This window comes from Cheilinus undulatus, linkage group 20 (genome assembly GCF_018320785.1).
Source record: "Cheilinus undulatus linkage group 20, ASM1832078v1, whole genome shotgun sequence".
In the NCBI taxonomy this organism is placed as follows: domain Eukaryota; kingdom Metazoa; phylum Chordata; class Actinopteri; order Labriformes; family Labridae; genus Cheilinus; species Cheilinus undulatus.
The window spans coordinates 26,330,160-26,402,248 of record NC_054884.1 but is presented as its reverse complement, the minus strand read 5'-3'; the positions used below and the strand labels follow the sequence as shown (position 1 = coordinate 26,402,248).

The 72,089-nt window shown below is 38.0% G+C and overlaps 1 protein-coding gene across 1 annotated transcript; it reads right to left on the bottom strand.

The window, feature by feature from the left end:
- Positions 1 to 15,142: 15,142 nt before the first annotated feature.
- On the bottom strand, positions 15,143 to 55,152 carry pax2b (paired box 2b). Its single transcript, XM_041815825.1, has 10 exons — positions 55,110 to 55,152; positions 53,587 to 53,752; positions 52,877 to 53,074; positions 48,642 to 48,721; positions 46,828 to 46,947; positions 36,155 to 36,330; positions 32,341 to 32,455; positions 19,811 to 19,912; positions 17,658 to 17,744; positions 15,143 to 15,219 (listed from the first exon to the last, which is right to left on the bottom strand). Exons 1-10 carry the CDS (start codon positions 55,150 to 55,152, stop codon positions 15,143 to 15,145), a joined length of 1,164 nt encoding a protein of 387 aa, XP_041671759.1.
- Between the last annotated feature and the right edge of the window lie 16,937 nt (positions 55,153 to 72,089).

The window sequence follows — 72,089 nt, the reverse complement described above, 5'->3', positions numbered from 1 at the left end:
GATTCCTTTAATCACACAAAAATGAGCAAAAATAACATTGAGGTCTGCTGCATTTATTAATTGGTGAGTACATCAGGAACTTATTCGAAGTAATGCAATGTCACAATGAAACCCAGATGGATATGCAGAAAAAGCTGCAGGTCTGAAGGGGGTGCTGAGAGATTATGGACTTTGCCGATGTCTCTGCAGCATGTCAAAGGCTGTCCCATTTCATAGGTGGCTGAGAAATGTGACCTTTCCCCGGCCAAGACGGATCCAGTTGGTGCATCCTTTGTGGTCCAACATATCCTGGGTATCATAGCAGCATTTCAAATGAGCTAGCAGACTCTCAGGTAGTTCTCAATGTAAAAGATCAATTTAGACTCCGTTTAATAGCTACCAATCCAAATGGTTAAAATGATCTCAGAATAATTGTTAAGTTTGGTAACGTTACCCTAAAATTCCACATACTCCACCTACATCATTTTCTGGGTGCAAGCTGGTTTGCTTTAACTGATGGTGCATGCCCTCACCCCCTGAATGTACAACTGGAGCAGTGGAGCGCAGCTTTGAACAGCTGGAGACTAAGGGGCATCAGATCACAGAAGAACTCTGAGTTCACATGGGAATAACATACAAACAACAGATTACTTTTACGAACTTGATTTGCTGTTCATGTTGATATAATTTTGTAATTTTTTATCCTACCATGGGTGAGTACATTAGGAAGTTTAAAAGCTTATGTTGTCTAGAAAGGATGTGTGATTTCCTGTAAAATTCTGTGGTTTTTCACCTCAAACTTTTCTTTGTTAGTGGCGCCACAGTAAATCCTTGACCCTCTGACTGGCTAGTGACCTGTGGCTTGTGCCACAGGATGGAGCATAATGTGGATATATTGATGAAATTTCTATCAGGAGCCTGTGCATTGTGTTGTATTTCAAAGTCGATCAGAAGCTGTTCTTTTTCTTCCTGCTGTCTGGATAGATCTGCTCTTTGTGGCTTGATGTATTTCAGCTAAAAGGTTGTGGGAAAAGGAATGGAAAGAAACGATTCGCATGCAGATTGCTGTGCAGACCAGCTATGGGAAATTTGGTGCAAATGGTAATGTTGCTAGACAAGAGTGGACTTGCTTGGGAAAAAGGCATTAGGGGGAGGCAGCTGTTGATGTCAATACAAATCCATCATCGAACAAACTGCATTCAGTTTGACATGAGCAGTCTACACAGACTATAAAGAATGGTTCCTTTGAAGAATGCTACTCCTAAGGTGTGCTCAACTAATCTTCCAAAAGCAGACAGATCGGCCAGATTCCATGTCTGTCATCTGGCAGCTCAAACTTGCAAAGCATCAGACTGGAACAACTGTGCCAGGTCTGAGAACGGACCAGACCAATTAGCATCATTTGAGGAGAACAAGTTAGTAGCTACGGGCGGGTTTAGTTGTACTGGAAGCCAATAGAAATAACTGCCACTGGTGTAGCATTAAGCATGGATGTAGCTATAGTTTAGTGACAGTTTTATCGAAAACGGAACACTTTTCTTTATTAAATAAAGAGCAAAGAACCACACTGAACACTTCCATTGGTGAAGATGCTTTTGCACTTCTCCCGACTGACCTTGGCATGAAGTGTATCCACCTACATCAGGGGTGTCCATACTATGGCCCGGCGTTAAATGCAGCCCACATTCCATTTTTGATTGGCCCTTAGCAAATTCTTAGTATAAAATTAAATATGGCCCACATTTGAATATTAACATTGTGCTTGAACTTCGTAGTTTCAGCACAAGGTTGTGCTACAATGTCAAATGGGTAAATAAACATTTTGACGAAATTTATTCACGTGTTTTTTATGACTGTAAAAAGTGAACACACTTGCAACCAAAATAATAATAATATCTTTACTTATAACTTTCTGATGGATTAAAGCAACAAATAGCAGAACCAGTAACATTTAAGGGGCGGAGCCAGTGGTAGCCAGGGCCAAACAGGGCCCTCTGAAATCTGATTGGTCTCCCCAAAATCTTAAAAATGGTTGTCTATTTGCCTTGTCAGATAACTAGCCATTTGGACCTACTCAGTAACTTTGCATATCTTAACCTACATTATTACCGACATTTATTGGTTTTAAATATCCTCAAGGTGAGGAATGTGAAAGTGGTATTTCTGTATGAGTCAAAAACCCATTCATTTTCCCCATTTGCCCAGAACAATGGTACATACTCTTGAAGAAGACAAACGTTCAACAGATGTAAATCTCTTTTTAAGAATAACATTGTTTTTATGATCTCAGCCAAAACTGCTATGGTACCCAAAATCCTAGAGTGCCAAGGATGTTGTTATCATGTAGTTATCGACCTCTCCCGTCAACGATGACAGTGATATAAGGATTATTATAAGAAATGTCAATGGAAGATTTGACAGGTGGATTTACTTCTGGAACCAGAACCATCAGAAAAGTGGGCAGTCACTGTTGGACTCTATTAAGACACAGCAAAAGTTTAGAGAGCTGCAGGAGAAGACAACCACTTCAGGTGTTGGCTATTTGCTGCAGCTTTCTTCTTTATATTTTAGCCTTGATTTTGGACTTATGTGTGGGTATGTTTCTGGCTTTGCACCACTTCTAAAATTTCTCCCTGTCTCTGCTAATACTTGTCTGTTGCAGTGTGTTTACTTGTGTCTTTCACCATTATTGTACCAGAGTTTTTGCCATCTGTAATATAAGCCTCACATTTCCGTTAATATGCACAGTAACTCTTAATGCACAACATCTCAACACCATCTCTGGTGAGCAACTGCACATGTTCATACACTACTACCTCAGCCTTACAGTTCTCCTTCTCCATTTTTTAATCCACATGCAGAAATAATGAGGAGGAAAATCTCTTGCTTGCATCAACCTCAAATTGGGTGAAATGAAAATCTGTCTCAAACAAAGGGAAAGACCCCCATGGCGTCTGGGTCTACAGTTTCTGTCACTTATATATTCCTTGGAGGTTTCATGTGACAAAACACAGAAAGTTGCTTTGTCCCTCCTCTTGTCACGTTACACCCCATACCCAGAGTTTTTTTCTCCCCCCTTCCTGTTGTCTGGCTGTCTTGTGCTGTCAGCCCATAGCCTGGCACCTGCTCTCATGTTCCTAATTAGTCTCATTTAATTAATTATATACTGCAGCACATCTCCTTATTCTGGATTTCATCGCCTTTGTTTCAAACTTGCTGAGGAGATCAGCAGAAAGGTGTTAGATGCTAGTGGTATTTTAGATAATCTGCTGCCTTTAAGGTTTATTTTAAACAATGCAGCACCCATAATTAAGCACAGATGGGCTAAAACATGTTTCAAAATGCATTTCCGGCACTAAAAAAGTTCTTTGTAATGATGTTCAGACAGCAGAGGTTGTTGTTTTGCTCCAAGTTGTTGTGTCATCTTAGTAAGGAATACCCCATATCTCAAGCAGCTTCCCAGCTGCCAGCTTCATCCTCCTGTTACACCGGGACACAGAATGTGCTAAAGAAAAGGATTCATCAAATATTCACCACCTGATCAACACAAAACAATAGGAAAAGATCAGACCTTTGACTGAGTAGGTCAGCCTCATACTCATTAAGTTTCAAGAGGAGAAAACAAACGTGTTTGCTGCTGTTGCATTCTGAAGTCCTTATGACCCCAAGATTACTTATTCTTCCTTTCATTGGGAAAATTATAATAATCTCTGTCCCCATATCATCAGAACTGTTTTGTTTATTATATTGAATATACGTTAGATCATGGGGAAGACAAAACAGAAATAACTATGATGATTAATGCCACCAACAGATACCCTACATATAAAACATACTTTGAAACATCTCAGTCTGGAAGTACCTAGATTAACTTCATCATCAAAGTTGGGGAGAGTACCAAAATAACTGATCTGGACTGTCCTGTTTGTTTAGCACCCTTCTGTTTGGGCATAAGCGTATCTATCTGACCCAAAGGATGGAACAAGATTCCCCACAGTCCCTGATTGTATAACAATATTCACTTTCTGTTTGACAGTGGTAGTAAGGGGCAAACATGCCCTTGTTATATATCCTGTGGATTTTAACAAAGTAATTTCGAAAGTGTTTTGTTTGTTTTTAGACACAACGTCAGCATAGCACTTGAGGCACAGACCTTCCTAGGGATCATTTGCCAGGAGGGCGTACAGAGGGAACTGGACAGTGTGGTTAGGAAAGGCAAAGGGCTCTAGCTTGTCTCAGAAAGGATGGTTAAAGAGGTTTTGCTCGGACATCCAAATCAGTGCTGGATGATATGTTAAAAGCTCCAGAGTACAGAAAAAAATAAAGACTACAACAGTTTGAGTAGCATCCACAAGCAAAATTGTAAATGATTTGACCTGATGGACACTATTGATGGTCACAGATCAGTTTAGAAACAGGGGGAGGCAGTTAGTTGGCTGTGGAAGCCTAAGCAAGATCTGGGCTTACTGACCCAAATCAGACCACTAGGAGGATTGATGTCTCTTTATCAAGACATTATTATGACTTTACCTGACCTAACCTAACGATGTTGTTTTCTGTGAGGAGGCTAGATGTTTTTACCCTAAATTGATACCCAAAACTATCTGTTTGTGGTCTTTTTAGAAGATGTATGGTATTTGGGGTTTGGAAATAAGCTTGGTCTAGCAATCTGCTATGCTTGCTGGTGGTGATACTATGGTGCATTGACTTGTGTCACTGAAAAAAAAAATCCTGTATTTAAATAAATGAAAAATGTGTTATTACTTATGATTATTTCAAAAATTATCTATTTAAGTTTTTTGTACAATGACATAATACAATGTTTTGGTTGTGAAATTTATAAGCTTTAATATTATAAAACAGTAAAAAAAAAAGACCTGTCCACATCCTAACTGTAATGATAAAAATTTGGTTTAAAGTATTTTTTGAAAAATCTGGTGCTTTACTTGTTTAGGTGTTACCTGAAATATTTTTTTCCATTGTCAAACTTTACCAAATTAATATCACTAAAGGAAAAAGCATCATCCCCTGGTAGGGGCACGTTTGATGTTGGAATGGTCCATCTGATAGGGGTTACACGATCGGAAACCTGTTATTGGGCTACCTTCTGTAAGGCAGGTACAATAGTGCCTCCCCCATCCGCTCTAAGTGGAACCTTCCATGCACCGTCAGAGTCCAAGCGGGAGATATTCAAATAAAATCCAATGGGAAACATGGAAATTCGATAAAAATTGCTATAAATTCAAAAACAAGTGAAAAAGTGCGGCGGAATTACTTCAACGAGAAGTATACGAGGCTGTTGCTTTAAAATATGCAAAGTTAACTCAATTGTTGGTTTCTAAATTACCAGCGTCGTCGTCAACGTTTATGCGCGTGCCACGCAAAATTAAGCTAGCCTTCAGAACAAAGTTTACATTACTCTGAACGGTTCAACTATGAAAAAAGTGAAGAATACCTTACCTGTGGACAGGTATAGAACTGAACGCAGATCCAGTTGACAGGAAGAGACACTGCAGGGGACCTCCCATCAGGTAAAATATGTTAATTTTAACTGTCCAGTTAGCAGCGGTAACGCTGATGCTGTACTCTTTTTATTCTGTTAAGTTAGCTATTGATGTCTGGTGTACCTGCGGTCTAAACCCACTGATTTTTTAAATAGAGGTGAATGTTTATTATAATATTGGGCTGTTGGTTGTGGAGTGTTTCTGTACTGTAAATCCATACGGTGAATATATGTCATAGTTTTCATGCTGTTGGTATAGGTCAGGCTACACTTGATATATAACCAATAAATACTAAAGGGATTAGCTATATGGCGTTTGATTAAGTACTAAAGTGCAGTACAGAGATTCCCTAATGCAGTGGCTCTCAGCTGGTGGTTCGGGGAACCAAAAGTGGGACGTTTAGCTGTTTTCAGCAGGTCGCCTAAAAACAATAAATTACGGCTGGAAATCTGTTATGTACAGAAATCCTAAGTGGACGTGCATGCATAAATTTTGTTTTATGCCATTTCCTGTGATTATAAGAAAATTGTGGTTGTTTTCTAGAAATATAGATTTATTCATCTCTATAATTTTGAATAACAGATAACATTTTTACATGATAATGTGTTGAGTCTTGAGATCAACCTAGAACAATAAAGATATTCAACTTTTTATTACAGGAAATTGAGTTAAATAGTAGATTTCCTGTCAGTAATGATGCACTTTTTAAAAATATGTTTGTTTTATCTTTTTTAAAGTGCAACATTTTTCCTGAAGTAATTTGAGGGGGTTGAACATTTTTTGAAATTTGGGCCATGATTTTCCATTAAGGAGACAGGGTTGAGTTCTTAGACCAGTGCTTCTGGGGCCCAGATGAAGTGTAGATGAGACACGAGAGGTCAGTCACAATTACTGATAATCATAGAAATAAAAAATAGGATTATAAAAACCTGATTACATGTTATTCAGAAACTCATTTCACCTTTTTTGGCATTGAAATGTCTGATTCTTCAGTGTCATGGTGTAACTGGTGTTGGATTAATTGGTGACACTTGATCAAACATTCCACTATGCTGCTTGCTTCCCAATGCTAAGAATTTATCAGTGTCTTTGGAGACATTGATGCTACTTGGGAAGAGTTTGCTGGGCTTCAAAGTACATTTAGAGAGATTAATATTAGGAACCAAAATTTAAGTGACTTTACAGGTGCTCGATTAAAACAAAAATAATGACAGTACCTCTTTAATTGTACTTTGTGACCCCACAAACACTATCCGATAAATGTGATGTATCTGAAAGCCAAGCATTTGCATTGAAATTTCCTTTTTGAGAAATAACAATTGTGATGAAAAAAGTAAACGTTTGATTGTCATGTTATGGTTGGACAAGGATTTTGGGTGGGCCAAGAGGTTATAATGCACTGGAATTTGGGAAAGGCTGCCTTAGTGCTGGTTGAGAACCACTGCCCTAGTGTGCAAATCTTTTTCTCCAGATGTAAGAAAACATGTTGTGTAGGGATGTCATCAGGATTTTACTGTATAGTCTGCAACATACATACACTAAAAAAATACTCTAAAGTGATAGTTCCTAATAATCAATAACCTTATCAGGTGTTATGTGTATGTTGTTCACTCTGTGATATTTCCACATATTGCTCAGTGTAAACATGCACTTCTAGGGATGAAATGTGTTCCTACTCCAAGCCAAGACAGGATTTTAGAAACGGTCACAAGATGACTCCAGGGTGGTAAGCTTATCACCCAGGTGGAAAATAAGAAAGTAACAAAATTAAGCTTTACAAGACCATTTTACGGTAGCAAAATACCATTCAGTGTTACCTCTTGAAGGCTTTCGAAATGATGAAAAAATGCCTCTTTGACCCTTGCATCCGACACACATGCGCTGACCACAGGCAGCAAGCAGTTGAAGCAGGTACTGAGTTCTGAAAAGGATGTTTTTCAAGGGCTGTTCATGTTTGTGTTGTTTTTGAGGTCGTGAGAGTGACCTGACTCTCTGGAGCCCTTTCACTGCTGTCAGCTGATCAGCTGACATAACACAGGGCCAGATTTTGTTTTCCCAATGATGACAAAGTGAATAAATTTTCAAAGCAGAATCCTGATCAACTCTAACATGACAATTGATTTTTTTCCTAAACGCAACAGCTGTCGCAGACAAAATATTTGTCAGCTATGCAAATAATTACATTTCTAACGCTTTGATTCATTTTGTTTCTAAGGACCTGTTTATGGGGAGGAAATGACAAGAAGTCGAGTTGACAGGCCTGGAGTGAGACAGTTAAATGCCCCTTGCTGCTCTGGATAATTAATAAATAAAGTACCAGGGGAGTCCTGTCATGGCTTCCTCTATGACAGGGGCTGTCTCCAGTGCGCTAAAGCATTAAATGACCAATTCCTGTCAGGCTAACTTCCACTGCACTCCCCTGGCACCCTCTCTCTCATTCTCCCTCTTTCTCTTTCTCTCCCCCTCTCTCTCTCTCTCTGTCTCACACACACACTGTCTGTCTTTCTTCCAAAGAGAGCTACTTTGCTCCTTTTGCTCTGAGTTTTTCAGCGACTGATGGCTCTAGTTCATTTCTGCTGAATTAATTGGTCCCTGAATGAATTCTGTTGACAGGGCAATTCATCATGTGTTTGGCCTGACAGTGACTGGGGTGTTGGGAGTGTGGTGGTGGTGGTGGGGGTGGCAGAGGGGAGGCGAGGGTGAGGGGAGCTGCAGGAGAAGCTGGGGTTATAGGGGGAGAAAAAGGATGGGGGTTGATGATTCTGCCCTCTCTTTTACCCGCTTCTATTATTTCCTCTTCTGCTAACAGGAATAGCCTGCATCAAATTCAGCTTCACTTCTCGCTGAATATTTCCCAACTCCTCTCCCCCCTCTGGTTGCAAACAAACACGCCCGGGCTGACAGATCCAGCTGATTAGGGAGCTCCTCTGTCTGCTTTGGAGGATATCCTCATTACTGGCCAGTCAGGTAGCAAGCCCGGTTAGCCCGGGACCACCAGTGCCTGTTATTTGGGACCTGACACGTCCACTAAGAGAGGTGCATTGGCTTTAATTGCATCATGTATCACACAATAGCCATTAGGGTAATTATTTACTGGTGAAGGGTAAATGAGGTTTGGCGCTGGGCTGAGCCAGCCAGCCATGCAGCTAGCTTCATGTTGGCAGAGGTGTGGCACTCACCTATACGCTAACAGAGCTAATCGTTGGTCATTTGCTTCATTTGGAAAATATCCTGTCATCCAAACCCCATCGTCCGCCCCCACCCTTGCTTCTCTTTTTCCCCTCTTTTCTCACACTCACTTTCAGTCATGCCGGGCACTTATTATGTCCAATCAATCAATGCTCACTCATTAGGAACCTCCCCTCAAGTATCCTCTGGATGGCCTCACACAGCAAGAGTCAAAAATTACCTCATAATTGCCGTTCAGGCATCATAACAAGCTAGGCTGCCCCGGTGACATGGCCATACAAACAGGTCTAACACAGGAATTGATGGATACTGGAGAATCGTATTATATATTGCCATATCCAATTAGATACAGCACATAAAGCAGCAGATCCATTCCCCACTTTTCACAACGTCCAAAGCAGCGCTCGGATATAAAGACGTGAAATGCATTTTCATATTTTCTCCCGCAGCCCCCCTCGTTTTTGGCGTGTCAGTGCAAATGATAACATCCTGAGGATTTATTGTACATTTGACACACCAGTAACCAAATTATAATTCAGTTGCTGCAGCATATTCATAGAACCACAGTACAAATCGCAGAGAGAGAGTGTTCAGTCAGCATGTATTAGTGCAGAGCGGCTGGAAAGGTCAACAGTTAGATCTGACACTGTGGTTTGAAGTTACGCATGATGAGTCCCACTGTTACTGCTAATACCTGAAAAAGAAGTGGTTTTATTACTATAAAAGCTCTATTTTGATTCACCCCCACCACACGTAGAGCTACAACATGTTTCCTCTCAAAAATAATGACAAACAGAATCTCAACAATCAGAAATTTTCAAGATCAGTTTTTCCATATGTGCATGTTTTTATCTCCTGCTACTCCTTTTGGAGCAATCTACAGAATGAGTTTTACATTTTAACTTAAGTAGATTTTTCATTATGGAGTAATAGCATTAACGTCATAACTCGACATTGAGCTAAAAGTTAAGATGAATAACTCTTCTGTTGCCTGTATCATGGAAAAATGAGTTGTAAATCAAGATATCAGCACTTTTACTTTAACCTCATTACTGATGTAGTTTTTGATTCTAAATAAAAATCTCAAATCAATCATCTACTTAATTGAAGCGTAATTTAAATTGTTTTAAAGATCAAATTAGCAATTTTAGATGAAGCACACTCATTATGTCAGCCTTTAACTCATTTTTACTGTTGATATTTTATAATTGACTGAATGTGTCATGAGCAAAGACAGTGACAAGTGCTGATTAGAGCCATTCACATCATCCCAGCACTCTTATTTATACAGTATATACGGTAAATAAACTATATATTTATATTCCAGAGGATGCTGTTGTCATCTGGCATGCTGCAGTCAATTTGAGCGTGATTGACGGATACATCCAGGTTCACAGTTTATTGCTTTCTGAGGAGAGAGCCAGATATGCCAATTTAGACAGGAAAGTGACAAAAAAGTTTCCATCTAAATAGAATAATTCTGCTTCTGGGAATTCTCAGCTGGGGAGAGGAAAGAGTCAAGCTCCCCTCCCCTTCATCCTTTAACAAGGGCTGTGAATGACAAACGTATACGACGGTTAGAAGCTGACAGAACATCAGCTTTTGATGCTTCACAGGGGAGCCATGAAATAAACAACAGACAGAGAAATTGAATTACAAAGCAAAAAGAGGGTCTCTCCTCATGGACCTAGAGCCATCAGAGTGCACGAAAAGAACAGCTCAGCTTACAGTGTTTTAGTGGAGCTCATTTTCTCTTTTTACAGTGCTGAAATTTAGAGGAAAATATATAATACAAGTATAGAAATTCAGTATTACTCCCAGTAAATCATGTAGTATTTCATTTCATATTATATCTCTAATATCCATGCAAGATCGCAGCATAAAAAAAGCCTTTTTAGCATTAAATACTACATTTTCAGAGAGATATGAACATCTGAATTACAAACTAAAAAGCTCTACAACTTTATTTCATATTCTTATTCACTCTGACATGATTTCAAATGTACATGCTACTTTATCAGCCGCTCCCACAGCCCCAAATCCTTTGCAAATCGCTTGGCAGTGCTAATCAGGACAGTGTCCACTTGTTGTAAATCAATAATGATATAACTAAGTCATACAAGGCAGCAGTGGCGGAGGGATTACGCAGCCAAGAAAAGAGTGAAAATAAGCTCTGAGAGGGATTTCATGCATAAATCTCTCCCTGCAACTTAGCACAAATTGAATTCAGGCACACTGCTAGAAAAATTAATTCAGCTTTACAAAGCGGGGAGAGGTTAAACACTTTATGTGCTGCTCAGTGATCCACATCATGGAGAAAACATTTAGAGGCATTCTCACTGTAGCACCCGTGTACCATGTGATCTTTATACACGAAAAATAAATACATCTATCCCAAATAGTTTCACTGGGTACCTGGATTCATTGTTGAATCGTATATAGGATATACGATATATATATATATTTTACATGCTTTATGTATTTCTACCCATTAGCATTCAAAATAAATGATCTAACATAATCAAACCTAGAGGACATAAAACTCATATTTAACACAGTAAGGCATACATTTTGACAAACCATGAAGCATTCATAAGCAGTGCACAAATTCAAGAAAGTTGCTTTAAACCTTATTGGATGCTTTAATTGAAAAAAAGGTTATATTGAGCTTAAATATCTTTTATGAAAGACCTGCAATGATGGTTTGGTTCAGCAACCCCTTGGTTACTCCTGTGCTATTGGGGATCAAACAGATGTCAGATGTAACAAACGTATCATCATTAGAGATGCACTGATTGTGGAAATTTGGGCTGATACTGTACTGATTAGGGATGCACAACATTAGATTTTTGCCAATATCTGGTTTGCAGATATTTACAAATACATTTTACTGATATTTAAATATAGTTCAGACCCAAACTTTAGTCCTTAAAACACACTTTAAAGTATAATGAATGATGATGAGTATAGAAAAAGACTTGTGCTGATGCAAATCTGTTGGTCCAGCCTAAAACTCCACTAACTTGTATTTATTATATCTTTTGGTTTAAGAATCCTACTATGCCAACATTTTCTCTCACATTTGACTATGAGATCAGATCAGAGTGTGTCCAACAGGTCCCCAGTCCCCTGTCCTGTAAAATATCTCTTATTTGATTCTGCAGCTAGCTGCACCAGATGCCAGCATAAATTGATTGGACACAACAGATAAACACTGGTAACTGGTAGTGAACTAAGATGACTAATGTTAGTAAACAGGGCTGATATCTGCTGATTTGATGTTAAACTCATGCATCTGTGCATTCCTAATCATATTGCTATTTATTCTCACCTACTGTAGTGGTTATAATTACATCCTCTACAATATTTTTACATATTCTAAATAAATTGGGGTTGGAAAATGAACTTCCTTTTTTAATCTATAAAATATTGTGTGTACTACATCTGTGTGGATGTGAAACTCCTTTGTTCCTGCAGTATGTGCTTAATGTAGACCAGGGGTTCCCTGACTTTGTCATACCAAGGACCCTAATTCATTACTGGCCTCTTGTGGGAACCTTCCTCTTGCAAGATTTCTTACATTCATTGTCCCTTACAATGCAGTATATCAAATATCAGATGTCATAATGTGTACTTCTTTTCATTAACGATACCAATTATCAGATTCATTCATTCTGTTCAGTTTTTTTGTATAAATAGTCTTTTATAATTTCTTTCCTAAAAAAATAAAAGTAATGGTAAGATTAAGAAGATTTTTTTAGAAGTTTTCTATTGTTATTGGTAAAGTTCAGTGTGTCAGTTTTTTTTTATTTTAAAGATTAGCATTGACAAGAACTCAGGTTTCAGTAAGCAGTGATTGATAACACTGAATAAGATGAATCAAAATGTTAGTGTCACATAAAATGTGATTAGTAGTTTTTCCCTTTTGCTAGATTGTCCCTGGTCTTCCTCCCAAGTTTTGTGGGCCCCCTGGTGCCATCTGGGAACCCTAAAGGATGCTAAGACCCCACTTTTTAAAACACTGACTGTTATAACGCTGTAGTGGAAATGTTTGCTTTCATATACCAAGAATTTGAAAAGGAAAAAAAAGATGGGATTAAAGATAAGCATAGCTTCTAAACACAATCAAAAAATCTATCAATGATTGATGATTTAGTAAAGCTGTAATCTTAAGATATAGCTTCATGTAAATGTACAGTCTTATGTTTTCCTGAAATGCTTTTTCATAACATTGTATTTCTTTTCTTAAATTTCTGTATGTTATGAGATAATAAGAAACCAAAGAGAGGATTAGCAGTATCTTTGGCTTGAGTAAGTGGAGTCTCTCAAATATCATTTCCTATCTACTTGTTCTTATTTGAATTTATGAATGTATTTGAAAACTCAGATATTATTGCTGATGCTTTTCATAAAATTTGAAAGTGTAACCAGGTGATAAAAAAGGAAATTAAACTTTAAAAGGTTTTTAAATAGAACTTACATTTTTTTTGCCTTTTTGAACATTGTGTTTGAGTATATGAGTCAAAAAAGGAGGAAAAATTACAATAATTTTCTCATTTTCTCATAACTTTTTAAGGTATTTTAAAACATGAAAGCAGACATCTCAGAGTTGCTTTATTTATTAATTTATTGTTATTTTTTTTTTGAGACACTGAAATCTAGTTAAATTTCACTTAACTTTAAAAATAATTCAGTTATAAATAGGTTCTTTATTCCTCTACTTAAGATAAGAACACAAAGCATTTTTGCGTAAAAGATTTCAGACACTTTTATTATTGTACAAGTGAAACCAGCATAATGAAAGTGATAATACCCATGAACATGAAAGACATTTTTTTCTTACTGTATTTACAGAGAAGTGTCCTCACATCACACACAAAAAATCCTTCTACAAAATGAACAATTTGTAAATAACATAATTAAATAAACACCTACCTTTAGGTTTACAGCTGAATATGCATATGATGACCATCTCTGCACTGCATAGAATTTATACATATACTTTTCCTCATGAACAATGTGGGTTTTTCCTAATAATAATAACAACAATAATAATAATACTGCTTTCACGATGCATAAAGGCGGCCTGTAAATTAACAATAACAAGAACTAAGTCTTTGGCAAATGCAAATACATTCACTTGACAGATGAAGAAACAATAAGTCCAGCTTGATTCAAAGAAAGACCTTGGCCTGAACATGTGAGGGAGCTGAAAGTTAGGGAACATGTTTAAGGCATTTAGCTGAAATCCTTGCCCTGCTTTTTTGAAGTTACTGAAGACGTCAGAGTGAATCTAGACGCTTCTGGCTTTCAATACACAAATGTTTTACTGGTTTGGATTGGGATGGCTTCTTTTTTCTCTGTTTGAATGCCAAAGACTTAATTGACTTAAATAAAAAATGTAAGCTGTGAGAACGTAGTAGTGCATGTCAAGGCAGTGAAATGATGAGCCTTGAACAACAGGAAAAACTATGAAGCTGTAAGTGCAGACAAAGACTCATTAAACGTAAAGATTCATGAAATAAAGCGAAATATGAATCATCATTTTCTGCATAATAACGCTCCAGTGTTGCAAACCTCCAAAATAGTGCAAAAATAACAAAATAACACAGCCTGATGACTTCTTGTATCTTGACAAATAAGAAATAGTCAAACACTAGCCAAGCAGTCTGAAGGTTACGAATTATAAAAATGAAATAAAAAATTATTTTAAGAATATATTTACTAGTTTCTTGAAATCTTGCAAATAGGAAGCCATGGTGATATATTTTCATGGCTCCTCTTTATTTTTCCAACAGATGTTTCTTTATTAATTTCATTTCATTTTTACATCTTGATTGTGTATCACAGAGAACATGTCCTAATCTTCTCATGGCATCAAAAGCGATCGATTTAAGTCATGCTGGATGTTTTGGTCGGTGTCTGTTCAGATGGATAAAAAATGTTATGTTAGCCTGCATGTGCTGCCGCTAATCTCCTCTGATCTCATTGCGCTGCCATCTGAATCGAGAAGGAGGCGAATGGTATAAGGAAAAAAAGGCTGTTGCTACATTTTTAAGCTCTGGACGGCGCCCCTGCTGAGAGCCGTCGAGAAAAGGAATGTACAGTATTGATCCAAGATGGGATGAAAGTGTGACACTGCTACGGGGGGGAAAATAAATTCTGATATTGTTGTTTTCAGTCTTTTTTATTATTAAACCAGCCACAGTTGAGATCACGTGTGTACAGCCTTTCAGAGTCTCTGGTGCTGTCTTGTAGATCTTTTTTTTGGCTTGGAGTGTCCAAAAAAGCTTCAAGGAGAGAGAGAGGAGTCGTCCAGAGTCCCCAAAAAAATCTGTAAGTGTCTCACTGTGAGAGCTGAGAACATGTTACGCGTAGTTGCTCAGTGTCCAGTGGACCATGCCGCTCACACCGGGGCAATATGGAGGCTAAGGCCATGGTCCTGCAGGTTGATTTGGTTTCCATGGTAACTAGTGACGGTCATAGGCAGTGGCAGCAGTGGGAGGGGCGGAGCCTCTCGATGCGGCACTATAATAATAAGGGGAACCTGAAAGTTAACAGAAGAACGAACCATTTGAAACAACAACAAATGAATTATTTACTGTCATTTACCCAAAGCTTTATCATTACCACAAGTTTCAAACTTAAAAGGTTTAACAAAGGTTGCTGAAATGTATGGATGCACCAGTACCATTCTTTTCAGACCATGTACAGGTACTAATATTTGGATCTTCATTAATACTTAGTACCAGTGAGAACAATTGATAATACCATTGCAATTCTTACAATTACTTTGAAAGTTTGACTTATTATTACACAATTTATCAGAGCATAGTTTGCAGTCAGCTCCACTTTAATCATCCTCATTTATGTTATAATATCACCAAACTCCAGACATAACTCCAACTTTGTCTACTCAAACAAGAAGAGGCAAACATCATGCTATAAACTGATTTTGAGTGTATTATCGGCAATGTTTTATGGGTTTGAGCTCAAGTACTTGGGCTTTGTATCAGCACCGATACTGGTAAAGGTGTATCCTTACAGAAATGTTAATTATTAATGAATGGACCGTTTCCTGTGTCCTCTTCTTTTTGCCCAGCTACTAATTTAGACACTTTCACCATTTGAAGAAAAAGCATATCATGAACATAACTTTGAATGTTTTTACCATGACTTTTGAACAGAGGCAAATCAAAACAGTTTGTCATGTTTCCTGAGAAAACCTGAAGAAATTTTACAGGCAAAAATGAACATAAATGCTGACAAATTTTACATGATGTAGCTGGTTAGCTAGCGGTTCAAATGCTAGCTTATGACCTTCTACAGTTATTTTTCAAGTATTTCATATTCTATAGTAAGGTGTCTGAAAGGTGGGGCTGCTTGATTATGGCAAAATTCTTAATCACAATCACTTTGGTTGATAATGAGATCCCAATTGTTAGCAGATGGTATACTCTAAATTTATATCTTTAGAAGTTTGTATACTCTGTTGAGACTAAAAAATAAGTGGGTACACTCCAGATACCCTGCACTACGCCACTGATTATTAGGTATGATTACTCACTGATTTTCCATTTCCTTAACACTTTAACTTTATAATACTTTGGACAAAACCAGTGAAGCACAGTAATCTTTCAGTCTCGATTATCTCCTTCTGGTGATCATGGGAAACAAAAAAAGTAATAAGAATTTAAACTTGATTAAGATTAATTGCCCAACACAAGAAGGCATTTAGAGCTGATAAAAAAGCAAATTGAAGGGCATTAGAAGTGTAAAAAAAGTATAAAATAACAAAATTTAAGGTGGCATGATTTATAGAGTTTTTCTTCAATTTTTATATCCATCAAAGAGGTTGTAGTTTTGCCAAGTTTGTGGTCAGTTTTGATCATGTGCTTCCTTTTGGGCCAGCTGTAGAACTCAGCCATATCTGATGTCATTTAGTGTGCTTAAATAATGACCCACCGACTTGACAGTTAGTGCATTTCCTCTTTGTGGTATCTGCTTCACTCATCCAAACTCTACTCAATTATTTTCTTACATTTCTATAAGGGGGGCACTTTTAGTTCAATTAGAGCTGTCAGTATTAGCATTAATCTCGATTAATAAAGGTCCATAACAAGTGCATTAATTTTTTTGAATATTAAAGAACTGTGATAAAACATAAGCATATGTTTCATAACACTTTGGTTAAGCCACTACAAGGTCTACCTGCAGCCACAGCGATGTAGAATAAGTCCACCACTGTGCCTTAATGTCTCATGATATTAAAAAAACAACTTACAGATGAGTGGCCAAGTCTAAAAGCCATGTGCACCTTGTGCTTTCAAACATTCACCTTTTATTGCTCCCTTGTTTCCTTTTCATTCAATCTATGACAAGTTTCTTTTTTTCATCAATGTAACTCTAAGTTTCTTATTTTCTTTAAAATAAAAGCAGATGTGTATCCAGTGAAGAAGTCAATCTCTTTTAGTTTAAGACAGTGCAAAAATACAAAATGTAATAAAACTGTTTAAATGCAAAACAGTAAAATTTCAGGTTGTGACTAATAGGTGAGATCAATCCTGGTTAACTTTAGAAAATCTGAGATTCATTGCAGTTAAAGTTTTAATCTTTCATAACCCTCATTTTAGTTCTTCTTAGTTGTCTTGTTTTTCAGTCAGATGTTGGTCCCCTAAGAAATGCTTTCTGAGGTTGAATTAATCACAGAACCCTTGTAAACAGGCAGGGCATGCTAATGTTACACTATAATTTCTAATTTCTTTAATATTGAAAGTTGAAAAAAAAAAAAAAAAAAACGGTGCCCCAAACTGTTGAAAGGCAGCATATCACTCTTAAAGCAGTAAAGCAGTGTCAGATCCAAAGCTTTCAGGATTAAGCCCGTTCTTCCTGGGCCTACGTTTGCAGTTGGACATTAGCTGTAGGAGGAGGGGCTTAGCTAACGGTCATTTAATGATTCTCATTAAGTTTCACTCTGTCACTCACTTAGTAATGCTGGGTTGCTGAATCGCCAGGCTTCATTGTAAGTCGTGTACTGTGGATGACTGTAGGGGTTCCCCGAAAACTCACTCCCTGCAAAACAAAACAACAAATCAATTAGCATTTCAATGTGTCAAACCATTAGCCCTTCACATGCAGTCATTTCTCGTCATTCAAAACAGGATGCAATTTGAGAGGGAAAATGATAGTCATCGTCGTGCGACCAGTCAAGCAAGTAATTTATTTCTTTTTCATTTCACTTAAGTTATGCAACACTGAACAATACAGGATGTGACACTGAAGGCGGCTTTCCCTATCCCATTTATGGATATCTACCCATTCTTCTTCCTTCAGTATATTCCAAAGAGCTCTAATAAATACAGAGTGGTAATAAACAGCTTCCTGCATACATTTTTGATATGCTGCAATAAATCCTGCAACCCTTCTTGAGGGATTTTTACCATCTCTGATGTGAGCCCCCCTTGGGTCTGGGCTTTGGTGTTTGCTACATCAGGATTTCATTGCTGAGGAAGTAACTTGGAGTATGTCAGTGAGCATTGCTGTTGGTTCAACACGTTTCTTTCCTTTATGAGACAATAAAGGCTAGATTTTATATGAAGCTGGTGAGAAATGGCTTTGCTTTAACAGTGTTTTGCGCCTGTCTCTAAATCTTAGTGGTTGTGTTGGTTAAAGGATGAATGGGTTGTAACACAAAACCACAAGCCATGGAATTAAGGCCCTCATCTTTTGCTGTGTGCCACATAAGAACAAATGGGAAGTAAAAGTATGTTTGACTTGATGCTTTTCCTCTAACATGATTGAACAGTTTTATTAGATGGAATCCAAAGATAAACCTGGAGTGCACTGACTGTTGGTACTCTTATATATCTCCTTTGTTTTGTCTATTACCTGCTAGCAGAGGTATGTCAAAAATATACAGTTGCATAATTTAAAGAGTTTTTACAGAAAAAAACAGCCACAATTAGTATATAAAGTGCCAAATTTTATTTAGATTGAAAGTCAGTCATGTAATTATAAAGCATTATAATTTTCTATACAAGTTAATAGAAAATTAAGGTTTTAAATGCTGTTTCCTTTTTGGAGATTGCCATAGTTATCTCTGACAAATGCATTTGAAAAGTGAAAGATTAAACTTTTTGAAATGTTTATAACACCATTAACAAAGTTGAAATGACCTTGGATGTTTTCAGGACATAGGTAAAAACACTGCAACTACCTGCATTGCAAATGATCTGCTTTTGGTTAAAGATTTATGCATATACAATTTTTTAAAAGACTTTCTTTAACGGCGCATATTAGCCCTTATTTTCAATTTTGGATGTAATATGTTTGAGGTTTTTGTCAAGATCGACAGACAAAAACAAACAGAACAGTTATATAACACTCTTGGCTGAAGTGGTAATGAAAGACGTCATGGCGGCCCTTTCATAAAGGAGGAAAGAGGAGCAGCCAGGGCCTGTGATGGGTTGTGTGATTGGTAAATGATATGCTAACACAGGATACACTCCACTGGTTTCCTCAGCCATGCTGTTTAATCACATTCAAGCGAAATGCCGGCTGGGTTTAGGTGAAATAGTGTGTGAGTGTGTGTGGTGATGCTGGAGCTGAAGAAGCACCAAAAACTGCATCCCTGCTCCACTCTTGGCAGGGAAACACAGTCCTGACCTCCTCAGAGAGACAAGAGATTTGAATATTTACGGGGCTCCCATGCCTCTGCCTTTTGACCCTTAACTGTTTGCTGTGAACCTGAACTGCAGGTTAAGTAGAGGAGGGGAAGGGGACATGCTCTACAGCTCAGAGAGGCTGGGGAGGGCTGCTGGTGCTGTTTATCGACGGCCAGTATGAACGGCCACGCGGGGAGATAATGAGCCAATAAGAAGCAGGAGGGAAGAAAGCGTGACTGTCCTCTCCACTGTCTCTGATCACTTATTCAGCCTGTCTTATCCACTCATACACACTGTGCTAATATAAGAATATGTGTACCTAATATTCCACTGGCCAATATTTACAGTCTCTTTGTGTAATTTTGCACTAAAGTCTCTTCCCTTTGCTTTCACAGCTCCTACACCTGCTTTATCTGACACTTGTTGAATGGACCCAAACAATGATATGAGGCAGTGACGCTGTTTGTGACTCACCAGGAACCATTCCAGCGAGCGTGGAGGTTGGATAGCTGCCCTGGCCTGTGGGTGGGACGTGAGGGGGATACCCAGGTAAGGTTGTGTTGGCCATATCTCGACCTAGAGAGACACACAAAACAAAAAAAACTCATGAGCACCTTCTGGCTCTGATGCGCCTCTCTGCACATCTCTAAAAGATATTTCCTTTTAACTAAAAAAAAAAAAACTGGATGATCAGGATTAAAATCCAACTTTAAGATGACTATTCTAAAGTGAAAAGGTAATAAAATCAAAATAAATTTCTTTTTCATAATTTATCTTTTCCTGTAGTACATTTTAGCTCAAAATCCCCCAATCACTGCGAAATAGTTTGGTAACACAACAGTATGAATGAGCACTGTAATCAAGTGCCAACATTGTACCAGTGCAAACACATCCAGTACCTACAATACAGCTTTTTTTAATGCCATCTGGAGTTATGCCTCTGCTCTGCTTGCATTTTCCTACCCAGGAAATAATCAAATTGACTGACATATTTACTTGACTGTTAGCCACTGATACAACACTATATCCCATCTTCTACTGGCATCTTTTAAAGATATTTCTGCAATTCATATACAATACCCAGACAGCTTTTATTCTCCCGCTGGTTTTCAACACACTTTTTTTCTCTCTCAAAGTACTGATTTAGGCACCGTTTAGGCCCTGGCATCATTTGAAAAGTATAGTTTTGGCACTGGTATCCAACCCTTAACAACATGCACTGGCATATTGACCTGGTATACTGTTCTGTTTATACCATAAATCAATTAACTGACTTTTAAATGGGCCTATCTAAAAAAGTAAACATGACAAACTTGATTATGATTCAGTGTCATAAGTTGATATTTCAATTCTATTCAAGACAGGGATGTCTTCTGCCTTTCATTGAACAAATGCAACCATGAACAAACACATTTATGCTGTACCATTTCAAAGTAAAATCTATATATCACATTTTTAGTAAAATGTTGGTATTTCTTTGGAATTATAGGTTTCCATACCTATGTTTGATAAATATTTAGCTTGCTATATGGCAAAAAGTCTACAAAAAAGTGTAAATGAAGTAAACTGGTCAAACTTCCCAACCTGGACTACTTAAACTGGCCAATAAATGATTGAATTAAAAAATAACCACATGTATCCTTCTTTAGTGTGGAAACAATTCAGTTTGACATGTACTGAAAAAAGGATATCAAGTACTAGGCCTGGGCAAAAAGTCTGAAAATAAAATCTCAGATTTTTCACACCAAACCCAATTTATGATTTTAATTGTTTTTTTTCTGCTTAAAAACTACAGATGGAAAAAAGACTCAAGTTTGATTTTACTTTATCAATAACATTTAACAAAAATAGACTGCACTTTCTTTTTAAGGTCAAAGTGTTGGATAAAAAAAATTAGCGTAATAAGTGCTCTGTGTTATAAATTTAGGGCCATAAAAGTCTTAGAAAGTCATATTTTTACCAGTGAGTTGTCTTAAATTTTAGAGGGCACTTTGAAAATTTAAACCAGATTATTCACCTCTGTCCATTTAATTTTTCTCAGCTCAGGTCTTAAAAAGGTCTGAAAAGGTCTTAGAGTTGATTCTTTAAGATGGTAGGACTCTGTTATTGATAAAAAATGAATCATTTCTTTACAAGTGTCACAAAAACAAACCTAAAATTAAAGATTCCAGCAGAAGCGTTCATTTTTGGCATGGCTGTTGTCAAGTTTAAGAAAAAAAATGTCAATGTCAATTTTTAAAATCTTTATTATCCAAAAATCACTTTATCAATAAAATTGATTTATCATCGAGCCCTAACAAGACCCTGTCTAGGAATACAGTATTTACAATTATTGTTTTATTTTCTGTCTGTTTCTCCCTCCTTGCTTTAGTTTCAAAACCCACCACAATATATCCATTTCACCACTAGAGTTAAACAAAGATTTAACAATCATGTGCCAGCACAACCACCACAAGTCAATCAGCACGGTGTCTTGAGTTTTACTGTAGCTTTTCAGCAGCTCAACCTGGCTGGATCAGCGTTTCAGAGAGGATCCTTTAAACCTGCTACCAAACAACAGAAAGCCTCAGTTTCTAACAAGTGAACTGAAAACAAGACAGCAGCTGCTTTCAGAGAACTGAACTCTGGTCCCATGAACATGCGTCCTCATTACACAGTTCAAACCTGCCTAAATATGGCAGCCTTTACCCATAGGGCACCTCTTTCTCCCTCTCTTTCTTTTTCTTCTTCTGTGGCTGTAAAGTCGGTGCTCACCGGCCCCTCTGCACCGCGTCACTCTACAGATATTCAGCCCTGTAATTAAGAGCGACGGTTGGGCTGTCCTCGCTGGCCACGAGGACGTTTGGACAACGGCACGTAACCCCAATCTGCACAGGGGCCGGGGTAAGAGAGGCCCCCGTTATATTGTCAGCTGTGAGGGCCACTTGGACTCAGAAAGGGAAAATCCTCTCCGAATGGAGCTTTAATGAGGAATCAGAGGATGAAACGCACTATAACGCCACATAACTACTGTTGTCCGTGTTGTCGGCTTTACAAACAAAGTCCAGGGGCACAGAAACGCTCTGAAGTACGTATAGAAAAAGTTTTTGCTGAAATGATTGAAAACAGAGGGAATTCACAGCCTGGTGGAGACCCGTGAAGTGAAAGTGTTTAAAATAAGGCTTCTATCTGTGAAAAACTTTAGATTTTTAATATCTTTCATACTAAAGGATTACTTAAACATCCACACAGATGATTTTTTTCTTGTGATGTGACTAATATTCATACACCCTGGTTTTTATTTAATGCTGCTCAGTTGTGATGCTCCTTGTACATTTAATGTCTGGAAAGAGTTTTTAACTTTATAACTCAACTTTCATTTAGATTGAAATTAGAAACAAATCTATGCTTCCAATAGATTGCATTTATATATGATGTCATTTTTTTGAAACCAGAAATTTATTTTTTTCTACCAACTCTTCTGATTTGTTTAAATAATGCAGATATAAGCTGAATAATCTGTAAAGACTTTTTTAAATGAAGTGTAATACTGATAATACAAGTCAGACCACAGCTTACAACTGTACTTTTCCTTTAGAGTTCAGATGATTTGCAGCTGCTTGCATACAGAAAGCTGAAGCCAATGAGCAATTTATATATTGACTTACAATTCATGCATGGGCAATATCACAAGCAACTTATTGGTTAATTGAGGCTGAGCTAACGGGCCCTGTGGGGACTGAAGTACCATCTACTTAAAGCTGGCAGGCTAACTGGCTGTGTTGTGGGCCACAGAGGCCATTGGAGGCTGGAGAGTATGATGGCTGGTGAGAGTGGGGTATGAAGGGAGGCAGACCTGGAGGTCCACAGGACTCGGGCCTGCCAGGGAGGAGGAGCAAGAGTAGAAAGAGTGAAGGGAGCTGTGACAGCCCTTTACTGGCTCTTTGTTAGAGGTTAATGTTGTGTGGATGACGGCAGTTATTTGGATTAAAAAGAAGCAAAATACAAAAAGTTGCAACAGTGAAAAAGATGCACAAATTGACACTGCAACTGTCAGAAAGCAGTAAAACAATAAAATTTGAGTAAATAGTTGGTCCACCAACTTTATGATGTTTTTTTTTTTTTCACACAAAAAAAAGATTCAGCAAGAAAGCAGAAGTGAGTTTCTTTAATAATAAAAAATTAATTCCTGTACATTTCTGACACTGTGTCTAAATGAAGATTTCAGCACCACTGATTATTTGGAAGAGAAAGATTTTTGAACAAAACACAGTGAGTGATCTAACAGTAGGATGTGGTACATAGTTATGGATTAAGTTACCATATAGGGATGCACAATATTATTGACACAATATCATTATTGTTAGATATTAGCTTAGAAAATACCTGCAGATATGAAATTTTCTGCCAGTATTTACAACCGATATTTTGGCTAAAACCTGCCTATATCAACTGTAAATATTGGCCGTATACACAAATAAGTTAGTGGAGTTTAAAGCTGTCAACCGAAGTATTTTTTTTTTTATAATCATCATCATTCATTACACTTTAAAGTGTTTTTGGGTCTAAAATGTGATAATTTGTTCATCCTCAAACTTTAAATTGTGTGTTTTAAGGACTGAAGTTTTAGGCCTGAACTATGTTTAACTATTGATATTGGTATTGGCTATAATTCATCTTTTTTAATCCTTTAATCCTTTAATCCTCCCAATTGTATCATATTTGATAAAGCATTTTGTGAGACCTCTGTCTAATCAACATGATCAATAATTTCCTTTAAAACCTTTTGTGTACAATCTGATAAATGAAAAAAAAATCACTCTTGTATAAATTTTAATGCAAAAAAAGAAAAATACTCACATATATGTGTGTGTGTATGTATGTGTGTGTGTGTGTGTGTGTGTGTGAAATATGGCAATTTTCCTTTTTTTATTTTGTTAGAAGGTTAAATGACATCTCAGTTCCAAAAAATGAGAATTTTCTGACTATTATTTGAGGTATCAGGCTTTATGGGGTTGATGTTGACATACAGGATATTGGCAAACATCCAATATTGTGCATCCCTAGTACCAAAGAATGTTGAAAAAAATAATCAAACTGTCTTAATTTAAACTGGGGATGCATGGATCCCAATGCCATTATGTAATAAGTGCACTGCTGGTAGCAAGTCAAAGTACTTTTCTCATGCCAATACTGTTCTCAGTATCATATTGCAACATGATGACGGCCTGTCAGTATTTGTAGTTTGGTGATATTTTAACATAAGAACTATGTGCTACAAAATTGCCAAGAGGAGAAGTAAAGAACATCTAATGAAAATAAAACAAACATTCAAAAATAGTTTTTGCAACCGTGGCATTATTAAGTATGGGGGGGGTCAGTGCATGACATTCAAGACATAAAGTGCTCTTTATCTCATAATATACTCATCCTGAGAAGCTTTATTCTTCATTGTGTGTCTTTTTTGATATGAGGTTTTTCATTCATGCACTTACAATTGTTATGGTGCTTCTTTCCTTTAAGAAAGGAACATTTTTTCCCCCTTTGTTCATTTTAAAGGTCTCTTTAAGTTGCAAAGTAGCAGTCAAAAAACAAAGTAGAAATCATGTATTTAAAAACATAGGACTGACTGTAATGTTGAACAACTGTTCTCTGTTCTTAGTGAATCTCAGCACTGATGGCTGGGTCGCACCCGACCTGGTGAGATGTGTCTTTTGGTTAAATTGCTGAGACTGGCGGGCTGCAGTTAAAGCGCTCTACAGAGAGGAGTGAGGTCATGCCGGACCTTTCATTTATAATAAGAATTAGTTAGCCACAAGCCAGTGCACATAAGTCAAAGGGAGCTGGGGGAGTACTGCAGGTGGGGGGTCTAGCAGGGGTGAGGCCATTGTGTGTGTGAGTGTGTGTTTGTGTGTGTGGGCATTGCTAACTATTGTCTAACAGTCTCTGCAAAGACTGAGCCAATCTTTTTTGTCATTATTATTGCTGCAGTGACAGCATTCATATATGTTTTGTAGAAATAAACAGTTAGCTCTTTATTAGCTTGCTTGAAAAAATTAAATCCAATACATGAGCAAGATCCCTTCTTTAAAATACAGTCTTAATGAAACATTAAGTGTTATGTCTTGCAAAATCTGGCAAGAATGCAATACAAAAATACAATTTTTACTAAGAAAGTGCCATTATTCTAACATGGGATGAAAAAAAATAACCCCACCCCCCCAAAAGAAAAAAAAAACACTGACACTGCATTGCCATAATTGGCCTATTTTTTCCTTTTATTAAGAGTATGTATGTTACACTGTTCAAACCGATCAATGGTGACCCGGTATGAATGTATCACTTCTTTGGTAGAAGCTACCCATGAATCAGAGTCCATTAGCATTTGTCTAATTTTAATGAAACTGTTCATAAATGTTTACATTCTTTCATTTTATATCATTTTATAAAATCAGAACATGACAGAGATTCCTCTCTAAGTTAAGGTTGGTCATTTTTAGCCAATACCTGATCATTACCAGCCCTGGTATGGATGAAGTGCTATGAATTGAGGCATTTTAACTTGAGCAGCATTGACTTGGTAAAGACTTTATCTTAATTTCAACCATGAAAGCCACAATAAAACCCACATTTCTGCATTTTTAGTTTGATTTTTTAAAGTAGGTCTGTAAAAAACATCTTTTTAGTAAAAGTAAATGTTTTTATTTTGATCTACAACATACAAAAATAAAATGATCAGAGATGTGTGAAAGTGTATAGTAATACATTTGTTTTGCTCATTTTATAAACAGGAAGATTTGTCTATGTATACTGGGTGTTTGCCATCAATTACAGTCTTTTTCTTAACTTGTTGAGCGTCAATAATAACTGCAGGCTCTGTTGAAACCTGTTGTTGTATATTCCAGGATACAGTTGGCAGTGACTGCCAGCAGCTCTGTGACTGTTGCTTTATGTCCACTTTAAAGCGCCTCTTTCATAGAGGCGCCGGTTTGGAGGACTCTCTGTACAGCAATGATAGCCTCATTAGCTGCTTGCTAGCCTTTGTTGTTTTTTCAACAGAGATGTGTGTCCAGATTCTCATTAAAAGATGGCCTTCTTTATATTGTCTGCTTTCTCTGACAGTCCTCTTAGATTGAACGCCAGCAATTCAAGTTATTTATTCCCCCCGTCCTCTTTTTTTCCTTCACTGTCGCATAAATCAATTCAAAGATTTTTTGGTTTGCTGAGACAAAAGCCTGTCGAATTATAAGAGCCGCTGCTAAGCAGAATATACAGAATCTTCTAGTACTTGACAAAATGATACAAATTGAGAGCAAATAACAGCTTAAGCACTATTCCTGTTGACTTTTTAAGCAACACTTTTTTTTTTGCAAAAACTTCCAGGATTTATTATTTTGTATCAACCCACAATAACACTACAAGGAAAGTTCTTCTCAGGTTTTGCAATCACATCATTTCAGATTCTTAGAAACAAACAGAAAATCAGGGTGACCTTCTCTTTATTTGGCACGGGACCAAAGTCATTTGTGAATGACTCTTTTTCACAGAAGAGTATTAAATTTAGCATGACAGGGACACCTTCATGTTTGCTACAACAACAACCACAAAATCTTTGACCTCCATTTTCTAGGCTATATGCAGAATGGGGCAATTTATCACAAGCCAAAAAATCTCAGCACCCTAATTAATTACAACTAAGTAAAGAATGTTTGGAGAGCCAAATTGCTTTAATTCCCCAAACACCGGCTGAAAGTCATTCATTATCAAATGTGTGCTCAAAGGTTAGTTTGCTTTTGTGAAGACGAAATAAGCATTAATTTCAGAGCCTGAGCGTGCGTGTCCCCCTGTGGGGAGACAGCTGAGCTGTTTGTCATGAGGCCACACATCACTGACGGCATGCTCGCTGTCTGATCTTTGCTCGCTGCTCACTGGACAACGGCAGGTCTTGATACTTTGAGTGTAGAGCTCTCAGTCAGCCTAATAGAAAGAAGATAGTTTGTGTTTGCTGGATGAGGTTTTGTTTAGAGAGTTTAAGAGGAAGGGATAAAGGAGCGCTCAGAAGCAGCTGCTTTAGGAGGAGAAGTGTCATTGACACTTGGGCTTTGAGCCTTTGGAGGCCTCCATTAACAGGCTCAGCAGGGAATATGTTTAAAGAGTCTTCAGTATGCAGTCACTGAGTGGAGATGTGTAAAACTCCCACTGAGTGCTCATGGGAATCCACTCAGTGCTTGAAGTTGCCTCTTAAGTCTGGAGCACCACTGAGAAAACAGGTGGGCTCTGACTAATTTCAGGAAATACAGAAACTCTCTATAGAAATAGTGGACAATTGGCCGTATCAAAGCCATCTCTCCATTTATTTCTCAAAATATACAAAAAAAAGTTCTGAGCTCCTCCTTCTGCTATTCATAAATTCACCCACCGCTCACACTATTTGAATTTTAAGCAGTTCGAATGAACAAGAATAAGAAGCACTTGAGATGAAATCCATCTCTCGAAGGGAATTCATCAAAGAAATTACTTCCCATATCAACAATAGAAATTACTTCACAATATGCAATTGTCCTTTCCACATATTCATGGAACCCTTTGGTGTTTTTATGGGGTAAGGGGGACTATTTAGCAGCTAATACAGCATTAATGTGGAGGAGAGGGAGAGAGAAAGAACCACTTTTAATGGAAGTGGCTTCTTGCCTCTGAATTTCGATGATGTGCACAATGGCCTTAAATCCCTTTCTTATTTGAGCCTGCTTTGCAGGTACTTTTCAGCCCTAATAGGATAAGCAGAGGACACAAAAGATTTCTATCTCTCAAGTCTTTCAGTTCACCGAGAATCCTGATCTCTGGCAATGAGCACCTCATGAATCATTCATTTTTAATAGATTATGCAAATTCCAGCACATAAAATCAACAAGATCAATAACTGCAGGCATTTTAATTGGTGTTCGAAAACATTTTAAGGATGAACATAATCTCCAGTTCTTTTCCCCGTAAAAACACAATTAATTTGAAATTGGATCTCAGCCTAAACACTGCAGATAATTTACTACTTTTTGCAAGGCTTAAAATTCTTCTGCTTGGCTTATCGCTGGCAAGTAAACTGTAATACTCAGCCATTAGAGAGACCACACACCTGAATATCACCCAATATCCACAGAGGAAGGCACTGAGGGAAAACAGAGCGGAGGAGCCACTAACTAAATACTAATTAGTGGAAGTCACAGACATGTTGTTCCATTAGTTTGACCTCTGTATACTTTTTTTCTCTTGTACCACCAGAAAAGAGCACAAAATACACTTTAGACCAACTTAGGAGCATTCCTGTTGCTTCCATTGAGATTGTATCAATCAGCTGGGATCAACCATATTATCAGCCTATCTGCGACAGCAGATAGTGAATTTTTGATATCGGCAGATAGGAACATTTCTGCCGATATCTTGGCAATAAAATTTGCCGATATCAACTGTGTAAATATTGAAAGTATGAACAAATAGGTTGGTGGATTTTCAGGCTGGATCTACAGGGCGACGCCAGCCTAAGTCTTTTTCTATATTCATTAATCCTTATGCTTTAAATCTGTTTGAAAGACTGAAATTTGCTCAAACTTTAAAATGTGTGCATTAGGGACTGAAGTTTTAGGTCCGAACTACATTTAAATATCAGTACTGGCTAAAATTGATTTATAAATATTGGCATATGAGATATCGGCAAAAATCCAACATCCTGCATCCCTAATATCCATATGGACAGTATCACATATCAGAAGTTAACAGCAAAAATCAATCCATGCTTAAGTACAGGATCATGTTGTCTTTCTTGGGTCAGTATAAATGAAACAGATTGTATAGTACTGACCAATGAGAATATGGATCAAAATATTAACATTGTTTCTGCCATCTTGAGAACATAGCTACCAATGCTTGATTTATTTTCTCAAACCAAAATTTAGATTGTTTTCCATTTTGTTATCTTTGACACAGTAGTGTTGGATACAATTTGAAGTGATTAATATCTTAATGTGTGGGACTATAATATCATCCTGTTGATAAAAGGCCCCTGGTTTGCTCAAAACCAACATCCTATAAGGGGTGTTGAAGGCCTTGTGGGTAGTCGCACTGGTTCAAGTCTAGCCTGTGGCTCCTTTCCTGCATGTCTCTCCCCCTCTTACATCACTGTTTCTGACTCTATTCACTGTCCTCCACTCTAACAGCATAAAAGCTCAAAAATATATTTGTAAAAAAAGCCAACATCCTATCATCACAAACTTTAGGACACAACCAAATCTTATCATTGTCTTAGGTATCTATGAAATTGTGTAATGAGTTGTGATAGAAACTTTCTTTTATACCCACTATGGGATTGTTGTCTTTGTTAAATCTTTATAACATAATCTTTTTTTCTTTTTTGCATTTTATATGTTTGCAATCTGTTGTGCATCTTTGACTGTTGATGAGTAAACCCACTTCATATTTGGCCCAGTGTGTTACAGAAGACAGGTCATAGCACCATCATTGACTGTGGGCAAAGTTGAAACACAGAGATCAGAGGTGGGTAGTTTGGTTACCAAGAGGGCCCCAGGAAGCACACTCTCACTGTAAAGGGCCACTTTGTTACAAAATGTCAGATACTCTGAATAAAAACATCATATAATGATATATTACTAGGGGCAAATATGCAGCTTTCCTTAGAATTTATTATACTACTGACAACAACAAAAAAATCTTGATTTAATGAGCTCAATGCTGAGGCTGCCTTTTCAATGTTATGAACTTAGCATTTACCTGTTATTGAAGTGTATTTTATAGAAATGTCTTTTTTTCAATTACATTCAAGAGACTTTACCTAAAAGAGTTTTACATTAACAGTTTCAACCATAGCATGCACTAATTTCTCATGGTGATCTAGAAAATCAAAGATTAGGCTGTAATATTGCCACTTTACATTCTAAGTTGTACATGATGTTGTACTTACATCTCAGGTTGAATTACTTCATGGCTGTTTTTGTCCTGTTTTCCTCATGTATACCGTTTTTGATATTTGAAATTGACTCATAAAATGAGGAAGTGGGCCATCATTTGCCCATTTCTGATCAACAGTAAGATGAATGGCATCTGCAACATTGTGGTTAAACTATGAACTTTCAAGCCACTGTATATTGTTATTCTCATTTTATTTTCAAATGAATCCAGCACAACTTTTAATATCTTCTCACTATCACTGGAATCTTTTATGTAAAAGATTTGCATGTCTGGTGAACTGTATCTGAACCCTCTTGTGTGGTAGAAATGAGAGCTGTCACAATACCAGATTTTTAGTTTTATTCTTTATTTTTTTTAAATATTTTGTTTTTCGTTTTGTTGTTGCCTTAATTTGATTTGACAGCCGGAGGAACCAGAAAATATGAGTAGAGATAATGGGGAAGACAAGCACCAGATATTCACCAAGACTGGGAATTAATCCTGTGACCAGTGCATTAAGGGATTATAGCCTCTTTATATGAGTGCAGGCTCTACCAACTGAGCAAAACTGGCACCTAGATTTTTAGTCTTTGATATGATTCTAGTAAAATTCAACACGCCTGTTTTGACACTACAGCAAAAAAAATTAGGCTTGGCACTCAATATTGGGAAGTTTCTTGTTTTTGACAACAGAAAACTGCAAGCAAACTCCTTTTCACAGTCTATATTCAACAAAAGCATTTGCAGTGTTTTGGTACTGATACTTTACTTATTTTTGTGTGATTTTGTGTGATCAATTTTACTTGTGGCAGCTTCTAGTTGAAAGTATGACTTAAGATGCAAAGTTTTTTGTGAAGCTTATTTGCTTTTTATCACAAGAAAAGAGATAATATAATTCTAAAAAAACACTGGATTAAAATGTTTGGTTGTACTGCAAATGTAACTTTCCAAAAGCAGTTCAACAAAAAAGAGAGGTTACAGTAAAAAGACAAAGTTTTACAACTTCCCCCCAAAATGCTCACATGCACACTTGTATTCACAAATCTTTCTTTCATCCATACGTCCCTTCAAACCTGCACAGTAAAGAGAACGTCTTCACTGAAAAATATCCTGCCTGCTTCCTACAGGGGCCATCAACGCACAAAGGGCAAACATACACCTTTCTTCTCAGGAGGCCTGCCTTACAGGGGAAATCTGCCTCCCACATATTAATGAGAAAAGGCCCCTTTCTTTTCTCATAACACCACTTGGCTATCATTTGAGAAAGGGGGCTGTTGCTGCTGCTTCTGCTGCAATTTTCAATCACCCTGTCCTCCCCCACGCAGAACTCGTTGCCTTTGATGGCTGCTGCATAATTATATGAATTTTAATAAAAGCTCTGTATATTAATCTCAGGGCCTTCTGACAGTCATCGTAAACTTTCGGTAAACTTAACCTTCTTCTTGGTAATAACACGGCAACAACGAAACAATATTTCAATTAGCCAGGCAGTCATTAACTGTGACAAGGAGAGGAGGGGAGAGAGAGATAGGAGGGTGAAATAAATGATCATGGTGTTAGAGTTAGGCGGCAGAAATGCCAGAGCGTATTTACCGAGGCACATTACTCGAGCTTTGAGACACACAAACTGTCTCCCAGTGAACAAATCACAGGAGCAACACAGCAGCCGACAAGCAGTCCGTCCTGCATGGTGGCCCTTTTTTTGTGAGACCTTGCGCTGATACACAGTCATAGTTCTGATGTGCTGACACCCAAAGGTCCTTGTCCAGCAGTGACTGAACAGCCCCACCGCCCCCATCACACCCCACAATCTCTCTTCCCACCCTGCTAACTCAGCAAAAAGCAGACTGAGGACAGCTGCTTAGCTTTTATCGCATCATCGTACCACCTTTTCAGCTCAGAGTGAAATGGTATTAAAAAAGTCTTCACACTTAACTTTTTGGTTTGCTTTTATTTTCACACATTTCATTTTTTCTTTGTAGTCAATTGCACAAGCATCGTTCAAAACCCCCTCAGCTGAAGCTGTGGCTCGGCAGCATAAAGGCGGACTGAGCGGCACTTGATCTTACCTACAGGGTAGCTTTGCGACACGCTGGGGCCCAGGTCTGGGTTGGCGCTAGAGGATAAACTGGGCTTGACTTCGTCCAGGCTGGAATTCAGGCCAGGGAGCGCGTACTCATTAGCCTGGGAAAAGGACAGTTGAATCATTACACAACCAAACAATACCTAGATGGAAATCCTCCCTTCTCCTCCTCCATTAAGCGCTCCACACAGGCCCTGCGCGAGTATAAATTTGTATGAGAGCATTGTGTGTGTGTTCAAGCTGCAGGGTGGCAGTTCAAGCATATCATGAATGTATTTTGGTATTGTCTGAGAGGAAGTGGGATTTTGAGATGAGTGAAAAGCCAAGGCGTCAGCTGGCCCTTTGTGCTTGACTGCAGTGCTACCCCTGATCAGCCAAGGGAGAAAGCAGTTCTGCTTTGTTAGCGCCACACCATGTGGCCTGTTTGAGGGACACCATTCACCCTTTTTTCTTTTTTTTTCTTTTAATTTAAAGTCTAAGCTACCTTTAAATTTCATTACATCTCATCACTGAATAGAATTATTTGTACGACTTGAACTTTTTGTTATTGATCGTTAACCATCAGAGCTTTTTGTGTAGTTGGTGAATTGGATTTTATGCTGAAGGACAAGTTCACAAACATATAAAGACAATTGTGTTTGTATTGGCAGTTTGTATAAAAACAGATCATTTTAGGTAATCATGTTTAGAGATAAATGCATCTTAGCTAGTGCTGTACAATTAATCTTATCGCAATCAAGATGTCAGGCTGTGCAAATACATAATCCCATAAAGGGCTACATCTGTTTTTGTATTAGATAGTACTTGAAAGGTTTACAAAAATGCCTGCAGAAAGCTTTCAAGTTTACATTAATCCCACTATTGCGCTTTGTAGAAGTGACTTTATTTTCAAAAAAGGAAAAAAAAAATTTTTTTGGGAAAATATTAAGCTATTTTGAAAGCAGTTATATGTATGCTTTAGAGCTGGGCAAAAATAAATATAAATTAAGAAAATAATGATTACATAAATCAGATTTTTGGAAAATCAAGATCTGAAAAGTAAAGTAAAAGCTGCTGTCAGAAACGTCAGTTTAAGTAACTTCTGCCAACCCAGTCAACAAAATGTTACATCTTTTACATCTTGCCCATTCAGAGTATGTTTTGAGTTGAAAAATAAACACTTCAAAACTATCATTATTCTGTGTATTTTTCTTGATAGCCCAAGAAGTGGACTCATGATACCATTTATGCATTATATTGTAATCACAACTGCAGTATTTTCCAGCATAATTGCAGTCACACACAAAAAATTGTGCAGCACAAACCTTTTTTTTTTCTTTTTATGAATATTATCCTTTTGAGCTTTTTTAGGCTAAGACCGGGAATCGATCCTGTGACCAGTGGGCGGAGGACTGCAATCTCAGCACATGGGTGCTCACGCTACCAGCTAAGCAACCCGGTGCCCTGCAGCACCAAGTCTTAACCAAAACAGTGGTTACTTAAGCTCAGTGTTTTGGAATGATAATCATATTTCAGTTTTTTCCAATATTGCTGTTGAGCAGATATTTTCTGAGTTCTGCATCATGTGTATTTTTCAACAAACACAAGCAATATGTTATTCTATATTATCTAATCTGCACAATATGAAATAGATTAAACTAGGACTGAATGTTTTTGAAAAATACATCATCGCAATTTTTTTACTCATATTTTTTGTGGTTTGATGGTTTTTTGGAGGAAAAAAATACCAGGCTAAAACTTGTCCCAGGGTTTGTCATTGTTTGGACTTTTAAGTACATGTGATGATTTAGAGATGTTTGAGTTATATGAGTGCCAATACTGAAATTAATTTTTTTTTTTATGATTATTTATGCCAGGATAACACACCTCTTCATTAGAAGACTAAAGCCAAACTTCCCAAATGTTTGATGTTTTCTTAACACAGCTCAGACTTTAATGAATTGGTCTAAAAAAAAGGAAAATTTGTAGTTTAAATTTTAAAAAATGTTGTTTAAAAACAAACTGCAGGAAAACAATCTGGCTGGCATCTTGATGCCAACTTTTGTGGTTGATATCTTTGATTCTCAGCGCCATGCTTGATATATTTCATTCAGTGCCAAAAAGTCCCTCCGTAAACAACATCCTGCTTACTCAGGATAATCAACAATAATCAGTTTATAGGGATTGTTTCCTGAGCAGTTCCAGTAAAAGACATTCACAGCCAAGTTGTTGGATTAGCCCAAGTAACTGGGACAGACAAACATCAATGCTTTCTTAGAAAAAACTTCCTCAAAACATCCCATTTGGGATTATTTTTTACTCAGTCTAAAATAATCTCCTCCCGTCTATTTCCTGCTTGTCATGTTTCCTATTGTAAACCCTTTAAAAGTCACTCCTGGCAGATGTATAGAGGTTTTTCTTTAATGAGATGAGACTTCCGGAGTCTGAGTGTTGACAATGTTTGTCCAAAGCCCAGTGTGAGCCTGAGTGGCTCAGTGGGCCACGCTCCCACAGGGGGGGATGCCCATGACCCCTCTCTTGTCTGCCACTATCACCGATAAACTCTAATTGTCTGCTACAACTGTTCACTGGCACAATGTCGGATGTTTTCCTCTATTCTCGGAGGCTTCAGACGCCAAACAGACGTTTTATCATGCAGATAAAGGGCAGAAGGGGGAAAACTGAAAAGATAGGTCTGAAAGGGATGACCAAATGGCTAGCAGAAGTGTGGGAGGGGTGAATCCATTGAGTTTTGCATCTCCAGAATGGGTTTTTAATGCCCCGCTACAGAACCCAGACACTGGCTAATAGGGCCACATTTTCCAGAGGCAAAAAAGCATGAGGCACCCATGAAAGGGAAAGAGCTCTGATTAATATTGCATTATATTAAACCTGATTTTTCTGGACTGTTCCTAGCCTCTTTTTTCGTTACTCGCCCCCTTTTTAAGTCAACCCTTTCCCCCTTCTGCCTTTTAATACTCTCCCTGACGCTCTTTGTGATTGCAAGTCATTTCCAATTCGTTTTGGTATTGATCTTCCAGTAGAAATCAGTTTTGTAATTAGCTGCAAATTAGGCCCTCTTCTGGAGGTGAGGCCTGTCCCACTGATTTATCACCTGCGTAATTCGCCCCGATTGGAGAGAAATTAAAATGAACTCAATTAGGCGACTGCTTTTGCTTTATGGGTCCGACTTGTAGTTTGGTGGGAGAAATTAATAGTCTCTTGTTGTTTAATAGTATAATGAAAGTAAATAAAGGTTATCCATTGTAATAAGCCCAGAGCTTTTAATAAGCACTGCTTTCTGGTTGTCGTTTTTTTTGTGTGGGGGTGGCTGTTCCTCAAATGCCTCTTAATTTTTGAAATGAGGATGGATGGCAAGAAGAAAGGAGCAGGAATAAATGGTTTCAAATATCCATTTCATGAATACATAAAGACGGTGCCAGTCATTAAACATCAACATACCCACATGCTGGAAAATAAACAACAAAGGCATGGAGCAGCAGTTGAATAACACAGCAAAAATGAAGAAAAATGCAGGTATTGATTAATTTCATGTTGCCTTACTGTTATTCTCAATTATAGGGGATACAAGGAATGTGTTTTTCATCACAAAATCAATAATGTGTGGGAGTTTTCCTGGTGATCCCTGCAGCATTATACATGCTGGGTTGTAAGGCCATCTCAGGCGTTTCTTTAATTGGCTTTGGTTTCTGGATGGTTTGGGAATATTTGTGACAAAGGTGTTTTTTATGTGTTTGTTCAGCATCACTTGCACTATTTGTAGTGTGTGTTTTCTGTGTGATTGTGTTGTTGCTACTGACCTGTTCAGGTTTGATGTGCTCCGATGTAGGGAAGACGTCAGGGTACGAGGGGCGTTCAAAGACCCGGTCCAGCGCTTCCAGCTGCTGCTGGGTGAAGGCATCAGCCCTAAGGTGTTTCCGTAAACTCTCCACACTACCCTGAGAATCACTGTTTGGACCAGAACCATCTGAACCATCTACAAGAAGAGAGAGCAACAATCGAGACACTGACCCCGGGAAGCTGGCCTTTACTTCATGATATGCACTTTATATTCTCCTCATGTTTTTTTTTTCTCCTCCTCCTCTGTGGGAGATCTGAGGAGGACAGGAAGGGATGGAGTGCAGGTTTTTCCTTTTCTTAATGGCTGTAGTGAGCCACTGGCTACATCACACAGGCTTTTCCCTGCACCCCCTCTTTCACAGTAGCAGCATCATGATCTGAAAGCCCTCTGGTAATTGATGGATTACCATCACTTGCAAATATATACATGTTGTGGCAAGCATGTATACTAATGAAAGCAGCAGCTAGCCCATTATAGCGCTTTTTTTCATTCCAGCCAGTGGATGTTTTTCCATCCCAAAACCCTTGCTGAAATCAAAGGCAGTTTTTTTCTTAAAAAGCACAATTTCCCTCTCACAATTCAATTCTGCTTTTATTCTCTGTGAGCGTGCGGTTCCATTTGGAAACAGCGGGCACAGGACAAGAGGCTGAATAAAATCTTACAGTCTAGTTCAATCACCTCGCTCTCCAAACAGAGGAATTTTTCTCCTGACTCCTGACCTGATTACGCGGCTGTTGCGAGAAGGATGCCTTCGCTTCTCCCGTTGTCACTTGCGTGCTCCGCTTTACAGCCCATCCCACCATCCCTTCTTTCCTCCTCCATCAACCCCCATCCAACCACTGCACCTCCACCTCTCCTCCTTGGCTGCAGTAGCTGTGTCTTTAGGTCTCCTCCCCGGATCCTAGAAAGCTTCAGCTCCCTTACAAATCTGTCATTCTAAATTTGCGGCAGATTATGTTCTCCCCTCAGTGGGAGAGCAGTGATATATGATATGCAAGGCCCCTATTGATTGCCTGATCTGGTGGCAAGAGGGAGCTGAAATGAACTTGAAATGAACATCATGCCTCAACTCATTGTGCGTATAATACTCTACTTAATCCCACATTTTTCTCTGCCATGGAATTCAATTGATCAATCATGTCTGTGTGATAGTACCATTTGGGAGGGTTATTGCCATTCTATTCTGCTGCTTGACCTTTTTTCACAGGCTGAGGCCAGAGGATGAACCCAAGTCTCCTGTGAACGAGCCATAAAAGTGTGCGTGTGTCTGTGTCTGAGCACGTGTGTGACCTGGAATCAGGTTGATAACTGCAAACATGTCAAGCAACATAGAAGTTATAAATTGTAATAATATCTCATTTTTGTGTGCATGTTCACAAAAATAATGAACATAGAACTTATTTACAAGGGATGTTTTCCAGTATGCCTGATTGTTAACAGTAAAGATTACAGGTTGCATAATAAGTTTCTAGAGGCATGGCATTCCTTGTCCTTGTGTCACCCTGCATTATAATCCTATTGAGTTTCTCACAGTGACAGAATGAATTGCAAATTGGTGGAAAAATAGAGCAACAACAACAGACAGGTTCTTGGTTTTCAGAGAAGAAAAAAGTTCAGATTTTATATCACTATAATCTATAGCTCATGTTATAAAACTCTATTAATTCTTACTATTTTAACTTTCCAATGAAAACTATTTACTCTTTTTCACCTATTTTACCAGTTAAAATCTCACTTAGACTAAAAATCTCTTGAAGAAGTTATTCCTGGACAAGACTACAGCATAGAAGTTGCAAACAGCACAAACAACAGACCATAACAAGCAAACATTACATCAGACAGTAAATTGACAGCGCTAAGCATTAAACATGTTTGTACACTGGTCAAATGATCCTTAATCCTGGTTTAAAAATCACCCAAGCTTATTAAATGCTCTAGTTTAGAGTGAGTCAAACAACGATGAAGCAAAAACATTAAAAGCACTTTGACCAAAGACAGAAGAGAACACCAACTTTTGAGTCACATAAATGAAAGCGCAGGGATGCATGGTATTGGATTTTTGCTGATATCTGATATGCTGACAATTACAAGTTGATTTTAGTGGAAACCGATATTTAATTGTAGTTCATACCTAAAACTTCACTCCTAAAAACATTTAAAACGAACAAATTAACAATTTTCAGTAGGGCTGGGCATTTAACCAAATTTAGATTACGCAATATGCCTGTCGCAATTTTCAAATTGCAGGTGCAATATTTCTTTGACTTGATATGCGTCAAATCTCCAGTTAAAAACTTTTTTGCAGCAGAGATGTTAAACCTGACATGCAATCATTCAAGTGTCTTGAAGTGTTTTTTTAGAATAGTTTACAAAAAAAATCCTACTTTCTTTATTCTTGTGAATATTTTTCTTAATCAGAATGAAAAGGACATGAAAATGATCACTCCCTTCAATAGGGAGATAATCACAACTATATTTTTTCAAAATTATTCAATCCTAGCTTAATCAATCAAAAAATGTGTTGTATTATAGAAGGATTTATTGCTTGTGATTGTTAAGAAACACACATGATGGGGGGGTTGCAGTTAGATTATTTTTTCCAAATCGTTCAGACCTCATTTTAAGACCTTCAAACAAAACTTAAGTGTAAAGATGGTTGATGATTAAAGAAAAAGACTTCAGCTGGCATAGGTCCCATAGGTCTGTTGGTCCAGCTAAAGCTCCACTAACTTCTTTGTTCATACGGCCAGTACTAACAGTAAATATAGGAAGATTTTTAAAGCTGAACTATCGATTGTAAATATCAGCAGATACTGATATTTGACTTTTTAAGCTAATATCTGCCAATATCGATACAATGCTGATAAAACTGTGCATCCTTACTCCAAAGCATTTCCATTTGTTTCTAAGGAATGCCAACTGCTAATACTTTTCACAAGATAGTGACATGTATTATGAATTCAACACTGAAAGGAAATCAGATCTGCTCATATTATACGTTTTAAATTTGTTTTTAAATTGTTGTACTATTGCAACTTTTAAAATCCTGAATTTTTTTAATAGCGATGCACCAATTTTTGAAATCAGGACTGATGTTTATAGCTATGTTATTTTAGTCGATTGCTGATACCTGTGCCAATTCTCTTTCTTTTTTTATGCATGATATTATTAGCACAATATCCATTTCAAATGTTGTAGCCTGCAAAGTCAATCATCCATTTTGACAGATATGAAAATTTCTGCTGATATTTAACTGACATTCTGGTTGTAAATATCTGCCTATCTCGGCATTAAACAGTTTCCTTTTGTATGAATGAGTTTATGATTTTTTAGGCAAGACGAACAGGCGAACATCAGCTCCAGTCTTGGTCTTTGTTTATCTTTATTCTTAAAGTTGTAAGTGTGTCTTAATGGCTAAAGTTCTCGGTCTGTAATAAATGTATAAATAACAATATCAGTATCAGCTAAAATGGATTTGAAAGTATCGGCAAAAATTCCAATATCATGTGTTCCTGTTTTGTTGATTGCTTCTTTTGGTGTAAGACTTCTAAAATACCAACTCTACTCTCGTGTGACCACAAAAACAAACAGTTTGTCAAACATGTAACTTCTGCCTGATAAAGAAGGTGCTCTCTAAATCAGATGTTAGGTGTGCTAGGAGCAGCATTAAATTGACGCTACACAACAGATTCAAATATGGCACTGACATCTTTTCATTGTTAATGTGCCGATGTCTGTCAGTAAGGCAAATATTGATGCATGGGTGCATAACTGTTTATGGGCTGTTCATTTAAAGACATTTTGATATATCCATGATATTTGATGTGTTATTTTTATCAAATGCACATTTGAGTGCAATTCAATGGAATTATTTCATGTTTTGGGAAAACAAACATTTTGTTTTCATTGTGAGAAACTGATTGGATGTTTGACACCATTTAAAGCCCGCAGATAATTAGCTTAGCTTAGCACAGAGATTGGAAATAGTTAGCTTGGTTTGTTCAGGACATAGATCTCTTAAAGGTACCTACTCTTTATATCATGTTTGTTAAAGTAGTGCATAACCAAGCCTTAGTAATAGATGGTAGGCCCTCCCCAGCCTTCTTTCAGTCACCACTAACTTGGCAACCAGAATTGCTCCATATTTTGGTGAATTGGTTTAACTATTTCCCTAAGAGGTCAGCACAACTTCTGCGTGGCAAATCTACACCAGCTCTAACCATCTCATTCAATCCATGTGAATATTTAGCATGTTTTCTCCTCACTCTTGATGAAGGCTCTCACCTACCACGGCTGGTTCTTGTCACTTTATCAAACTCAATTGTTCTCTTTGCTACCAGCGCAAATAGAGTCATTAATTACTATCCATCAGGCGGCCTGAGCCACAACACCTGATCAATACCCCCCCACCATATTTGTCATTCACCACTGAGGAATACACTTCCCACACACAAGACAAACCATCCTGGGTCAACCTACACACTCTTCCTCCCACTCAGGATGAGCACAGTCCCATCTGCCCTCCCAGATACTGATTCCCACCTGACAAATCAGCAGCGATGAAGATGATTCTGGTGACATATTGAACATTTATGATGATTCAGCTGAGTTTATACAGCCATAACCATTTTGGGAGTTTAGTACAAGACTTCCATTTTATATAAAAACGACATTTTTCTAGCTGTTGACAAAACCCTTGTTGCTGTAGTTTGTTTTTTTTTAACAGCAGTGATTCCCTGTTTAAAAAAAGGCTTTTAAACCTAAAAACCCTGATCCTTCATTGGCCATTTATGTCCATGACTTTATCAAATCTTTAACTAAAAGTGTAAAGGACAAAAAAACAAACTTGTCAGAGTAAATCATGTTGCATTTTCCCCCCTGATTGAGAAGAATAATGGTTATTGAATGATAGACAATTTGTATTTTTTGTATTAAACTCAGCATGATGGGCAGCATTTACTCACACAAATAAGAATTCAATAAAATGACAATTTTTGTCATTGTAAACATTTTAACAAAGGTATCCATACTTTAACAAAACATTCAGATTACCCCAAACAACCCTGATCTTTTCCTGATTCATTTTTGTGCACAATATATCAAAATACCAAAACAAATAACCAAAATAGTGTAAAATTACTTGTAAATACTTTGAAATTTAGAGAAATATTGGATGTGACATTAGATTTTTCAAAAATAATTTTAGGCTGTGTGCCAAATTGGCAGAAAATTTGAAACATTGCTATTTACTTGCAAAAAAAAAAGAGCTTAACAGGATGCAAATATTGGTTGCATGGATCCTTATTTGAAGGTTTATTGGTTAGAGTGTGTTTGATGAATGACCAGGGGATTAAACTCTTCTCTTAAACTCTTATAAATGTTAAACTGAATTATTTCCCCTCTGAGAAAGTTTCCAGGTCACATCAAGTGTCTAGAAGCATTTCTTGTGACTAAGTCACTTCCAATATTTGGACATCTCCAAATGTGCCCATTATGCTAATGTTTGACCACAGTGGCTTTGTTGGTGCGTTACACGCTTGTCCCACTCCGTGGTCGTTTATTGATCATCGGATTGGAGTTGAGTGTATTCATCTTGACATCGCTCTGTATTAACACTCCAGTAACGAGGGAGCAGCCTCCATCAGATCAGATAACCAGCTCCATAAAGCAGACTCCTCTCTGCGGGTTTGGCACCCAAAGGTCAAGACCCCTAGCAGGAGGCTTTAGCCAACGTAACTCAGGGGAGTGGGAGTGAGTCTGAGTGACGGCCCGCCAAACAAAAACAGAACAATTATCACAAATGAAGTGCAGATTGAGTGGTAAGAGTAGCTTTTCTGAAGGACTTTCAGAAGACGGAGATTGATTTTTAAATAAATGTTACAACTTTTTACACAATAAGACAGTTTTTCAGTCTTTTGTAAGAGGTAAAAGGAGGTGAGCTGGCACCTTGGGGTCATGAAAGCCCCATTCTTAAGAATGAGCTTCAGCCCCCCCGCTCCTCAGTTGGCTCCATGTTTAAATAACATGTCAGCATACATACTTGCTCGTTCCCTCAACACATTGTGATGTATTTCACAATAAAACACCGCTATAATTTCCCGCCTGATTCAATTCTTGGTTAATGAAATGAAATTAAAACAAATTGGATGAACTCAGCCTCGTTTTGGTTTCTCTAATTGAGTGTTTGGATTATGTAAACAAATGAAATACCGAATTTGTTTGATGCACGCTTCAACAGATCTGTGATTGTTGTTGGAAAGGATTATAAATGGATTAATGGAAAACTGATGATAATAGGTGATACAAAATTGTGAAAAAACTGTTTTTCCTCTTCTTGAGGGTGGAAATTTTGTTTTTTCACTTTTTCAGTATTGTAAAGACTGTTCATCAATAAAACAAGCAATAAGATATAAGTTAGATCCAAAACAATGAGGCTGTCAGTTAGCTAAAGCCATATGTCTGATTACCTTTCAGATTTTTGGAAACATTGCTTACTGTGATGTTTCTGAGCTTTAAAGGCTTTATTAATCTAATTTGGAGTTTGCAGTAGAGGTGCTGACACTCTGCTGCGCACAGAGTTCCTGTGTTGATTCTTTCTCTGCCCCAAACAGATGCTGATACACAGAGCAGGGTGTGACGGCGGCCCGCTCCATCACTCATCTCCATCCTCACACATCGGACTCAGTCCTCACGACGCTCAGAGAGAAGAAATAATTAATTCAACAACCACTGAAGCACAGAATCACATCCATTCTGACTGCCACTGGCTATTGTTGTTGGCTTTTTTTAAATATATGATGATCATCTTCTCGTGAAATTTCTCTCTCGCTGTTTCTCTCATAAATCAAGAAGAAAGCATGGCACAAAGCAAGAAAGGCGACGAAAATGGGTCAAATTAATAGTCGTCTGCAGGTCTGATTGTGTGATTTCCGGGTCGCTGTGGTAGGACTTTGAAAGACCGGACACACTTCATGGACATGATCTCAAAAAGGCCCTCCAAGCTGTCTGCTCTGGTCATTTTAGCCCAATCAGACGCTCTCTTATAACAAGCTCATGAACAAAAACATCCATAAAAGCAGATTTGTACTTCAACATCACATACTGTATGAACACTTCTTGTCTTACCCAGAGAGGAACAGCTTCTTCTTTGTTTTTTTTCTGGAGCCTACAGTGTCAGAAGCAGTGGGGGGATGGAGGAGTGGTGGATGTTAATCTGTGAGGTAATAGCTTTTCTCTGCAGAATTGCAAATTCTAATATATGTCACTTTGCGGACAGCCGTGGTCACCATCTCCAGAGGTCTCTCCCTCTTTCTCTCTCTACCTCCCCCCTGCTCTGTGTGTCCGCAACAATGGCTGCCAAGTGTAACATGCTACTTTTAATTTGCAATAACACGTGACAATAGCAGATTAATGGCTCTTATGACACCTGTGTCCCTGAAGCTCTTCTTGCCGAGACCCAGTGTACATAACGTGTGTCACACTACATTATCTCTACATCCCTGCTGTAATGGGGGACCTTTTTTTAAGGGCACTGCTGACTTGGAAACTTAGGAGCTGTCTGGCTGCTTGGCAGAGAGCCACAGCTACTGCCTAAAACAAATACTCCTCACTACACAACCAATCCATTTCAGCAGGGTTTGTGTTGCACACAGAGCCCTCCCCTCCCTCCCTCTAACCCTTCCCCTCCTTCCTTTTCCCTTATTTTTTGTTCATGTTTTCAACCCTTGATAATGACTGCTTGTGCCATAATCATCATGAGGCTTACCAAGTTAAATAGGGCTCAGGCAAACTACTGTGCTGTGAGGAAATTTAATCCAAGCATTAACTGGATATAGACTACTGCCTACTGAGGGAAGCCAAATGTGTCTGAAAAGCAAACAAGGCAGCATTGGAACACAGACTTTCGCTGGGAAAAAAGTCTTTAAAACCACAAATTGGCCATGAAACTGCTGGTAGAACCCAAAACATGATTCTTACTCCTTTGTCTTAGAATTTAGAGCAATGATGATTCAAATATTGAGAGCTTTATTTTAAACGTATTTGAAAAAATCAGTTTTTGCCATGTTTTGGCTGAAATCAGTTATTTTCTTACATATTTCTTGAGCTTCTCAAAAATGTCAAAAATCCTTATCATAACTATTGTGATTGGTATTGAGATCAGGATCATTAAATATGAGTGCTCAATGATTTTACATCTGCATCACATGAAGTTATTTAACTTAGATGCTCTCAAGACTTTCAAAACAAGCAACAATGAAAATAAATGAGTGAAAAAATATAAATAGTTGATGTGTAATAACAATTAATATACCCAAAAATGATTATTTTTATGGCAAAAATATGACAACAAATGCTGACGTATTTACCACATGATAAAACCTATAGATAAAGGAAGTGTAAAACTGCTTGTTTTTCATGAATCATGATCATGGGAAGTCAAGATTTTGATTGAAATTGAAACTTGAGTAATTTCTTAGCACTATTATTTCTTAAAAGAGACATTTTGTGTCATTTTCTGCTTTGTAAAGTTGATCACAATGGCATGAACAGACAAAAAGAGAGGTCAAATGATAGTATAGCAAATATAATTGGTATAATAAGGCAAAAATACTCCCCAAAAGTAATATCTCATGAGCTGTATAGATGCCAGGTTTAGATGTACAGGAGCTATGGCCTTAATTTAAAAATCAGTTGTTTGTCCAAGTGTATCCTAATTTCACACAAAGGGTTGTAAAATCCTTGAAAATAATCACACATATTTCCAGTAATTTACATCATATGCACATGAAGCATGTTGCTAAATAGAGCTCCAATTTATGTTGGCTCTAAAGAACACACTTAGTAACTACTCTTAAAGTAAATGCTTTTTCCTTGCAAAATACACATTTAAAAACACATGTGAGCATATGTTTTTGGCACGTGATATCCATGTGGGCGTTTTGCAAGAGAAGTACTTTATCTCTAATATCAAACCAATGTCCAGAATAACAGCTTCGCTCATTTCTCAGAGGATCCTTCAGCCAAACAGTTGCAAACCCTAAAATTCTGTCATTTTCTGTTTTCTATTTTGGGTTAAGGTGCACTTCAGGAGAAGACAGCAACAGGACAATAGTGTCTACAGGGCAACATAGTATGTAATATACTATTCTTACAAACTGTGGCTCGAGGCGGGACATTGCTTTTGCAGCCGTTGTGTGCGCAGCTGAGGCCCGAGGTTTATGTTTTGGAAAGATAAAGTATCCCTGACCCTGTGCTTCTAGGTAGGCACCAGCTGGCCGTAGAGAGAGTATATAAGAACCACAGCTCCCTCCGTCACCCTCAGTGCAAGCCCTACCCTTACGCACACACCACCACACACGCACATTTCTTATCTTTCATCGTAATGCTGGCCGAGCACCTAAATCACAGAAATGGCAGCACATCAGGGGAATCATTTGAGACTGAATAGCCGTAGAAACATGGCGCTGTCACCTGGAAGACCTCCACAAAACAGGCCAGCTCTCCCCCCTCACACACACATACCTTACTCCTCTCCATGCCCTTTAATACCTCTTTGCCCTTCAGTAGCAATCTGCATAGAAATGTGTGCATTCTATCATTCAGTGACTAGACATTACACCCCGGCTAATATGAGAGGTCCTCAAACGACTGGAAATGAACCCTCGAAAAACACCAGACGTTTGCATTATGCCTCCGCGATTGCATCTCTTACAGGGAAAGACTTGATTATGTCATTTGCCATGTCCACGTCATGCTGGTTTTTATATCTCTGCCAGGAAATCTACCTCTGACAGGTCATTAGTCATCCCTCCCTCCCCTGCATGCACATAAAAACATCAATTCCACTCAATATCCCTGCAAACCCCCGCGCTTCTCCACAAAAAAACGCCAGAACAAAGAAGATGCTATGTAAACCACCACCGTGCTCTGATTAGCTCTCATTCCAGAGCACTGCAGAAATAAGGCACTCATTCCCCCACCCTGTTTGAGATAACTGCCCCCTTTTCAGCATCACCATCCCTTCATACCCGCACATGCTTTTGGAACATGAGTGCATCTGTTTAGCTATTCTCATCAGCTACTTATGTGGTGACATTAAGGAAGCCTATTGCTTACAGAACCAATAATCTATATCGCCTCAGGCCCCCTTATATCCACTACTTCAGCAGCAGGAGTGCAGCCACTTTTGTTAAAGAAGAAAAAAAAAGAAAAAAAAAAAAGAAACAGCCCTCCACAGAGCTATAGCGGCTTTCTTGACTGACCCGGGTGGTTGGCTACATCATCTTGACATGTAATTATCTAAAGCCCTTTAATCACTTCCATAAAGATTAATTGCAGGAGACAACAGCGGAGGTCGTGTCTTCAAATCAAAAGCCTCCTTGGCAGATTGACACAGCGGTGTAACAGAGTTCAGACTTAGGTGTTTTATAAGGGTCATCTACTGGAACTGAGGCAGCTTTTAATGCTGTAATTGCAAGTTCAGCAAAGTGGGTTTTATAGCATAAAGCTGCAAAGAATTCTATTTAGTTTTTTAGCTTTTGGAGGATTTTAGACATTTGCTTTGTGCTAATCCTGAGCTGAGCTTATAAGATTTTTTTTTTTGCTTTCTACAAGACAGAGAAACTCTCTTACCTTCATCTCTTTTCCTCTTTTCTCCATTTGATCGGGGAATTCCCAGAATCCCATTGATGGAATAGGATCCTGCGGGGTCGTTGGAGGCGCTGGTTACAGGCGGAGAGGTTGTGCTTGGTACTGTGCAAAAAAAGAAAGGAATGAGCAAATAAACTTTTTTTCTAATAGATAGAGAGGATGCTAAAGTGCCTTCACAGTTTAAAACTCTTTTGGTTAACCATATATTATCAGCTGTCTCTACAAAGTCTGGCATAATACAGTTCATTCAACTTAGGCACATGTGATCGATACTAGAGAATATCAAAAGCTCATTAAATAGAATCACTTAAAAACAATCAACCAAAAAGTCATCTAAAATAGAATTTTAGCTTTCTTAAAACTAAAATCCTTCCATCATTTAAGGAGAAAAACGCTACTTTCTTTTTAATGTAATCAAAATACTAAAAAAAGGTCAAACAATATTCAACGATACATCAACTGTTATGTTAGTCAAGAAACATATTTGTTGACGAATACATATGTCAACAAAGATACTGGTTACCCACTATACTTGTCATTACTGGGGCTACATTTTACCCTCTATCTGTATGAGCATGTGACAGATGAAAACCTTAAATCTTACAAAATCGGACATCTTGGTAGACCAAGACTGATATATGGTTGACAGATATATTAGTATACTAAGATACTGGTCAACTGATTTATAATTAGACCACTACTGGTAGACTGATATTTTGGTAGAAAAAGATATCGGCCGACAGATATATTGCTGGAGTAAGACATTGGTTGACTGATATATTGTCGACTAAGATATTAGTTGGCCAATGTATTGTTGGGCTGGGCCATTAGTTGGCTGGTGTATTGGTCAACTAAGATGTTAATTGACCAGTATATTTTTGGACTAGGATATTGCTTGACTGATGTACCAGCCAACTAAGATATTAGTTGACTGATTTATTGGTGAATTAAGATTTTGGTCAGCTGATTAGTTGATGAACTAGGATACGGGTCGACCAGTAAATTGGTAGCCTAAGTTATTAGTCAATCAGTATATCGGTAAATTAGGATGTTGGTCAACTGATTTTTTTTATTAGACTAAGATAATGGTCAACAAGCTTATTGGTAGACTAGGATATTAGCCAACAGATATTTTGGTTTGACTAAGTTATTGGTGGACTGATGTATTGGTAGACTAAATTATTTGCAGGCAAATATGCTGGTAGATTAGGATAGTAGCCAACTGATTTATTGTTAGACTAAGATAATGGTCTTCAAAAATAATGGTAGACTGGAATATTGGTCGACTGATACATTGGTAGGTAAGGATATTAATCAACTGCTATATTGGATAGCTAGGACATTGGTCAACTGATATATCGGTAGACTGTAATATTGGTCAACTCTTGGTACCACTACAGTCTTTCAAACTGCAGTCGTTACCCCTGACAGTACCGCTTCTTTTTTCTTTATTAGTAAACGTTGACCAGCAAACAGCATCAAATGTACTGCAGCCATCATCTGGCAGTTATACTACATAACAACCAGGCACCGATGAATTTAATGGAAAAATATGTATAAACTGAGAAACACTCAAATGAAGATGTTAGCTTTCTTGAAATAAACAAATGTACGAATATTTTTCAAACATCACCCTTCTCCAATAAATATTTTTAATTTCTATCTACATTGAATATTGATCATTGAAATAAGACAGTGATTGATTGCAAATGCATTGTAAACTTTTACATGCATTATAAATAAATGTGTGTTTGGTGTGTGCACTGATTTCATAGAGCTGAAAACTGTTGTGTTACCTATAGTATGGCCTGGTGCTGACAGGGATGACCCATCAGGAGATGGATGGAAAGGCTGCTGGACTTTTGTTCTGATGATCCTGAAGAAGAAGAAGAAGAAACCTGTCAGTGCTGCCTCTCTTTTCCTGGATCTCTAAACTTCTAATAATACCAGCTTATAGTTAGCTGTTACTATGGAGATATCATGTGATTAAGATATCAAACTGCAGCTCATACACGAGCAGGGATCTTGGTCAGTAGCTCTACCTTAAAGGTGAGGTGTGGAGAAAAGTCTTCATTGCACTTTTGGTCTGAGTGATCTTGCAAACAAAGCATGAAATCACATCAATTCACCTCAATGATCAGCTTCACTGACTCTACCTGGCCCACACTAATCAGCTCCCTCTCTCCCTCTTTTCCTCACAGTGCAAGGGGGGATTGTTCACTGAGAGCAGCCTTATAGTAGCCCTTTGCTTCCTGGATCAAACATCTCTGTAGGACCGAGCGGCCCCCCTACATGTGCCAATGCGGATGAGGTTGTATTGATCGGGGCTTGGGGAGAAAAAGTTGGGGATTAGTCACACGGGCAAACAGATGCAAATAGAAAGCTATAAATTATATGTGACAGGAAAGCAATAGTTCCTTATTGCCTTGCACAAGCTTACGCCAGCATTAGATTCCTTTAATGTGAATGGCACTTGGGGAGAAAGGGAGCTGTCACAATAATTTGTAAACTTTAAAACTATTCATCATGTGTGCCATGAGAGCTATTTATAAGGAGGTCAGGCAGGGTCTTCTAGCCTTTTAAGGATGAATTTGTGGCATTGAGATTTTACTCCTTTGTTTTTCAAGATTTTATATCTATGGGAATAAATCCTCTTTGAGAAAATAACCTTTTTTCAAATTTTCTTTCATGTTTTTGCATTTTGCATTTATGTGGAATTTGAGAATGCTTCAGCTACCATCAAGCATGCTTAAATTTCTCTATATTTAGATTTATAAATAGACCTGCTTAGAGAAAACGGCAATAATTTACAATAAAAATATCATGTTCTCCACCTTATATTCACATATTTTGTATTTTTCTTTTTTTTTTTAATCATTAGGCACCCAACCAGATAGAACAGCAGATAAAAATCAGTGTTTTTTCCAGATTTTGCAAAAATGCATCAGATGATTTGGATATTGATGTTGCTGTAGGTGCCAGACGGCTTCAGAGGAGTAAATCCAACACTGTCACAAATAAAATAAACTCCCCTTGGAGGCAAAGCCACATAACAAAAAACCTCTCCATAGAGTGCATATTGATGTTTTAATTTTTTTCACTTCGCCCCATAACAGTTATTCGACCCCTTGACTTGAGCGTGCTACATAAATTCAAAGACTTTATTTGGTATCCATGTTCTTGATATTGAATAAGCAATTTGGAAGAATGAATTAATGACCTGGCTGTTGCTGAAAATCCCCCTGAAGAAATATTAAAATTGCTTTCCTTCTGAATCAATAATATCCAGCGCCATCGAGGAGCTTTTTTTCTTTTCTGTTTGTTTTTATGTCTCCCAGCAGGGTAGCGTTACTTGTTGGTGGTGGCCCTGGCTCGTACTACAACACTATCTCTGTAGCGTTTAATAATGCATGCAAGGGGAAAGGTGTTTGAATGGAGCATCCTCTTTTGTCAGCAGTCCTGAGGTCAGACTGTCTGCCACACAAACCCACCACTGGCCCCAGTCAGGGTCACCCAACTGGAAAAGACCGGCTCCAGTCTGCCTGTTTTTCTGAATTGTCTTAACTTGAAGAGTCATGTTTGTGAAGTAAAAACTTCTCTCATGATGGGTTTCATTCAAACTAAATTAAAGTCTGTGATGTGATTAAACTCTAACAACGTTTTTATTGATTTTTTTTTTTGCATACTGCTCCTTTAGAAATTCAAGCATGCATTGAAATATTAACCCCAGGCTAAATCAAAACAAATGTCGTCTCATTTGTGTGTGTGCACCATTGTCAGTGAGAGAGCCACACATTCACACTCCTGCTCTAAAAAGGGAAAAATTCAGCATTAAGCCTTAATAGAAATTCTAAGTAGCTCTCTTACTGTATTTGACTGATAGAATTACACTTCTTTGTATTCACAATTTAATTTCGCACATAAACAAAGACACATAAGGCGCCCTCCCCCACGCTCCAAAATAGAAAAGCTTTAATTGGAATTGAAAAAAAATAACTTTATAGAGCTCTTTTAATGATATTAATGTACGTTTTGAATTTATCACATACATGTGTCTGAGCCTACTTAAATGGGGCTTTTTAAGCAGCCACGAAGCATGAAATGAATTTTCTTCAGCCCTTTTTTTCCCTCTATTTAAAAGATGTCTTGTGTGGAGCTGTCCATGCTCTCCCATCAGCTCATTAAAATGTAATGCTGATGCTGGCTCTATGGAACAGTGCCTCTTAACCAAAGTTCATCACCAGGGATCTCTGCTGGGGGGGCGAGGGGGTGGGGGGGTGGGAAGAGGGTGTCCTGGGTCTTCCTGTAGCTGCCTTTTTATTACTAAAGTGATCTGTCTATGAAGTACTCCAAAAACTGCCAGTTTGTTGCATTAGAAGTTGTAATCAGCTCAATGAATGTCTTCATATTTGAAATGATCATTGCCATTTAAGTACATCTGGAGGAAAGCTGAATATTTGTAGCACAGAGAGTGAAGTTTGCAGGTTACTTCTGCATATTTTAGCTTTATTTACAATGATTTTTTTTCTTTTAAAGAAAAATGCAGATTTAAAGCATAAACATTGATACTTAACTGTGATAATCTCCCAGATATCTTTAAAAACAAGTACTTGCAGCAAAAGTGTGGTGCTGTTTAACAAGATAAATGATTATATGATATAATTTGCAAAGAAAACAGATTTATAGCATGTAAAATTATTCTTGGCTTAAATACTGTACATTATGACGCGTGAATATTAGTCATATAAGATTAGTCGCACATATAGCGCTATTATTGTGATATTTTGTTGAAATTAGCCATATTATGACTTTAATTAATAACACTTGTCTGGACAAATGTGGATATACATTATAGTTTGTCTTTGATGTGTTTTCCTCAGTTTAACTTACAAATGGTACTTAACGTGGTTAATATGGAAATTTTATGTTATGATTTGTAATTAACATTCACTATAAGACAGGATTTGGAGCATAAATAGAGTTGTCTTGCAAATTAAATATGGATATTTTTTGATAAATTGCCATTAAGTTGTATTTTTAATAAAACTGCATATGTGCATTATAGAAGATGATACACAACATGTTAAATATGCATTTATTGTATTTTAATGTGTCTCTTATTTGTGTTCCTTTAAGGATAACAGCAAATTTGAAGCATAAATTGTGGTATTCCGTGCGTTTAATGTGGATATTTTGTTGAATTATTTGTTTGTGACATTTTTAAGAATACTACAGATTTGCAGTGACAAACTGAAATTTTGCAGACCAGTTTTTTTTTTAATATGGTTTCACCATGAAATCTTTTTATTTTCCTAAACTGCATAGCTGCATTCTAAATATAGATAGTCCACTTGTTAGGCGTGCATATTTTATATCATTACCTCTTATAAAGGTTTTACTTAATAGTCTTTATGCTGCAGTTCAGCCAAAACTGATAGTGAACTTTATGCATGATCATAATGTTACATCAATATTACAGCAGGACATCAGCTCTTATTTCAATACAAAGACTTCAGTCAGGAGGCTTGTTAATAAACAGCCAGCCCATTTTCTGTAAAAGAAGGATTATTTTAGATTTTTTTAGGCTAATTTGAAATAATTTTAAATACAATCCTGCAGAAAGCCAGTGTTCCTCTCTCTGAGTGTGTGCAGCAGCAGCAGCTCCAGAAGCACATTAGATGTGCTAAAGAAAATTGGCCTGCTTTATAGCGCCACGGGATCTGGTCACCGAATATTGATCGGTTTTCATCTCGACAGATTCACTCAGTCCTGGATGTACTGCTGATTGTTGAGGGAGTTTGGTCTGAAAGATTGAATTGCACCTCTGAGACCGCGTGCAGGCAGGCAGGCTCGGCGCGCGGGGCAGCAGGAAGTTGGTCAACTCATGGCACTGATGCACTGAGATACATGATTTTTAATTCCTGACCTCTTTATTAACGTCTTTGCATCTTGATTTCCGCCGTTTTCCTCATAGTCCCACACTAGTGGAACAAGCTGCACATTTAACAGATGACATGTGACTGAGTCCTACCTGTTAATGGATGAGACGCTGGGTACCGTGTCGTTGTCGCAGATGCCCTCTGCCAGGAGTCTGTCTCTGATCTCCCACGCAAACATCGTGGGGTTTTGTCTCTTGTAGTCTGCGATTTTTTCCACCACCTTTGGCGTGGCCACCTTAGGTTTAGACCCACCGATCACACCTGGTTTGATGCTGCCCGTCTCATAATATCTGCAAAACATAATCTCAACTGAGACGATGATGGCTTTAAATATTAACGACCTAATTCAGCCGAGATCGCCTTTTGATAGGCGTTTCATGCGACTTCAGCGCAATGATACACCCTCAGTCTTGCACTGAGATTTTCGGGGAACTATTTTTCTACAAAAGTGTACAAAAGTGAAAGTTAACTACAGAAAAAAAAACATGAGACTTTTCTGGTCGAAAAGCGTCCTCTTATGTTCATGATCTCTCAAAAATGAACACAACTTCCCTGAAACGCTGGTAAAAAGAGCGAATAACGCGCGAGATCTAGCATGAGCGAACAGACGCCACATACTTAACAATAATTAAAATAAACACTAGTATTCAACCAAAGCCAGATAAGTTAAAACATTTATTATTCATCTAAAAGTGTTTACAGCGTTGAAGGGATTCATCTTTTCCGTCTGCCTCCCCCCTTCACCCAGCAGCAGCGTCAGCAGAGCCTTTACCTGGCTGCAGCTGCAGACCTCTTCACCCACCTGCCCAGGATCTTGCTGACGCAGCCGTGGCTCACGCGCAGCTGTCTGGAGATGTCGCAGGGCCGGACGCCCTGGTGGGCCAGCTCCACGATCCGCTGCCTGACCACGTCCGGGAGGGGTCTGCCGTTCACAAACACCCCGCCGAGCTGGTTCACACCTCCGTGCCCTACGTGGGATACAACAGCAGCACATACACAACCGTAACATTACATAAAGTCGTTAACGCAGGTGTGTGTTTTTACATCACAATAGAGACTGGAGTAATGGAAAAATAATAATACTGTAGTTTCTATGGGGCAGATGGACTTACTTTTCTATTTAAACATGCTTTATAGGAAGAAAACCATCTCAGTTCATTTTTAAAAATCAATAATTATAAAAACACCATACTAACAAGTAAAATACCGTACTTAATATCATGCAGGCGCCTGCATTTTCTGTTGCAAAAGAATGATATTTTAGTCATGGTAAAAATGAGGAAAAAGATCATGTGGATGAATAAGTGTTTCAAATTGAGTTTGCATTTTTTAAATATTTTTTGTGAATATAAACAAATAGGATTTTACATTGGAGTGCACACACATTTAAATTAGCATGTTTTTTTGTTTTTTTCTTATTATAAATTAAAACAGAATAATTTTAACTATGAGTTATTTCAGTAACATTTTTTATCAGATAAATCAGGGCTCTGGACACCTACTAGACTCATATTTTTGAATTATTTGTCACAGTTATTGTTCAACGACCTGCACTGACCCACCATGGCCCGTATCTTTTAATAAATAAATATTAGTTATTATTATTATTATTATTATCATTTTCTCTCTTCAGGACTTTCCCACAGTGAAAATACAGACCTCATATTTTCTCATAGTACCTCCACAGCTCGTGTTACTCCCTTTGCTCTGTGTTTTTTGAATAATTAAAGAAGCTTTGATCACTCATATTACCTATTATTTAGTAAATGAAGAGCTCATCAATTATCTAAACACAAATTACAAGAAAACCACACTATGTGTGGATTTAAGGTGGACTTAGTTAGCAGAATAATTTGAATAATACATGTGTAACTAATGTTTGGATTTATAAGGCCTAAACAGAGAGAGCGCGCGGGAAATAGGAGGCTTATTATACACGTGTAAATTAGAGAGCACCTGCACGCGCGTCTTTGTTTACAAGTTTTAATTTGAGCACCTCGCTGCTCTGTTTACAGAAACACTGCTGCACTTTATTACATTTTCCAAAACTTTTTTTTTTTTTTGTTTTAAATGTATAAAGCTTCAAGCTTACATTAGCTGTGGTGTTTAATGTTGTTTTTAATTTTACTATTTGTCGGTGGGGTTTTTTTAGTTCATGTTTACCATCATGCTAGCTCGTTTTAATGCACCAAATCGCATAAACATCGCCACTATTCCCGCTTCAGGCCTTTTTAGTGTGCTTAAAATCTCTCTTTCTACATTCTCCTCCGCATAAACACAGGAGCTGCAGTGGCAGAGCAGAGGAACTCGCGTTGTGCTACTTACGGTGCATCGCTGTGAAGGGGTCTGCTTTGCAGTGAATATCCATTGGATAGCAGAGGAAAGACAGATAATCAACTGAAGTCGCCGTTTCGCCTTCCTATCAAGGATGAAAACGTGAAGAAAAAATAGAGATTCTTCTAGATGGAGGGACTTAAAAGTCTGCCCCCTCCAACCCCCGCTTCAACGGCAACTTCTTCCCCAAAAGTTGCCCTTCCTTTCTTTTTTTCTTTCTTTCTTTCTCTTTTTTTTCTTTCTTCAGCAGTCCGGTCCGCGCGAGGAGGTCTGGCAGGTGCGCAGCATGACCGAAGGCTTATGAGAGCAACGCGACCCGGGTTGAGTTTATCGGTATTTTTCAAAGCCAGCAGAGTAAGCAGAGGCACAAAAATCTCACAGCATCTCGCGTCTGTTTTAAAAGAAGCGGTGTCCAGAGTCCAGGGCCCGGTATCTCCTCAGTCCTGGTGGCCTGGATTCACGCGTCAAAACGGCTCAGGAAAAGCTGCACACGCGCGCACACACATCGGGGGTTTGTGTCTCGCGCTGGATGCGTTAGGCTGGATCTTTGGGGCTGGGAATGAAGCCTCTCTCTGTGTCTGTGGTTCTAAAAGCTGCAACCCTCCCTTCCCCTCCTCTTCTCCCCCCACCCGCCCCCCTCTCCTCCCCTCTGCAGACCCCCCTTTTGCTTATATGGATGACTTGTCAGACAAAGGCAATAGATGCCAACACTTTGTGATTCGCCAACGCAAAAACAAGAGAAAAAAAAACTGAGGGTCCAAATGAGGAGGTCTGTGGGTCTGACACGGCGGAAGGAAGGGGAGGGAGATAAATAAGGAATGGATTCGGACTTTATGAGACATTATAACAGCTGTGAATTATTCGCTCGCTTACTGGAAGTTTTGAATCAATGAAATAGATATTATTTTTTAAATTTCTGTCCATTTATGATCTCTTTTTCCTTTATCAGGCGCACTAACATGACATCTTTGTGTGTGCAGGTCTCCTAAAAACCTGGATTTCTTACTCTAGCCCACTTCTTTTCTTCCTTCTCTCCTCCTTTTTTGTTCTTAGTTGTTTATATTTCTTTAACATTTTTTTCTGATGTATTTATTCATCTATTCTTGAACATATGGCCTCAAGTAATTTGTAAATAAGCTGTTTTTAACAAAGTGATCTATAAAAACGTGTTATGGCTGCTTTCATGTAAATTCAAACTGTGCTGACCTTCTTCCAGTACACTGATGGTGGTGGTGATCGCACTGGTCCAGACTGGGAGCACTGGTGGTGCTGGATGGAGGTTGGAGGTGAGGCGGATTTTTACGCAGCAGTGCTGCTCAGCTTCTGTAGATGGCGCTGTAGAGTTTCTGAAACGTTAGGGTGAGGGAGAGGTGTAGTTCAAAAAAGTAAAAGTTGGGGTGCACTTGGGCGCGTGTGGTCAAACTGAAGTAAAATAAAAATCTAGAAAATCCCTAGAAAGATTGAATGTATGATAAAGAGATGGAGCCTCCTGTATCATATATGTATATATAATATTTCTATATAGAGAAATCTATATAGTGAGAAACATAAAGAAATTATATTATTAAACGCTTTAAATGACTTATTTCTATAAATTGGTAATATAGAAAAACATCAGGCCCATGTGATAATACTTTATGGATCGAAGTTGTGTGAAATGTATTTTTCCAAATGTTTGTACAGTCTATATATAATGTATAAAGTGGATGAGGACAATAAAAGTATGACAATGATAACTTTTTTATTTATTTTATTTAACCAGGAAAACCTCACTGAGATCAAAAATCTCATTTACAAGAGTGTCCTGGACAAGAAGGACAGCAGCACAATGAACAGAACTATATTATTATTAAAACTAAATATCCAAAACATGTGATTATGTGGGAAAATAAGGAACAGACATCATAGATGCACAGAATTATTTCTGAATTGAGCTATTTATTATAATAGTCATTTATTATAATATTATGCCTGCAAATACAAAAATGCTCAATAATAATAATGATGATAATAATAATAATACATTATACAATAAACTTAAAATGAAACAGTATTAGCTTTAGGCTTATTCTGATATCCTATGATAATACATGACTTAGGGTAGTTCCCTTGTTTTCTGTTTGCTCTAGCTCTCTATTTGTCCATATTTCTGCTGGTGTTGGGGGGTATTTGGGGTTGTTGGTGGGGGGCATTTCTTAGGGGCAGCCGGCCTCCTCTCGTGCTCTGCCTCCTGGTCAGGTTAGGGGATGATTTCTCTTTTTGTTACTGTTTTTGGAGTGAGCTTCTGGTACAATATGTAGCACTATAGGCTGTAATTTCACAGCCGGCTGCACATTTCCCTTAAAGCTACATTCTTCTCTCTCTCTCTCTCTCTCTCTCTCTCCCCCTTATAAGACCCCCACCATCATCATCATCATCACCTCCTCCCTCACTTTTCTCTCTCCCTCTCTCCTGCTCTCCACATTTTCATCTCCCCTCCTGCTAAAATTAAGCGGGGGGTTAAAATGCTGATATAGGTGTTTTGGGCATAACGAATTTACGTCCGCACGTGTTTACTTTGTTTGGTTTGTGTTGTGCGAGAAGACGCACGTGCGGTCAGATGGGTCTATAAATAACCTATAACCCCTCTCTTTTAGGAAGAAAGCTGCTCTATTCAGCTGCTACAACCCAGGGGTCAAAGTGCCTCTAAAAAAGCTTTGAAACGGGACAAAGACTGAATCACTTATCGCCTCGTTTTCTGCATTTTTATCTCGAATTATTAAATCACTAAATATTAACGACAGAAACAGAAAAAATAAGAAAATCGAGAATGATCAATCCTCAGCTAATTCCTGCCTCATTTCCAGCCTGACACACCTGCAGTGTTTAAGACCACGTCACTCCATGTCAGGAGTTTGCAAAAATGTTTTTGGAGCCCCGCGTGCACCCATTAGGAGAAGGTGTAATGTATTGACAGAGAGCCATTTATCTTTTGCCCCGCTTCCTAATGGCCTGTGCACGCAGGAGGAGAGGTGGCATGGAAAAGGAGGAGGAGGAGGAGGAGGATGCACCACCACCACCACCACCGAGGGTCCAGCAGCTCCTCCCGCCGACATCAGCTCACACAGACCGGGCAGGATGATGGAGGCGTCTGGGTAGAGGTGGTGGTGGTGGAGAACTTTGATTTGAGGTGCGAGAGGAGTCATCTGTGATTATTTTTTTTTTCTCCTCTCGTGACTCTGCTGGTTGTCTCGCGGTATTCCGACGTCACCAATCGATCAGAGTTTCCCTGCAGAGGGGAGCTGACAGCATGGGTGTAAGTTGAATATTAATCCTTTTGGATGAGATTTTGGGAAAATTCACGGCAAATTTGAACAATTTCTCTCACATTTTAAATCTGAGAATTAATTAAAATAATTGTGCAATATGCATGCCTTATTACATAGAAAATGATATATTTTATTTGCCAAGCATATGCTATTATTTCAAAATATTGGATAATAAAATAGAAGTATAAACTTTAGAAATCTTTTATACTTAAAGGACATTGTAGAATTTTCCCACAACTTTCCCTTGTCCTTATAATCCCGTAACACTAAATAAACCCGCCTCAGCTGTACACTAAATGTACTAGTATATACACTCTCTGTGTGTGTCCTGTGCTCCAGCAGGGAGGTAACACACTTCGGGCTGCACAGTGTGAACAGATGGAGCATCACTCTGACTCCATCCTCCACACCGTGAAGGATTGATTTTGCACTTGCTTTTAATTTTGCCCATAATTAATTGGATCATTACAACTGTTTTTCCATTGATCCTATCCTCGTTTGAATGTGAAAATAGAATGGGATTCACGCTTTTATCGCCTTAGTTTTATTTTGAAATTATTTATTTACCTCGCAAAGACAAGTGGGAAAACTTTTTTTCTCTGTCATTATTTTTTTCTACGTTCTGAGCGTATTTCCTCTACAATGGAGAATCTGTATTTCAATGTCACGCAGTTATAAACTAATTATGACGTCAGGACGTGGCATTTTAAGAATTAATTTGGACATATTTTTCCGTCTTTATCTATTTTTTAAATGTCTTCCTCTATATAAAAAAGACAGCCTGTATTAGAAATAGTATATTAGTAGAGCCTGCTGCTGCATACTATATTGTGATTCTGGTTAAAAAAAAAAAAAAAAAAATTTATTATTTCATTTTTTTCCTTGTATTCATTCAACTTTTAAAAAATCCCTTTCATACATTCTTAAATTTTATATAGCCCAAAAATAGAAAATAAAAAAGTAGTAATGATACTATAAACAGCTTAAAAACCTGCTTTTCTTGTCAGCGACTCTTTAAATAGGGTGTAGTGTCTTCACACGCACGTGCACCCCAAACGGGAGGCTAGAACATGGAAAAGAAACCTACATATTTGTAGCGTATTAATAGCATAAAACACGTACATTTTTTACTTCAAATCCTACCTTAAGATTAGGATTTATTTTCAAGGTCGGTATTCAATCACTTCAATCAAAAAAGTCGCGTTTAATTTTGTTTCATTTCGTGGTTGGAGTCGAAGCCACTATATTTTAATAGCAATATCAGCTGCGTCACTTCACTGCCGCCATTTTAACCGTTTACTGTCTTTGATGGGGGAGCATCAAAAATTAAGAATACACGTAAAAGTCAATGCTAAAGTTTACAGCTGTCAGGGTCGTATTTCAGAAGATAAAACACATAGAGAGGGGCATCTCTGCTGCCTCCATGATAACCATACTGATAAAAAAAAGGACTTTTAAACTGCTGTAATCTGCTTCTGCTTTAGTCTAAACTCGTTTTATATCTGCACCAGTGTTTCAGGTTTGCATTTTAGCTCATTTTAGCTCTGCCTTGTTATTAGTCTTTTATTTACACATGCAGGCAGCCAGTGGCTGCACTGATATCAAAGATCCAAATGCAAGTGAAATCAGGTTACATTACTTTGATTGGAAAACACTTTGTTAAATTACTTTTCATACCCTGAGCACAAGAGCAGTCAGACAGTTGAGTTTCTGAGCTTCTCCATGCCTCAGGTACAGCAAATCATTAAGAAAAATTAACATCTCATTTGCATTTAAACATGGAAGATGCCCTAATTTAATATATAAAAAAATAACCACAATGATTATTATTTAAATATGCATTACTCTAACAAGAAATGTAATCCACAACATCAAAAAAGGTTTCAGTATCTTATTTCTTTTATCACCAACCAAAATAATACACATAATATTTCCACCTCCCATGCATTAACACAGCATGTAAGGGAATAAAGACTTAAAAATACACTCTCGCTTCTCATTCATTATGCAGATTTGCGAGTAATTGTTAAATATGCCCTGCAGTGCTGCTGGATTAAAAATAGGACTGTATCTTGTCATTTTCAAGGAAAAAGTATTCTCTCTCGGTTGCATTTATTGTATTGGGAACTCGGGCTAAATCCCTTCTCCTCCCCATCAAACTTTCCACATGAATAGTTAAATGTGTGCCCCTCTGGTTGGGGGCTTTACTGTAAGATTTTTAAGGGCATTGGAAGCTAAAGTGGAGAATATTAATTGTGAGGGAAAAGCAGTTTTTCTACTAAAGTTAAGCAGGCAACTTTTCACTAATTCACTTCTTTCCTTGTAATCATTCAGTGTTCATTTAGAGAGCTCCAAAGGCGATTGTACAGAAAGAACAGGTGTAGATTGTTGTATTTGTTCTATTATTTCCTGAGACCTATAGCTTCATTCAACCAATGAGAAAGCAGTTAGTAATAACATATAAAAAAACTTTAATCTAACAGACAGAAAACTCAGGCAGAACCAGATTACTGGTACACAGCCCTCTGCATCAACCTGATAGGTCAGTGAAGTGGGATAGGAGATAAAGATTTATGACTGCATTTAAAATACTTGTGACTGATGTAAGAACTTTTGTAAGTGACAAGAACAAAAGAAGAAGGGGAAAAATCTTTTTACAGTCAGAAACCTCAAGCAAAACCAGACTCATCCACCTTCTTTTGATGAGATGGTCCGAAAATTGGGGCAAAAGGAGAAACCGAGAGAGACAGCCGGAAACAAACACTTTCTTATTGTTGCAAGCACTTGGCTGAAATGGCATTTAAACTTGCTTACTAAGGCAGAAACCTCAAGAAAAACAAAACTAACTTCTGGAAAGCTACCTGCTATCTGGATAGGTATGGAAAGTAGTAGAAACTTGGACAGAAGTAGGTAGAAACTTTGAATGAATTAGAATTATTGGTGGATAGCCAACTTCCAAGAGTGAATGTGCTGAGAAGCAGAATAAAGGAAAAGAGAGCCGGATAAAGACAAATGAACATCAAATAACTTCAAACTGTTGTTAGCAGAAGTAATGAAATAACGCCTCTATTTTAACAGGCAGAGATGTTGAGCAGAGCTTAATTCATTGGCACACATCCATCTACCTTAACCTGCTATGCAAAGGAAGTGAGATAGAGGAGGAGATAAAAAAAAGGAGGGATGTATTCAAAAATCTTGCCACTGCTGGAAAAACTTGTAGGTAAAAAGAGAAAAAGCCTTTATAGGCAGAAACCTCAAGCAATACCTCAATCACGGTTGGAGCATCATCTACTACTGAATAGGCCAAAAAGTGGGACAAAAGGATAGACAGAGAGAGATGGCTAGAGACAAACAGAAAAATACCTTATTACTGTTACAGCACTTTCTTGCAGCAGTGGTAAAGTTGCTCATTAAAGGCAGAAACCTTGAGCAAAACCAGACTTCTTGTTGTAAAATAATCTGCTATGTAGAAAGTCTCAGAAAGCGGTATAAAGAGAGGCAGAATGAGATGTTTTTTAAATACAGTCCAAAATCATAGCCACAGTGGCAAGCAAGAGCTTCATTTGAGCAGGAAGAAGCTTTAAATAAACCAAAATTATTGGTGGATAGCCATATACCAAGTCTGAATGTACCAGAAAAGTGGGATCAAAGGAGAGAGATGGACAAAGAAAAGAAAGACAAAGGACTGTTGTAAACACATGGAAATGGTGGCATTAAAAACTTCTTTTTAAAGGCAGAAACCTCAAACAGAACTAGACTCATTGGTGGGAAGCCATCCGCCTGACTGGAATGAAAAGGGGGGATAGAAGGGAAAATATATATAGAGAGGGGGGTGGATGAAGACAAAAAGACAGGCACTTTCCTAATGTTGCAACAGTGGAAAGATATTCTTTTAACAGACATAAACCTGACTCATGGGTGGAAAGCTGTCTGCCATCTGGTTAGCTCAGAAAGTGGGCTAAAGAGAGGGGAATGACATGGTTAGAGAGACAGAGATGGAGCATCATTTTTTCTTTTTAGTGCATAAGTCAGAAAAATTAAAATGTTTTCTCCAAAAACACCAACATCAGCCACTAGAGAGACCTCCCATCAGGCCCTGGTTTCAACACTATTGAGGCTGGGAGCTCCCATGTCTGAATCCTCTTCATTCTCTTGTTTGTGTGCGCAGCAGAGATCAGCCTGAGGCAGCTCTTAGGTGTCCCGCCAGCTGCCTGAGTCCCAACCAGACAGCCAACAGCTTCAAATCACATGTCAGCAATATGGGAAGCAGAGCTTGTGTCCACCGGGCCGCTGACATGTGTTAGCCTATGGCAGAGTGTGAATGCATAATGTAGCAGCCACCTCCTCTGAACCCACAAATGTTGATTTCTTTAATTCTCCCCTCATTTTTAGCCCTCATTTTTCCTTCTTTGTGTCTAGTTGTCTTCTTCATAACGAGGATGTGATATCAGCCACACAGTGTGATTTGCTGATTAGTTTGTGTGTGTCTGTGTGAGTGTGTACACATATATTCCCTCTCCCCCAGAAATCTACGGATGAGCAGCTCCCACATAAGCTCCTGATCACTTCTGTAAATGCTTCCTGTCACCTTCAGTGGTGTAATGATCATGAAAATTGTGACCTTGATCTATGGAGAGCCATAATGTGAGCGAACGGCCTCCTCCCACACACTTTTCTCACCGAGGAACGCTAAAGGACGGCTCTGAGGGAAGATTGTTTAGTGGTAATAAAAAGACAGTAGTTTGGCTTGTAATGGTTCGGGCATTCCTCCCTCTCTGCTGCTGTTTGGTTAAATCTGCAGTGATGGAGGCCTGTGTGGATGTAGATGAGGATCTGGAGGATGCTGCTGTTGTCCTCAGGCATAGAGGAGGTTTTACTGTGTGCTGGTCCAGCATGATGAAGCACAGAAGTGTGCGTGGAGAACAGAGAAGTGTAGCAATGATGCTGTACCCTCAGTGAAGAAGCTAAAGATAAAGTTAGCCCATGGTGGTATTTGAAATTGCCATGTGCTGGTTTATTATTAATGTTTACCTCTTAAGTGAATTAGGTTAAGTGTAATCACCAAAAACAGGCTGTTCATCTTGCACCACATGGACCATATTTGGTCCTTTATCAAACTCAGTCTGGTCCTGTAATTTTTTTAAAAACGATTATTAGTAGGCTTTATGCATTAATGCATTGATTGTAATGTGATTAAGGTTCATAATTACTGCACTGATTATTTTTATGGCATGCTTACTATCCCTTTCGGCACACTTTGGTTATCTCCCTGCAGCCACAGTGATCTAAAATTAGTCCACCAGTGCTCCATAATGTCATTTCATCTAAAAGAAATCCTCACAGACAGCTCAACAGGCAAGTCAGAAGTTAAATGCCCCTTGTGATATCTAACATTTACCTTGTAACTATTCCCTAATTTCCTTTTTCAATCCATAACAAGTTCCGTTTTCTGTGTAAAGTTCATGCCATAATCTTTGCTCTACCCATACCTCTGTATTTTCTGTTAAAATAGATGCAGATCTGCATCCAAACAGGAAGTCGATAACCCTTATTGTTTATTTTGTGGAATTTCAAAGTGCAGCAAAAACAAATTAATCACCATAGAAACTTAAATCCTTTGACATACCTCATTTTTTATAAAAGCTACTCTTAAGAAAGATCAAATTCTACAATAGAAAGGAATTCAAAAGAGCAGTCAGAAAGTTTATTTTAAGAAAAATAAGATTTTATTAGCATTTCAACGGCCCTGCAATTGACTGGGGACCAATCCATGGTGTACCCTGTCTCTCGCCCAATGACAGCTGGGATAGGCTACAGCCCCTACTCCTGTGACCCCCAACAGGAAAAACGGTATAGAAAATGGATGGATGGATGGCATTTCAACATTTATTACTAGAAAACACGAGACAGTCTTGTTGCAGCCCGTCCATTTCTGACGGCCACTCTCTCAACCATTAATCTAACACACTGTATGTAGCAGAAAGGACATACCAATAAGATTTTTTCAAATTAAATTGGATTATTAAACTTCCATTTAGGGTAAAGGTAAGGGTACCAAAAGTCAAAAACCTGACCTACAAAACGTTAAATAAAGCTGAGTAAACAGTCTGCTTACAGGAAAAAAGCTTGTCATCTGTGAAAACATTACAACGCAGCCAGCGTATCTTATCTCGCTCCATTTGCTGCAAAAGCTATGTAGCTAACAAAGCTACATAGCTAAAGCTAAATTCTCAAAGCAGCTACATATCCACATTATCTGCATTGCTAAGTTAGTAGCAGTAATGTAGCTAATAAAGCTAACGCTAAGATCACAGTTTTAGCTACATAGCTGATGTTGCAAAAGGTAACTTCGCTTCATTGGTTTATTTAGTAACATTAATTACATAGCTAGCTTAGCTATGTTAGCTTTAGCAAAAGCTGACAAAGCTAAAGCGAGCCACCATTCATGTAACTTCCTCTAAAACAGATCTATGCATAACTTATTCCCCGGTTAGACACTTGAACATTTTATCTATATTATTTATAGAATGTTGCTTGGTCTGTAATGGTTGCAATGTGGTTATTTCATGAATGTAACTGCCAGACGTTGTTTATGAATGAAGTTGAATCTTTTTATAAATCTAAAACTTGAAATGCATTTTACCAGCATATTACATCATTTCTTTGCTGAGGTATACGGTGTCTCAGATGGACAGACTGTCAGAGTGACCGCCAGAAATGTACAGTCTGCAGCCAGACCCCTCTCAGAAAACACAATGTGTATTTTTTTTTTCCAATCAAAAGATACCTGTGATGTGGACAAAAACACAAGAAAACATGTTGTTACAAAATCACTATTTTATTTGGCTATTTGGATCGTGTTATGAAGTGCAAAAATACACATTTTATTAAAAAGCTGCTCGAGCAGAGGGGATTTAAGAGTAAGAATATAATTTAATGACATTTTAAATCTTTATTTAATAAGCTTTCTTCTTTTTGTGATTAAAAATCTCTACTTTTACCCCATTTAGACTCCTTATTTATAGAGAAAATGTATCATTTAAGATCCCTTGTCACTTATCTTATTGAAAATCTGGCCCTCGAATCTGCCTATTTCATGGTGTCTATAGATTTAGAGACAAAGCAGGAGTTTGTTTTCAAAAGCGCTTTAAATAAAGTATCTGTTTATATGAATTTAAATGTGAGACAGTCTGATATGTTTGGCACGAGTTTGTTTTTCATTTTCCTGCAAGTGAAGACAAAAAAAAAAAATCAATCTCTGGCATGATGTAGCTCGAGTTCTCATTTAGCCCCTGAAAATCTGGTTCGTGCAACATTGTTTATGATCCCACCCTTGCCAGCTTTTCATATTTAAACGAGCAAAGGTTTAATTACCAAATGATGACAGTGTCATATGGTGCCATGATGGCACAGGGCGTCTAATGAATGCAGGGGAGCGAGGGATGCGTGCGCGACACTGAGTGACAGTGGGATGCACGGATCAAAACAGGGAAAAAAAGAAGAGGCAGAGACAGTAAAACATCTGTAATTTGCAATTCACTAATGTTCAATGGTTGCTCATGGATTGAGAATTTTAAACTATTGTGTGCCAGATGGAGGATGAGAGGAAGGGAGGGGATGAAGAGCAGGAGGAGGAGGCTTTTTAGCAGCATATTTACATCTGTAAATCAAGCCTGGATTTAGTAATCAGACAGAAAACAAACTGCCTCCAAAAACACTCAGGGTGTTTATTACCTATTTTCCAGCAGCACAAACATTACAGAATAATTCCTCCCGTTTGTTTGTGTTTTTTTCTGAGGCGTATTTAAATTTGCTAGGACAGCTTGTAGATTGTGGGGAGTTTTTGTGCACCACTTCCTCTATCTATCTCGATATAATCACAAGACAGTTTGAAAAGCCGGACCAATCTGGCTCTGCTCACACATCACAGCTAATTTCGAGCTCTGAAATATTGCACTGAAGTAATATCAGTTAGCGGGCCGCCAAAAAGATGTACATGCTTAACCAGGCATGAAACCTGGCTGAATTACACCATATTTATACTTATCTCAGATAAGAGCATTTGTCATTAAAGTTTGGGTCTGGTTGCCTGTCTGTTTTATGGATCTGTTTAATGATGCACTGTGGAAAAGTGCTACAATGTTCAGCCAAGTTATTGGTACTTTTTCTCAGAGGTGTTAGTAAATACCCACAGCAACCTTTCAACTTTCATTTCAACTCAGAGACTTCTTCTAAACCCACAATCCTCTTTATATGTTTCTTTACTTCAGTATTTGAGATCCTCATGTATGACTTAGTTAAAGTTCCCGAGTTCATGCACTGCATGAATGCTAGAGCAGGCATTAGAAATGTCAAAATGAAAGTAAAAATGCAATTAAAATGATCCTTTATCTTGTTTAAAAGCCCAGTAAGGCAATGAAAAGGGTATCAAAAGTACTATACTGTTTTAAATTTAGCTCTTAGCTTCTTCTGCTTTCCCAGAAACAAACAATAAGGACCTCTGAATGTCTCATTACACTTTAAAAAACTCACAGATGGCTTGGTGGACAATTCAAAACTAATACACAGCTTGTGTTGTCCAATAGATTTCTCTTGCTGTTCCCTTTAGCTATTTTTCATTTACTTTTCAATCATGAGCAAGTTCATTTTTGTCCATGATTAAATTATTGTTATGTTCTTTTAAAGTGAAAACAGGCATAACAAACAGTGGTTTGTTGAGAAAATCTCCTAGCTTAACTTGGAACATGAGCTGAGTTATTTACACTGAGGGAGCAACCAAACTAGAACTTTTAAAAAGTGTATATGCTGTCAGATTAAAGTCATTTTGTACATGCACTCCTGCATATTTCTTAATGCGTAATGGCTTCAAACACTTTTTTTCACTGAATAACCACATTGACATGTTCAAAGCGCAGATGGTTTTGTGCAGTGCTTCCCAAAGTGTGGGCCGGGGCCCCCTGTTGGGCTCCAGAGGTACTGTAGGTAGGCCGCAAGACGTCATTTACAATAACGAGTCATGTTTTGAATGTGTCATAAAATATACATTAATGCTACAACGAAAGAGTTTGCTGGGCCACACAGTATATTTATAGAGATAAATATTACAAAAGGAAAATTTGGGTGACTTTGCAGGTGCAGGGTCAAAACAAAATAAAAAGCACTGACACATTCATTGAACAGGTCTCAAATTGGGCTGCAGCATACTGGAGTTTAGGAAAGGCTTACCTAGTGTTAAGACTGCACCCCATGTAAGTAGGAAAGCCAAGTTCAAGTCTGTCCTGTGGCCCTAGTACTTTATGTCAGTATCCACTCTCTCATCCCTGTTTTCAGTGCTGTCCACTGTTCTATCCCTCTCTAATAAAGGCACAAAAGCCCCAGAATAAATCTTTAGAAAACGGTCTCCAAATTCTAAGTCAGAGCAGCACAGATTTGATTAATAAATCTAAAAGTCAAGATCATGACATACATCTCCCGGCATTCCATGTGGTTTGCAAGTGAAGAAACTGGTTTGAACTGTTGCATATTGTCAATAATTGCTTGAAAACTTCTTTTGAAATAAAAAAAAAAGCGCATTAAATCAAAACTGTGATTCACTGTTAGAATTTAGCAGTTAATGCAATTCAAAAGTATTGTTTGACAGACCTAATTACAACACCACCATATTTTGATTTTTTGGTATAAAAAGTAACAAACAACTACAGGCATTAGACAAATGTAGCCAACAAAAAAATACAGTATTTCCATGTCAAATGTGATGAAGCTTTAGTATAAAGAGGCAAAAAAGTGCAAAGAAATAATTTTCAAACTGAGGTATTTTCTTAGTTACTTTACACCAGTGAACTGTAGTTTTCAAACCATTTGACTTGAATGTATTTTATACTTTTAGCACAGCCACTGATTTTCATTGATTTGTGAATGGCATTAAAATCATACAGCACGGTTTTGAATCCCTCAAGGAAGTTTCAGGAATCTGTTGACTGATTTTTAAAGGAAATGAATGGGGATCAAAAGCTGTCAACAGCTGTGGGTCAAGGCCTGGAATTCCAGCAGGATTGCAATGAATGTGAAAAATAGGGCTGATAGTGATACTAATACTTGAGAAGACATCTTAGCAGACTGCCAGCGTTTAGTTATTTTTTGAAAAATATTTCTTGTCTTTACACTTCCACCATGCCAACATTCTTTCTTATTTTTGGCCATGAAAACAAGTCAGAGTTATTTTTACAACAGGTCACTTCTTCTGCCCAGTAAAACATCTCTTACTTGATTTAGCAGATAGTTGTACGAGGTGTACTTGGTTTGACATGACAGACATACACCAGCTCCTGAGTTGTCTTCATACCACATAATTTGCCATTGGTTGATATCAGCCCGATATCAGCCAATACTGATGTTAAACCAATGCGTCTGTGCATCCCTAGGTGTAAGTATTGTTTACAGAATAGTGGCATCCACTTCCATTTTTGTGGACTTTACTTGTTTCCAGGAAAACAGTCCTGAGCAAAAGAGAAACACACTGCAATGCATCTGTGGAGCTAAAAGGCTATCATCAGACAATGACTCAGCCCCTTATTACTTTCTACAACTAGATATTGTAAAATTCGGCTGACTCAAACTTCAATTTGGAGACTTAAGTTTCAGAAGAGTTTAAGGAAACTGAATCTATGCCTGGGATTTTGCATATCTTATCTTAATAACTGATGATTCATTTGGAAATCCTGAAATAAAAAGAAATGTGCTAATTAAAGTGTGATGTGACTTCCATGGCATCTAAGATGCATACTGCCTTATCATGTCTCTGGTTTGCTTCCAGCTTGGGCCATTTCTTTCAAGTCATCTTGTTCTTTCCCTAACGTTCATGAAAACAAAACAAAATTTAAATTTTCAAAATCGTTGATGACAACTTCAACTTTATGTGATCTAAAGCTAGATGATGAAAATGATCAATGTTTTTGCATGATTCTTAACCCTCGATTCTACCAACAACTATGGAGAGCTCACTCTACCGTTTGTAATTAAGCATTGCTAACATGAGTTGACAAGATCAGTTTACCTCACAAAGTGTAAAAGTATGGACGTATTCACAGTGATGTCACCCACTCATTTTAGGAGAAGGGCTTAAAAGCTCAACAGTGGTGGATGCCATATTGAAAATGCCAGCTAAACCAAAGTTTTGATCTATCCAGAAACACACAATGATGTGAAATCAGCCTTAACCCTTCAAGCCCTACCTATTTTTTCACAATTGTGTCTCATCTGTATATTTTGTCTTAAAAAGCTTGTAAAACATCAACTCTGTGTTGCACAGTCAAGCTCTATACATCCTTTTATTCAGGACAACCTTGGCTTTGAGAATATGTTTGCTGCAGAAGTGTCACTTAAATTTTAAAATAGTAATAAGCCTATAAAGCAAAAGGAAAAAAAAATATGTGTGACACAGTATATAATGAGACTGTTTTTGCACAAACGTGTTATCCCATCTCTTAAATACAAAAAAGAAAAACTAATCAGAATGTGACAAAAAGTGTTCTAAACATTCACATATTTACATTAAAAGTCCTTATGCTTTTGTGTATTGGCCGTTTTTGCGCCATTATTCAAAGCAGTGACACAGAGGGCCACATCACAAAGCATGATGTAACAACAGAACAGCCTGCCATTGGTTGTCACATCACAAAGTATTCTAGGGAGACAATATGGTGGTTAGAATGTGAAGATAGTCGCAGAATCAAAAATTGATTAAAAAGGGATGAAAAGATGTTCAGTATTGGATTTACTGGTGTGGATTTAATCCTCAGAGACCCCGGAAAGTCACCAAAGTCCCAGTCTCCCTAGAAAAGCTTCCGTAAGGGCTAAGAAGACATTGATAGCATCATTTGAAAGGCACCATAGCATGCATCCAGAACAGAAAGAAGTGGGTATAATTATGACTCAAAAGTTATTCCAGTTTTTATAAGCTGTGTCACTTTTTGTCATATGTTGGTTTTAGAGGGTTAAAGCCTTAAGCCAAATAGCTACAAAGTGCTATGCCAGTGTATGCATAACATTTAGCCTTTATGGGATCAAAACAGATCAGATGTAGACAAATTAACCCTCTAAAATATACATCCATATATAAATAAGCTATGCAAACTAAATTTGGTTTTTGAACTTAACAGTAAACGTGTATTTTTACTGCAAATATGAGCATTTTAATATGAATGTAGATGGAAATTTTGTGGCTTCTGGCGTCAGCCTCTAGTGGACACTCAAGGTACTGCAGTTTTTTGCGCTTCTGCTTTGGTTTCATTTTCAAAACTGGAGGTTGCTGCTTAGTGTACCGTGACTGAATGTCCTTTGATCCTGAGAGCTCTGCCGACTAAATCAAAAACCAGGAAACAGCTACGGGACAGTTTTTAATTAATACTCAATATTTTGACACTTTTCAGTTCGAATGCAGTCACATTTCGGGTTCCTCTCTGGTCGTTTTGGCGTCGTATTGATGTAAAGAGCTGACTCCTTGTTTTGGACGCATGCTAGCCCAACTCTGATGCAGACACATGTTGTAGCAGTTGTTGTCGGCGATATATCCTGGCCCTCTGACTGTACAGCTCTCCCATGGCTCTCTCCCCAGGACTTCGCAAACATCTGTCACAGCGGCTGCCATTTTTTTCCAGCGTGGTCAGAGCGTCAGGTGAAGGTGCTGCCTGCTCGCCTCCTGACATGGCACACATGGGTACCTCCAACAACAGTGCTCATTAACAGGCAAATGGAGCAGCAGCCCCAGCAAATTGAGCAGCGTTTCGCCAGGAATCGGCCCTGCCAGATTGTTCGGATCGCCAACGTGACATCACCAAGTGCCAGCCCCCTTTTAACCCCCCACCGCCACCCACCCACCACCTCCAAAAAAAAAATTAACATCCCTAATCATCTGCCAGGCTAAACATTATTCTTCATGATTCAGATCAGCCATGCTTGCCCTCCTCTCACACAGCAGCTCTCCTCTCTCTGGGGCCAAAAGCAGCCAGCCTTGGACTGATCGCTCAGCCTTTTGTGCCCTTCTTCGTTTGTGAGAGAGGCGAATCGATTCGAAAATCATCACCCATGAGCTGCTATCATGCAGAGCTGAGCACGTGAGTGTCGCAGATATGAAATGGAAATCAGGAAAACAGAAAGTGCATGGAGGCCCGTTCTTGGAAGAAGAGTCACTGAGAAATAAACTCATAAATAAGTTTGCAGCTTTTGCATAAAAATTAGAAGCTGTGATTGTATTTGACCTCAAACAACAGATTCACACCACAATATCTCATAACACACCAGAAAAACCTCTTCAATTTACAGCTCTTCTATTACTGCTCCTGAGCCTGTGAATCAGTTATATTGTCTGATACAGTTAGTTACAGTTGTTTGAATTACGATGGATTAATAGTAAACACCGTCATCATACAAAAGTGAAGTTTAAAATGACTTCTGGTCAACTTTACTCAGGAATACTAAGTCAAATATATTTAAGAAATCCTTCATTGTAGGAATTTTGGCTAAAATGTCATTTATAACTTAATAAATACCCAAATTTTATGTTAATTTCCATGATTCTTAAGGATTTACTCTTTATTTCTGTTAAATTTTGATATAAAAAATACTTCAAAACAAAATACATTAATAAAAAAAAACTTGACATTCT

Coding starts and splice junctions, on each gene's coding strand:
- pax2b (XM_041815825.1), bottom strand. CDS start 55,152: ATGGATATTCACTGCAAAGCAGACCCCTTCACAGCGATGCACC. Junction 53,075..53,586: donor GTCAGCAAGATCCTGGGCAG/GTGGGTGAAGAG, acceptor TATGTTTTGCAG/ATATTATGAGACGGGCAGCA. Junction 48,722..52,876: donor AGCGTCTCATCCATTAACAG/GTAGGACTCAGT, acceptor CTTCTTCTTCAG/GATCATCAGAACAAAAGTCC.